Genomic DNA, 72089 nt, shown 5'->3' on the forward strand with positions numbered 1-72089 from the left:
TTTCACTAAACGATCAGTTATTGCAAGGTTTTAATGTAACCAGATGGCCATGCTATGACCTTGAATTGTTAGTATTACAAATTGGTCACTATGATACTTATGCATACCTAGATACTGATCAATGATTTATGGTAATGATAACTAACAGAATGAACTCTGTGACTCTTGTTGCACTGCGCAGTATTCCTAAATGAAGTAATACAACTACTCAAGGCCAAATGTATCCTTCAAGAACTTTGCAAGATGCAACTAGGACGGGACGATAGGTGATCTCGTAATTCAGTGGAATCACTGGAACCAGGACTTCCAGAAACTATGAGACTTCAAAGTGAACAGGTGTAATAAGACCTTTCGTTTCGATCCAGTCATTGTGCAGTAACATCACTTTGTGGACGCAAGCGAAACGGGAAATGGCACAGTGTCCTGCTTACTACTGGAGAATGCGAGATCGTCAGTGTTCTTTCATCTTTGGAAAATATCGTATTGCATCACCCAAACTGACAACCGTTCCAAGACTGGAGTTGACAGCAACTACAGTAGCCGTCAAAACGAACACGATGTTACTGACCGAGCGAGACGTGCCAATCGATCGCGTTGTATTCTGGACCGACAGTATGGCTGCATTAAGTTATATTTAGAACAAAACGGCTAGATTTCATATTTTTGTATCTGATAGACAAGAGTGATACACGAAGGGTCCCAGAAAAGCAATTGGAGATACATCAACACGAAAGTTAACCCAGCTGATAACGAATCAAAAGGTTTATTGGCCAACGGCCTTATCAGGCATGATCCCAAGTTTTTTTTTATTGGAACCAGAGGATCAGTGACCGAAACCTCCAATGGAGATCGCTGATACAGAATTATTGGACAATGACCCAGAGGTGAAAAGATTTACAGATTCGCAAGACAACCAGACTCAGACAGCACAACATAATGTGTTAGCAAACTTTTTCTTCGTGGTACTTATTGAAGCAGACAATGACATGGGTTCTGAAAGTGCGGAAAAAGCTGTTACGGCGCGTGAACATGTAAATACTAAATTCTTGTCCAATATCACAAGAATCATATGATAAGAGTGTTCTATCGCACCAATACCTTAAAGACGCAGAAAATGTCTGTATTTAAATTAGTTCAACAAGAAGAAATTGACACAGAAACCAATGCCCGTGCTCAAGGAAACCCTCATGTAAATCGTAGAAGTTGAATCAGGACCTTGAATTTATTTTTAGAAGTTGATAGAATTTTACGTGTCAGCGGTCGACTACACCAGTAAAATATTCCAGCAAAGTCGAATTGTCCAGTTACTCTACCTAAAAATCATCATGTGTCAACTATCACTCTTATACAAATTCATCAAGAGTTGATGCACAATGCTAGTATGTTGGCAAAGTCAAGAGAAAGTATTGGATTATTCATGCTCAGTCAGCCATCAGAAAGTTGATGTCAATATGTATTACATGAAGACGATTAAAGTCGAAAGTTGAAGAGCAGAAGACAGCAAATCTACCGAAGGATCGTATCGTTCCAGATGAAACCCCATTTAGCGTAGGAGTCAATTACTTTGGACCATTTGAAGGAAAACAAAAGAGAAGTATTGGGAAACGTTATAGAGTAAAATTCACCTGCTTGGCATATCGAGCTATACATTTGGAAGTAGCAGCTTCATTTGACACTGATTCTTAAAGAAATGCTTTGCGTCAATTTATTGCTAGAAGGAATAAGTTAAGAAGGTACGTTCTGATAATGGAACTAATTTTGTTGCTGCTGAACGTGAACTTGCCTGACCCATACATGAATGGAATCAACACCAGATCAAAAGTTAATGTTAAAGAAGAATGTAGATTGGTAGTTTAACCCTCCAGCTGGATCATCATGGTGGAGTGTGGGAATGAATAATTCGAATTATTTGTAAGGCCATGAATAGTTTTCTGAAGGAACAGACTTTGGGAGACGAGGGATTTAATATCCTGATGTATGAAATCGAATATATGATAAACGATCGACATATCACAAATACTACAGATCACCACTCTGATTTGGAACCTGACCAAACAATTTGCTCATAATAAAACATAACCCGACCTGTCTCTATGAGTTGTTGATATGACGACATATATCACAGGAGATGGTGGAGACAGGTTTAATATATGGCAAACTTGTTTTGGCATAGATAAGTTCGGAAATACATGAACGACAGAAGTCCTATGGAATTAAACGGAAATTGCGAATTGGTGATGCGGTGTTATTAGTCGATTCTAATTCTTCGAGAAATTCGTGGCCTATGGGCATTATTTGTGAAACTATACCGGATTCCGACGGACTTGTTCAACAAGTTAAAGTTTAAACTGCGTCAAATTTTCTGATAAACCTTTCCGAGATTGTTAGAACTGCTACATTATTACGAACTCATGTAAGTTTCTGACTGTATAATTATTTGTGATCATTGATATATTGTTCATTTTGACATTTTTCTAGAAACAATTGCTAGTCAAGACACAAATTTGATGAAAACTTCGTCGTTTGTAACTTAATGATGTACATTATTTTCGAAGTAATTGTGTCATATTTATTCCACAAATTGGGGGCGGAATTGTTACAGCCAATACTGCGATTAGTTATATATATATATATATATATATATATATATATATATATATATATATATATATATGCTGTGATGTCAACAGTTTTTAAGGTGGGCTCATGACTAAGATATTTGTACTGAATTTTCACTGGAGGAACTTATTTAATTGGCGAGTGTTATAACGTGTATATTGTTAGAATGTTTCCTAATGCATACGTACACTGTGCAGTTAAATTATATTATAGTACATTTAATAATTCTTATAATTTAGTGTATTAAGTTACCATTTTTGTACATATGCATGGGTTTCTAAGGTCATTATCAATGATAAATTGATAAAGCTAAATGGAGGAAGTTATGTGTAATATGTGAGGCATATGTGCATCTTCTCTGGCAACCTCGTAAGACTGTGTTATGTTTATAGTTAATTTATTATAGGAGGTAACTACATTTGCAACATGTATAGTATCATTGTAGTTGTCTAGAGTTATGCCTCTTTGTTGACACGTGTCGGTCGCCAAACTTTGCTACCGCATATAGATTTAAATAACTTGAAACATATCTTATTATGGTTAATTGAATTAAATTATCAATATACTGATATATCTAATAGTCATACATTTCATCATTGTTTACTTATATTTGCTTGGATGAATTAGTTTGTGTTTGGATTTTTTTACGTTGGGGTTCTTAGTCCTGTTTATGACACATTCTTAACCGGTTATTGTATTATGTGCCTGAGATACATATCTTTCAAATTATGTTTGTAAACAGCTTACTTAATGACGCCTTGAACAAGTTTCATTCCAACACAGGGATATCCTTATTTGAATTAAGATTAGAATTTCAAATAATTATTTAATTTTATCTTCCTTATTGATTCTTTTTAAAAAGGATTGCTGCTTTGAATATAGTTTTTCTTTTATTAAAATAAATACCAAATAAGTGAGATCCGGTTAAAATAAACAAATGTGCATTTTTCAGTGTCTCTGGCAGTGATAACACTACGAATCAATTTTGCAATTTACAATCAAATTAGTTTAAATGACTATTGTTACGGCGCAAGCGAGGTTTGCCTAATAAAAAAAATCACATAAAAAATCACATAAATAAATCAATATTCTGATATTTCATTGTACAATTCCTGAAAAAGTATATACAATTGAGTAATAAGAAGTCATTTTTTGTAGATAATAAAGTGATAAAATCTATCATAAAGTGATTCGTTATTCCTTTAAATAATATTCGCTGAATATATTCCAAATTACGACACCCTACATTTTTTCTCTCAATACTAGCTGCGTTTGAGACGTCATATTTCTCTGCCAAGATCACCGCATATAAATTGTCATAGAGAAAATACTATATGTAACAAGTGTCTCTTTTTTAGCTTTCGGCAGAACTCAGAAAAAAAAATATCGAATGTATTACACATGTGTCCATGACAACACCCCCCCCCCCCCCCTCTTTAACAAAAATTAAAAAAAACCTTTGTAAAAATGGAGAACTGTTTATGATCTGTTGAAATATGACATAGACTTCATTACATCCCAGAAGAGACATAACAGGCTGTCTATGATCGGAAGCGACTCCATTTTGTAAAAATTCTACTAAAAATAATTCATTAAAGGTGTTTTTTTTCGAGCTTTCTCCAAAATACCCGATATATTGCGAATGAGGGTGATAAAAGGGGCATCGATTCGGCAATAAGGTATCTCATCTTTTTAATTTGTAAGTCAAATTAGAACACCCAGGACATGTAAGAATAAGTGAGATTTGTCAAAGTTTCATGCAATCCAGTCCGAAATATAAGTTTATATCTTAATTTTCCACTTGTATATGCACATTGAGCAATGCCGAAGTAATTTAAAGATCTCTTCAAATCCAGATTGAAACGATAAACCTCAGTTAATTGACGTTGCGTCTTGATACTATTGTTATTTGAATTAAATACCTTAATTCGGATTTATTCTGATTAAAGATTATAGACAAACTTTTCTACTTAGGTTTAATTTGAGTACCCAGTGCAAATAATTAGGTGTGAATATGGGGAAACCCCTGAATGAATCTTAATGGTTAAAACAATTTCACCTCATTTACAAAACTTTTATCAGTAGTATAAATAATATATTATTTATGTATAAAGCATGATTAATAAATGCATTGATACATTTTTTTTAATTTCATCTCTTTTTAAAAAACATCAACTACCCTGTTCAAGAGGAAGTTATATTTGTTTAAGTTCATTAATGATTAATAATGGTAACAAACGATTACGTTATTTACTAAAATTATTACAAGACAATTATTTAGCTTATTAAGAAAGATATTTTATTATTCTTATTTTATATCGACAGTTTGTGGTAGTGTATATCAGACTTGTTTCAAAATGATTTGCGCGTGATAGTTCGAAACTTTCTTTCTGTTTGGTAAATACGGAAGTGTTTAACATAATATGTTTCACTAAATTGTTAAGTTCAAACTGCAAACAGTTGGTTTTACTCTCAACTGGAATACGAATCTGCATTTTCACCATGCTTTTGAAACCGTACTTTAAAAGCACTGGTGTTGTATTTGTTTTTATGATCACTTTACTTCAAAGAGAGGTAAGTTTTAGTGTTGCTACTAATGTAAAGATTACTTCTATAAAAAAAAGAAAAGAATTGTTTACTAGTTTATGAAGCCACTGATTATATTTCTATAGACATTTGATATTTGTTATGTCTGGTCGTTGTTTAGTTGAGTATCTAATACAAATAAACTTAAAAAGAAAGTCAATCAAATGTTGACTGAAAAATCTTGAAAGATGATAAAATTGTAAACTAATTCCATTCACTTAATATGTTTAAACTAACCGAACGACAAAATTTCAACCTGTGTATGTATTTCCATTAATATAAAGGTTTTTATTCATTGAATACATCTGACACAATCATAGTGTGGAATACAAGGTATTATGAATGCTTTGATTTCACATCTGATTAAAATTGTTGTGATGTGATTTTAGCATTGCTAAACAAATTTTTCTAGAGTAATCACAACAGTTGACTATTTCAGTTTTTTTTACACTTAAGTCAAAAGGATATCATATTAGTTTAATATAGGCATTTACCTAGCTAGATTATGCAATCAAAATCGTGTACTTAATTTTATATGTGTGACAAAATTTGATTTTAAATTTGCATTTTTCAATATGAATATAGAACAATGTGTAAGGTTTATTTTCACAATGATCAACAACTCAAAATGATGGATAGCAGACTTAGTAATCTTAAAATAGTCCTTGATTGTTTGTGTTGGCAGCTTATCACAGTAGATGGAAAACATTTTCTATCACAATGGCCGGCATGAGTGTATTTTAGACATTACCTTTCTGAAAAATACATTCACATTGCAAGTGTAAAAGTAAAAAAGAATTGATTTATTAGGCTTTTGAAGCGAGCTGGTAGTTTTTTATCTGGGTCAGAGTTCGGCCCCTTTCTTTATTTATGGTTACATTGAAATTAATGTTAAAACGGGCTTGGCCCCTGTGGGTAGCTATATTCTGTCCAAATTATTTGTTTTTCAGTTTCTACCACTTTTTAGCTCACCTGAGCAAAAAGCTCAAGTGAGCTATTCTGATCACATTTTGTCTGTCGTCCGTCTGTCTGTCTGTCCGTCTGTCTATAAACTTTTCACATTTTCTACATCTTCTCAAGAACCACTGGGCCAATTTCAACCAAACTTAGCACAAAGCATCCTTAGCCAAAGGGGAGTCAAAGTTGTGAACATGAAGGACCACGCCCTTTTGCAAAGGGAGATAATAAGGAATTTATGAAAATTTTCGAGATGTTTTCAAAAATCTTCTCATGAACCATAAGACCAGGAAAGCTGGCATTTGTGTGTAAGCATCCTCAGGTAGTGTAAATACAAAATTGTGAAAATCATGACCCCCGGGAGTAGGGTGGGGCCACAATGGGGGGGGGGGTCGAAGTTTAACATATGAATATAAAGAGTATATCTTTAAAAATCTTCTTCTCAGAAACTAATCTGCCAGGACAGCTGACACTTGTGTGGAAGCATCCTCATGTAGAGTAGATTCAGAATTGGGAAAATCATGATCCCCGGGGGTAGGGTGGGGCAACAATGGGGGATCAAAGTTTAAAATAGGAATATATAGAGTAAATCTTTAAAAATCTTCTTCTCAAAAGCTAATCAGCAAGGAAAGCTGACACTTGTGTGGAAGCATCATCGGGTCATGTAGATTCAAAGTTGTGAAAACCATTGCCCCCGGGGGTAGGGTGGGGCCACAATGGGGTGTCGAAGTATAACATATGAATATATAGAGTAAATTTTTAAAAATCTTCTTCTCAGAAACTAATCAGCCAGGTAAGCTGAAACTTGTGTGAAAGCATCCTCAGGTAGTGTAAACTGTACACTGTTGAGAAAATCATGACCCCCGGGTGTAGGGTGGGGCCACAATGGGGGGTCAAAATTTTACAAAGGAATATACAAAGTAAATCTTTAAAAATCTTCTTCTAATGAACCATATGACCAGGAAAGCTGACACTTGTGTGGAAGTATTCTCAGGTAGTGTAGATTTAAAGTGGTGAAAATCATGACCCCCAGGGTGTAGGGTGGGGCCACAATTTGGGGTCGAAGTTTTACATAGGAATATATAGAGTACATCTTTATAAATCTTATTCTCAGAAACTAATCAGCCAGGAAAGCTGACACTTGTGTGGAAGCAACCTCAGATAGTTTAGATACGAAGTTGTGAAAATCATGACCCCCGGGGGTAGGGTGGGGCCACAAAAGGGGATCGAAGTTTTACATAGGAATATAAAGTGTAAATCTTTAAAAATCTTCTTCTCATAAACTAATCAGCCAGGAAAGCTGACCCATGTATGGAAGCATCCTCAGGTAGTGTAGATTCAAAGTTGTGAAAATCATGATCCCCGGGGGTAGGGTGAGGCCACAATGGGGGATCAACATTTTACATAGGAATATACAAAGTAAATCTTTAAAAATATTCTTCTCAGAAACTAACCAGCCAGGAAAGCTGACACTTGTGTGGAAGCACTCTCAGTTAGTGTAGATTCAACGTTGTGAAAATCTTTGCCCCCGGGGGTAGGGTAAGGCAACAATGGGGTGTCGAAGTTTAACATAGGAATATATAGAGTAAATCTTTAAAAATCTTCTTCTCGGAAACTAATCAGCCGGAAAAAGCTGAAACTTGTGTGGAAGCATCCTCGGGTAGTGTAGATTCAAAGTTGTGAAAACCATGGCCCCCGGGGGTATGGTGGGGCCACAATGGGGGGTCGAAGTTTTACATAGGAATATATAGAGTAAATCTTTAAAAATCATCTCAGATACTAATCAGCTGGCAAAGCTGAAACTTGTGTGGAAGCATCCTCAGGTAGTGTAAATTCAAAGTTGTGAAAGTCATGACCCCTGGGGGTAGGGTAGGGCCACAATTGGGGATCAAAGTTTAACATATGAATCTATAGAGTAAATCTTTAAAAATCTTCTTCTCAGAAACTAATCAGCCAGGTAAGCGGAAACTTGTGTGAAAGCATCCTCAGGTAGTATAGACTGTACACTGTTGAGAAAATCATGACCAACGGGGGTAGGGTGGGGCCACAATGGGGGATCAAAATTTTACATAAGAATATAGAAAGTAAATCTTTAAAAATCTTCTTCTCAGAAACTAATCAGCCAGGAAAACTGACACTTGTGTGGAAACATCCTCAGTTAGTGTAGATTCAAAGTTGTGAAAATCATGGCCCCTGGGGATAGGGTAGAGCTACAAATGGGTGTCGAAGTTTAACATAGGAATATATAGAGTAAATCTTTAAAAATCTTCTTCTCATGAACCATATGACAAGGAAAGCTGACACTTGTGTGGAAGCATCCTCATGTAGAGTAGATTCAGAATTAGGAAAATCATGATCCCCAGGGGTATGGTGGGGCCCGATGGGGGGGTCAAAATTTGACATAGGAATATACAAAGTAAATCTTTAAAAATCATCTTCTCATGAACCATATGACCAGGAAAGCTGACACTTGTGTGGAAGCATCCTAAGGTAGTGTAAATTCAAAGTTGTGAAAATCTTGACGCCCGGGGGTAGGTTGGGCCACAATGGGGGTGTCGAAATTTTACATAGGAATATACAGAGTAAATCTTTAAAAATCATCTTCCCATGAACCATATGACCAGGAAAGCTGAAACTTGTGTGGAAGCATCATCAGGTAGTGTAGATGCAAAGTTATGAAAATCATGACCCAGGGGGGTAGGGTGGGGCCACAATGGGGGGTAGAAGTTTCACATAGGAGTATATAGAGTATATCTTTAAAAATCTTCTCAGAAACTAATCAGCAAGGAGAGCTGACACTTGTGTTGAAGCATCCTCAGTTAGAGTAGATTCAAAGTTGTGAAATTCATGGCCCCCGGGGGTAGGGTAGGGCCACATTGGGGTGTCAAAGTTTAACATAGGAATATATAGATTAAATCTTTAAAAATCTTCTTCTCAAAAACTAATCAGCCGGCAAAGATGAAACTTGTGCGAAAGCATCCTCAGGTAGTGTAAATTCAAAGTTGTGAAAATCATGACCCCTGGGTGTAGGGTAGGGCCACAATCGGGGATCGAAGTTTAAAATAGGAATATATAGAGTAAATCTTTAAATATCTTCTTTTCAGAAACTAATCAGCCAGGAAAAATGAAACTTGTGTGAAAGCATCCTCAGGTAGTGTAGATACAAAGTATGTATTATGTATTATTCTACACTGTCCAGATAGTTTGTATTATGACTCCATTAAGCTGATTTTATCAAACCTATTGTTTTTCAGGTGAGCGATGTGGCCCATGGGCCTCTTGTTGCTTAATATTTTGATGGTCATAAATGCATATGTGCTACATATTAACCTCTTCACCGCGCTTTAGGTTGCAATAAACTGTTAATCTATATGCAAAGTTAGATAACTCTCATAAATCTTTCTATTATGTTATTGTAACTCTCCAGTTTGGGGAGTTAGTTTTGGTTACATTAAATGGATGAAACCACACGTTGTGAATTAGTGATTGTGTGTGATTAACAAATGGTAGCAGAGCGTGGCTTTTCAAAGGAGAGAGAAGAATCCAAATTTTTTATGAATGAAGACTTAGAACTGTGAGTGATTATATTTCCAGTATTTCAAAGTGAATTCCTTGGATTGGAATAGATATAGATAGAATAATGGCAACAAAAATTAACCCCCCAACATACAGTCAGTCTAAATCTTACGAGTTGTACAAACAAGAATTACTTCCATGGAAAGAGATTACAGAACTAGAGAAGAAAAAAAGGAGAGTAACAATTGCTTTAACTCTACCAGAAGATGACGACTCTAAAATTCGAGAAAAAGTGTTTGATCAAATTAAATTGGAAGACCTAAAGAAGGAAACAGGACTAGAAACTTTGATAGAATTTCTTGATAAACACCTTGCAAAGGATGATCTGGCAGACAGCTTAACAAAGTTTGAAGATTTTGAGGATTATAGACGAGCAGAGAGTCAAACTATTGTGGAATATATGTGTGTTTGATGCAAAGTATAGGAAGATAGAGAAAAAGGAGATGAGATTGCCACCTGAAATCTTAGCCTTTAAACTACTACGCAGGGCTAATATTTCAAAAGAGGAGACCATGATTGTGTTGACAGGGATGAACTATGATGAGAAAGCGACTTTATACGAACAAGCAAAAAGCTCTTTGAAAAATGTTCAAAGGTGAAGTGTGTGACTATGGTACTTTTCATTCATCAGGACCAAGCATTAAGTCAGAGCCTGCTTTCCTTGCTGAGAATGGGGAAGCCTTGCTCGCAGCTGGGTATGTACGAAAAAATGCTCATCGTCCTGGATTTTCTGGCGGTAGACGTGGTGGTCGTGGTCGAGCCTATTATACATGTAGCAATAAGCAGCACGGATGTCGTCAGTCAGAATACACTCCATTTAAAGCACCATCTGGTCAAAGGCAGGGAGGACTTAAGAAGGACATAAATCCTACTGGAAGTGATGGTAAACTATTGACTTGTAAATCATGTGGCTCTTACAGGCATATGATTACAGACTGTCCACATAGCTGGGAAAAAATGTCTAAAGTGAATATATTGAACACAGAACATGCAGTCCTGTTTACTGGATTTCAGAGGGAAGATATGTCTCGTGTATGTGTGGATGCCCAGACTTGTGCGGTGCTTGACAGTGCATGTAGCAGTACAGTCTGTGGTCAAACGTGGTTCAACAACTATATTGAATCATTAAGTGGCGAAGACAGGAGGAAGATAAAGGGTTCCGACAGTAAGAAGGTGTTAGTTTGGAGGAAGAACTTGTCTTAAGTCCAACGGAGAGTTCAGCATTCCAGCTGTTTTAGCAGATAAATATGTAACAATTCAGACAGATGTTGTAGAATCTGATATACCCTTACTGCTGTCGAAGGATGCCATGAAAAAAGCTGGAGTAAAAATGGATTTGGAAAATGATACAGCCACAATCTTCGGAAAAGAAATTGCACTGAACTTGACAACAGCTGGTCATTATTGTGTCCCAATCGATAAGTGTGAGACTGTAGCGGTGTCAGATGTATGCAAAGAGGAAACACAAGCCAGTGAAAAACTTTCTCAGGAGAAACTTCTTAAATTACACAGACAATTTGCTCATCCACCGATCAAGAAGCTTGTAGCCCTCTTGAAAGATGTCATAAACCGGAAGGAAGAATACTATGGAACATTATCAGACATTGAGCGAAATTTGCAAATTATTCGCCAGAACCCCTCCAAGACCAGTGGTTGCTCTGCCCTTGGCGACAGCGTTCAATGAAAAGGTTGCAATGGACCTGAAAAAGTGGAATGACAAATGGATTTTGCACATTATTGACATGTGGTCTCGATACACTGTATCAGTGTTCATCAGTAGGAAGAAACCAAATGAAGTAATAGATGCGTTAATGAGGAACTGGATAGGTGTATTTGGAGTGATGTGGGCAATATTTACAGACAATGGAGGAGAGTTCAGCTCAGACGAAATGAAAGAAGTGATGTCTATACTCAATGTCCGCACGTGTACAACAGCAGGAATGAGTCCTTTCCAGAATGGTTTGTGTGAAAGGGTCCATGCAATCACTGATAGCATGTTAATCAATCTTGAAGAGGAATATGGAAAGAAAGACTGTCAAGCTCTACTCTGTTGGGCAAATATGGCACGCAATTCTCTTCAGATGTGGAATGGACAGAGTAGTCATCAACTTGTTTTTGGAACCAATCCAAACCTGCCTAATATCATGACTGAGAAACTACCAGCACTTGAGGGTACCACTACCAGTGAGGTATTTGCTAAACATCTGAACGCCTTACATTCTGCTAGAAAGGCTTACATTCAAACAGAAGCAGCAGAAAGAATACGACGCGCTCTGAGGAGTAAAGTTAGAGCATCTGAGCAAGTTTTCAGTAATGGTGACAGTGTTTTTTACAAACGAGATGGCAGAGAAAGATGGCTAGGACCGGGAAAAGTCGTCTTTCAAGATGGTAAAGTGGTTTTCGTACGTCATGGTAGTGTTTTCGTACGTGTGTCACCAAACAGGCTTTGTAAAATCGATGACAGTTCTTCCAGAACAGAAAATGAAGAGATGAAGAAAACTGCTGAAAGTGAACATTGCAGTGTCCATAAAGATACCCATCCAAATGAAACTGAAAATGGAAACAAGCTTTCAGAAATTATAGCCAATACGGAACTTGTCAGAAATGTAGACAATGCTTCAGGAAATGTTCCTCTGAAAGCAAATGATAAAATAATTTATAAATTAGATTCATTAGAGCAATGGAGAAAAGCAACTGTTCTTAGCAGAGCTGGAAAAGCTACAGGCAACAACAGGAACTGGTACAACATTCCGGATGACGAAAGTGAGGAAAGAAAAAGTGTTGACTTGAGTAGAATCCCATGGAAAAATACTGACAGTGATGCACTTGACAACCAGACACCTGTCCATGAACTAGAGGTCAATCTTAGTGACATCAGTGGGGGAGAAATGAAACAAAAGAACAGAAAGAAAAAGTGTTGACTTGAGTAGAATCCCATGGAAAAATACTGACAGTGATGCACTTGACAACCAGACATCTGTCCATGAACTAGAGGTCAATCTTAGTGACATCAGTGGGGGAGAAATGAAAAAAAAGAACATTAAAGCAGCCAATGAAGAGGAGTTACAGAAACTGTTAGATTTTCATGCGTATGAAGAAGTTCCTGACAGAGGCCAATCAACAGTGTCAACAAGATGGGTTATTACTGAAAAAGACGACAAAGTGAAAGCAAGGCTTGTTGCAAGAGGTTTCGAAGAACAAGACATGATACAACGGGATAGCCCTACTGCAAGTAAAGCAGCAATACGCATCTTGCTCACCATCGCAGCACATAAACAGTGGACCATCAAGACCACATATATCAAGTCTGCCTTCCTACAAGGCAAAGAACTGAGCCGTGATGTCTATCTCAGGCCTCCTATCGAAAGTGGAGTCTCTGAAGGTATTATATGGAAACTCCGACACTGTTTGTACGGTTTGAAGGATGGGGCTAGACAGTTCTACTTGAGTGTGAAAGAGGAACTTGTGAAACTTGGCTGTAAGCAATCCAAATTAGATCCTGCAGTTTTTGTTCTACAGACTCGTGAACTTAATGGCATTATTTGTTGTCATGTCGATGATTTCTTGCATGCTGGTAATGAAGCACTCGAAAAAATCAAGTCACATTTACAACAAAGATTCTTGGCAGGAAGAGTAGAGGAGAAAAACTTCTTCGGATACTTGGGATACTTGGGATTTCAAAGTAATCAAGAAAATGATAAAATTATCTTGGATCATACAGACTACGTCCACTCCCTTAGAAACTTAACTATGGATCCAGAAAGAGCCAAACAAAAACATGATATTCTATCCATGGAAGAGCAAACCTTATTTAGAACACTCGTTGGACAATTAAATTGGGTCGTACAAACCTCCAGACCAGAGCTCTCCTTTGAAATGGTAGATCTCAGTACCAAGTTAAAAGAAGCCAATGTCAGTAATCTCCTTAATGCGATCAAGGTTGTAAACAGGTTAAGAGATATGAAATCTATTGTGTGTTTTCCCAAGTTAGAGAATCCCCATACAGATTGGAAAATGGTAGTATTCACAGACGCTTCTCTTGGTAATCTCAACGACGGTGTAGGAAGCACTGGAGCACATGTACTATGGATTAAAGACAGAAAAGGGAATTGCTGTCCTATAGCTTGGCAAACAAACAAAATAAAGCGGGTTATAAGATCAACTATTGCAGCTGAAGCCTTAAGTCTACAAGAGGGATTGGAATCTGCAGCATTCTACAAAAAGCTCCTAGAAGGAATTATTGGTCACCAAATAGCAGTGGAGGCTTACATTGACAATTAAAGTGTTATTGAGTCTCTTAACTCTACCAAACTTGTTGATGACAGAAGACTCCGAATAGACATTGCAGCAATAAGTGAAACTGTAAACAATGAGAAAAATACCAGTGTGAAATGGTGTGCCGGGAAGAACCAGTTAGCCAACAGAAGACTCCGAATAGACATTGCAGCAATAAGTGAAACTGTAAACAATGAGAAAAATACCAGTGTGAAATGGTGTGCCGGGAAGAACCAGTTAGCCAACTGGCGGGGAGCATCCGGACTTGAACTTTTACAGATTGTGCAAAGTGGAAAATTTATTCAAGACTGATAACTTTAAAGTCCCACATTTTGACCGAATTCATTTTCACCTTACTTATTGACAATATTAACTTTTTCAAATTAAACCTTTTCCAAAAAATGAAAAGTATAATTAATGTTAATCTATATGCAAACTCTCATAACTCGTTCTATTTTGTTATTGTAACATTCCAGTTTGAGGAGTTAGTTTTGGTTATATTAAATGGATGAAACCACATGGTGTCATTAGTGATTGTGTGTGATTAACAAAATGTATACCGATTTTCCTCCCTGATAAATTGTAAGTCTTTGTTATCTTAAACGCCATCAAAAAGTACTCATAATAACAATACACATACTTAAAGCGATCCTCTCACTAGTTTAAAACCCCCCCAAAAATGAATTATAACTAATTTCTCAAAATTGCTTATCACCCTGTAGTCAATTAAACTCATTACAATCACTATTTACATTAAAAATATCCAGGGTAACTATGAACATGCAATTTTGTGAGAAAAATAAGATAACATATTGTAAAAGCATAACTTAAAATATAGAAAATACAAATATATATAAAAAGAATATTTTTAAAATGAAAGACTACACAGAGTAAAACGTTAGCTCTTTCATTAAATCTTCAGACGTTTTTAAAATAACAATAACGTTACTTGGTGACCTCTACAATACAGCGCTAACGTTTAACTCTGTTTTCTCTTTCATTTTTTAATCTTTGTTATATAAAACCGGACATTGCGATATATATATATATATATATATATATATATATATATTTATTAGCTCACCTGAGCTGAAAGCTCAAGTGAGCTATTCTGATCACATTTTGTCTGTCGTCCGTCTGTCTGTCTGTCCGTCCGTCTGTCTGTCTGTCCGTAAACTTTTCACATTTTCAACATCTTCTCAAGAACTACTGGGCCAATTTCAACTAAACTTGGCACAAATCATCCTTAGGCAAAGGGGATTCAAAGTTGTGAAAATTAGGGGCCACACTCGTTTTCAAGGGGAGATAATTAGAAATTAATGAAAAATTTCGAGAAATTTTCAAAAATCTTCTAAAGAACCAGAAAGCCAGGAAAGCTGAATCTTGTGTGGAAGCATCCTCAGGTAGTGTAGATTCAAAGTTGTGAAATTCATGACCCCCGGGGGTAGGGTGGGGCCACAATGGGGGGTCGAAGTTTTACATAGGAATATATAGAGTAAATATTTAAAAATCTTCTTCTCAGAAACTAATCAGCCAGGAAAGCTGAAACTCGTGTGGAAGCATCCTCAGGTAGTGTAGATTCAAAGTTGTGAAATTCATGACCCCTGGATGTAGGGTGGGGCCACAATGGGGGGTCGAAGTTTTACATAGGAATATATAGAGTAAATCTTTAAAAATTTTCTTCTCAGAAATAAAAAGCCAGGAAAGCTGAAACTTGTGTGGAAGCATCCTCAGGTAGTGTAGATTCAAAGTTGTGAAATTCATGACCCCTGGATGTAGGGTGGGGCCACAATGGGGGGTCGAAGTTTTACATAGGAATATATAGAGTAAATCTTTAAAAATTTTCTTCTCAGAAATAAAAAGCCAGGAAAGCTGAAACTTGTGTGGAAACATCCTGAGGTAGTGTAGATTTAAAGTTGTGAAAATCATGACCCCCAGGGGTAGGGTGGGGCCACAATGGAGGGTAGAAGTTTTACATAGGAATATATAGAGTAAATCTTTGAAAATCTTCTTCTCAGAAACTAATCAGCCAGGAAAGCTGAAACTCGTGTGGAAGCATCCTCAGGCAGTGTAGATTCAAAGTTGTGAAATTAATGATCCCTGGGGGTAGGGTGGGGCCACAATGGGGGGTCGACGTTGTACATAGGAATATATAGAGTAAATCTTTAAAAATCTTCTTCTCAGAAACTAAACAGCCAGGAAGCTGAAACTTGTGTGGATCATCCTCAGGTTATGTAGATTCAAAGTTGTGAAAATCATGACCCCCAGGGGTAGGGTGAGGCCACATTGGGGGGGGGGGTGTTAAAGATTTACAAAGGAATATATAGAGTAAATCTTTGAAAATCCTCTTCTCAAAAACTAATCAGCCAGGAGAGCTGAAACTTATGTGGAAGCATCCTCAGGTAGTGCAGATTCAAAGTTGTGAAAATCATGACCCCTGGGGGTAGGGTGGGGCACAATGGAGGGTCGAAGTTTTACATAGGAATATATAGAGTAAATCTTTAAAATTCTTCTTCTCAGAAACTAATCAGCCAGGAAAGCTGAAACGTGTGTGGAAGCATCCTCAGGAAGTGTAGATTCGAAGTTGTGAAAATCATGATCCCTGGGGGTAGGGTGGGGCACAATGGAGGGTCGAAGTTTTACATAGGAATGTATAGAGTAAATCTTTAAAAATCTTCTTCTCAGAAACTAATCAGCCAGGAAAGCTGAAACTTGTGTGGAAGCATCCTCAGGCAGTGTAGATTCAAAGTTGTGAAAATCATGACCCCCCGGGGTAGGGTGGGGCCACAATGTGGGGGTCAAAGTTTTACATAGGAATATATAGAGTAAATCTTTGAAAATCTTCTTCTCAGAAACTAAACAGCCAGGCAAGCTTAAACTTGTGTTGAAGTATCCTCAGGTAGTGTAGATTCAAAGTTGTGAAAACATGATCCCTTGGGGTAGGGTGAGGCCACATTGGGGGGGGGGGGGGTGTTAAAGATTTACAAAGGAATATATAGAGTAAATCTTTTAAAATCTTCTTCTCAGAAACTAATCAACCAGATGATTCTTTATAATTGTTAAGACTTTGGCTCCAGGACAATTCTTCGGCCTCACAAGAAGGTTCAGAGTTTGATGTAGCTTAATATCCCATATATTATATAAATAGTGCCTGTTTGGGAGGATAACAGTTGAAATTGACACCCCGAGAAAACCATTGTCAACCGACGCGAAGCGGAGGTTGACAATGGTTTTCGAGGGGTGTCAAATTCAACTGTTATCCTCCCAAACAGGCACTATTTATTTTGTTATACTGAATGTCTTTTTTAATTAAGAAAATTTTACTGCTTTTATATAGGAATAACGTGAATTCTACAGCGAACCGTACGCGCATAATTTTCGCGCATGTAACATTTTTTAATGTTACCCGTTGCCAAGTGCGTTGCTAACGCTGAGGGTAATAGTAAATATTATTAACTGCGTCTTAACCAATCAGATTTCATTATTTAACATGAAAGTATAACAAAAACAATTGTAAAGGATCTTTTTGAGGACTGCAATGCTCAACATGTGATATGACTATAAAATCATCCTGTTAGAAAAGGGACTAATGATTATAAACATAAGAATATCCAGGGGGAAAAATGGATTTTATTTCTACAGGATCTACATGTATTATTGTACATTGTCCAGATTGTTTGTATTATGACTTCATTAAGCTGATTTTATCATACCCATTGTTCCTCAGGTGAGCGATGTGGCCCATGGGCCTCTTGTTTATATTCTCACATATCGGTATTACTTATCAGTTGTTAAAAAATATTTGTTTCTGTGTGAAAAGATGCATTTTTTATTAACCTCTTGTGTGTGTTAAAACCTATCTTAATATAAACCACATAATACATGTAATTGCATTTTAAAATCGATTTTTATAGTATTTCCCAGGTTAGTCTTTGGTCATTTTTTTTTAATTTTAACGAGAGTATGCATACCAGTCGAAGAAATTCTGTTGGAATTGCTACAAGGGGAAAAATCTAATTGGTATTCATTGACAACTCATTAATTTTTACCTGAAGAAATTAATATAATCGAAAACAAATTTCTTACAAAGATTTATGATTGAAAATTATTCCATTTTTTCAAAATTTAGAAGTACTTGCGAGACTTTGTATTACTTTTTAACGTAAACATTCGGGTAGTTTTCATGCTATTTAAAATGCAAAATCACAGAAACTTTTATATTTCTGTTTGTGGATTGAAACCTGAAGTTGTAAAGGGTGCGGGTTTTTTTCAACAAAACAAAAAACCACTGCAATTTCTTTATTTTATTATATGAAAGTAGTCTTAACACAAACGTATTTATGGTTAAGGAAAAAATTAAGCAAAATGTTTGGGAAACAGAAACGTGGAACAGAGTTTATATAACATTATATTTTAAATTTTTCAGTTGAAGTCGAGTATATTTTTGATAAATTAAGATGATTTAAAATCAATGCCATACAGCATACAAAACAATTTTGTTTCGATAGTTGCTCTCTAATGTTTATCCATAACCAAAGGCTCATCACAAAAAAAAAACAAAATTATATGTGGATTGAAAACAGACTTTCCAGACATTTTGTAAATTCTGTGCATTTCTATTTTGTTTGAAATTTCTTGTCAAAGTCCTTAAGAAAATAGAACTATAGTTCGTAAAGGAGGACGTTCACCACCTTTTTAATATCTTTTTGATATAGTTTGTCTTATAGTTTGATTGTGAGTTGGTAAGGTCAAAAAATGGTTTGAGTTCAAGAAGATTAGTGCAAATGAAGCTTGTTTTGTCTATGTACTTTATGATAAGTCAACTTTTTTTCGTTTTGCCAAAGCATAATGCTACGTTAATGCGGTGCCACCTGGGTATTATTTCAATTAATTTCAAAAAGACCAATGTAAACAGTGCCGTAACTAATGCCAAAAAATGAAATAGCTTCATGCTGAATCTGCCTAAAACATTATAGACATTTATGTTTCAATTTCTCATTTGCTAACATTGAGCCATGCTTACATGTAAGTCATAGCTAGGATAAAAAAATCAAATCTCTGCTTACACATTAGAAATATTTTCAAAATGTGACAATTGGGTTATTGTGTTTATTACTAAAACTGCGACCACAGGATAGTTAATGTATTTTCTAAGGATGTTTTATTTTGTTCAGTACATATTTAAAGGAATTTTTTAGAGGATAAATAAAGGCAACAAGCGGTGACTCCTAGATCTACATTTATAACCATTTTTATTTTTGGTGTTGTATTTTATGGTGTTATATGCGTCAGTGACGCATGATCATGTTCTTTTTATCCATATAACAGATAGAAATCAGAGTTGGTTTTGCATGTAGAAAACAGATGCCAGGAATATCCTGTCTAGGCTCAAAGATTAAACATAATCTAGGTCAGAGTTCTGCGGTTTTTTGGGGTTTTTTTGTTTAGGAGGTGGAGGTAGACGGACATGCATCGTTCTTAAAACATTTTTTCCTCATAGAAAAAAAATGTCAAAGTAAAGTTCATGTTATTATTAAACCCCCTCCCGCAAACGAAGTTCGGGGGTATATAGGCATCACCTTGTCCATCTGTCCGTCCCTCTGTCCGTCAGTTTGTCTGTGCAAAATTGGTGTCCGGTCCATATCTTTTTTATGCAGCAACATTGAGTGTTCTTATTTCACACAAAGATTGCTTATGAACTAAGGGTGTAGCATGACCTTGAAACAAGGGCATTCGGGCAAAGTCAAGGACAGAAAAGGTGCAAAAATTGGTTTTAGGTCCATATCTCTCTTATTTAACAGCATCGAATGTTCTTACTTCACACAAAGATTGCTTATGACCTAAGGGTGTGTCATGACCATGACACAATGTCATTTGGGCAATGTCAAGGTCACTGGCAGAAAAAGTGCAAAATTAATGTCCGGTCCATATCTTGCTAATGAGCAAATATTGGAAATTCTTAATTTACATAATAATTGCTTATAACCTTATGGTGTGCTATGACCTTGGCCCGAAGTCAATTGAGGAAGTTCAAGGTAATTGTTTAAAAATGCTTAATTCCTGTCTGTGTAATGTCTTGTATTATTTGAAGTAACTAAAAGCTAAAATTTGACACAAAGCTTGCTTGTCTCAGGCCACATAAAATTATTTTTTAGGTTATCATCCTCGTCTCCTGAAAATGGCCTGCCCCGATGTATTTTTTTTTTTTGGAAAAAAATATGTGGAAAAAAAATCCGGAAAAAAATCGGGCTTTTCGTTTGATTCGAGTCATGTTTGTAAACATAAGAATGCAAATGTCCTCTTGCATAAACAGTTAACTTGAAATAAAATAGAATTTAAAGAATAGGAATTGGTTTGTGTAGTCATATTAGCATTAACAATTTAAAAAAAAATAGAGCAGTTGTTATTTATAGAAAATGGACGAAGAAAAAGATTCATAAGATATTTTCTGTAATGGAAAAAATACATGAGTTATGATATTTCCTTAGCGGGGGGTATCAATTGTAAGCTTGCTCCCAGGTACCTCTAGTTAATATGGTGATTTAGATTTAGTACGCTTTGCTATTTATTGTATTGATGTGTCCTCTGAGCGTTTTCAAAATCGTTTTTTATTGTAAGGCTCAATAATGATCACTATGCAAATAAGTTTGTTCCCAGGGTGACGTTTCAATCAGGTTGTAGAGAATTCATGGTTTTATGCAGATGAATAATTATGCAAAATCTTATAATGGAGTACAATACTTATTTCACCTCGATGGCCAGCTCAAAAATTATTTAACGTTTAAACGTGACAGAGAAAATATTATTTTGCTGATGATAAAAAAACAAGTACATTCTTTGTCATTAGTAGTTATTGATGGAGAAACACGTTAACTTATCTGTTAAATGCATTTAACAGAGCATACATGCGTACACAATCTTTTAATAATTAGTGTCGTCCGTGTCTTTGGTTTCAAAATGATAATATAACTGAGCAAAAATATTACTTTATAATTCTCAGTTTTAGAACTTATTAATGTTATTTTTTCGACAGACATCAACAGCGAAAAGTGGATTTGGTTCCGGTTTAAAAGAGAGTGTAAAAAATGTTGAAAATTGTCCTGACAGTAAAGAGAAATGGAGAGAAGCTGTAGAGAGAAAGAAGTGTCCCAGTTTTGCCTTCAAACTCAGTAAACCTGAGGAGTTTATATATCATTGTGTCATCAACTCATATCTTAACCAGTCAGTTGAGTTATGTGCCCAACAAAAAATCATATTTGGAGGTAAACGAATTTCGTAGCTCGTATCTGTGCTTTCATCTATTCATTTAAAACTTTTTTTGGAAACGATCACTTACTAGGCCTTCAAATACATTACATGTAACTATGTAGTTTTTGTCATTTTACAGGTTCTTGTACAGAGTATAGTGCCAGCGCAAACAGAATTCAAGGGAGCCTCAAGGCACTATGTACTAATTCATCTCCACCATGTCCAAATGTATATAATTCAACACAATCATACAAGTGTGAGTTTTCTGAGGTGCTTAAGGTGTTATTATGATATAATGACTATAATTTTATTTCAACATGGGTCTAAATATAGCATAAGATTTTGTTCATGCACAATCCTATTTATTTAAGGCTGTATTTTAAATGATTTAGTAAAAAGAAGGTGGAATGACCCAGAGATGACTAATTATGTACTCTGTAAAACTATTTTTCGAGAATAAAAAACGAAGTCCAATGATATGACGATGTTGTTTCAAAACACTACTTTATATCGCATATTGCGAAGTCACGCATGGCTTTTGTCATGGATTATTGAATACAAACATGCAGTGTTTGGGTTCAAATCCTACTGGTTATTTTTTTTTAATTTATTTTATGCCCCCCTTCGAAGAAAATGAAATGAAATTTGGTATACATGTTTATCATGATAATATGTAGATCAAGTTTGATATTGGTTATGATCGAGCAATTTTCGACAGAATTATGGCCCTTAGACGTAGAAAAATTCTAGTTATTTGCAGTTTCCGCTCATTTTCTTAGCAGAGTGTGAACATATTGAAATGAATAAAGTATACAGGTTTATCATGATAATATCTAGGTCAAGTTCGATATTGGGTACGATCAAGCAATTTTCGACCGAGTTATGGCTCTTGGACGTAGAAAAATTCTAGTTATTTGCAATTTCCGCTCATTTTCTTAGCAGAGGGTGCACATATTGATATGAAATTTAGTATACAAGTTTATCTAAATAATATCTAGGTCAAGTTTAATTTTGGGTATGATAGAGCAATTTTCGTCAGAGTTATGCCCCTTAGACTTAGGGAAATTCCAAATATTTGCAGTTTACGTTCATTTGTTTGTGTGGATGTTCCAAGGGAGGGGGGCATAAGTGTTTCACAAACATCTCTTTTTTTTAAACTTTTTGTTTTTAAATGTATGTTGATATAACATTATGTTGAATTACAGAATATCGGCTCATTTTAATATTTGACGTTTTTAAAAAGCTTGTGATTATTTTTAATTAGCCGAAATAGACATGTACTTTTACTCTCACATAATATAGTCTGAGTGATTAATTTTCGTTCAAACCTGTACAATGTACATAGTCCTTCGAGTTATAGACATTTAGTTCACTATTGATTCGTGTCGATGATTCCTGCAACTTTATAATCCTGTGCGCCCAGTTTCTTCTATTTTTATAATTGTTGTAACAAATTACAATTTAATCACAATTTGAGCCCATGAGCTTTTAACAACTGCTGTACTGTTTGTTACACAAATGGTTTAAAGAGAGTAAAAAGCTAAAACAAACAAAATGATTAAACTTAACTGAATGAGTTAATGACTTCTAAGAAATTGTCACATCTGATAACATTAATAAACTAGTAGATCTTAAGATCAAGAATAAGTAAATAAAAGGTGCCTACATTTTTATAAAATTAAATATATAAACTATTTCAATTATGCTTCATAACAAAAGATTAGTATTATAAGGTGTACCGGGGATTAACTTGTATTTGATAGACACACTGAACAATCATGCTTTAAAATGTTATTTTCTATGAAATATGAAGGAAACAAGTAACAAATCTCGGCGTTTTCCCCCGATATTTACTAATGAAATAGATCAAGATTGCCTAGAGGCTCTCCAAAAACGGTATTTAAGGTCTTTACCTCCTCTTAAAAATCATGTCAATTTATGAGTAAATATAGGTATCGGTATTAATTTTAACATAGTCTTATTTAGAAAGGCAAGAAACAGTTTCACTTTCTACACAATTCTCTTAGAGCCGTAAAGTAGGAGAACAACGTTTATCACTCAATTCCGACGTCATAACTGTTCTAGCATTAACAGTCTAGAATCATTAACTAGATCTTGACCTTAAAAGAAATGAGTCTAAGCATAATCATAATCAAAATATCCCATGTTTTATTGTTTCATATTTAGACCAAGGATGCTATCATTTGTCGAAAAAGAATCAAACAAAAATGTAAGTTGAGAAAAACGTATTTCTTAGTCAATTTGTGTTTCCAAGAAAAAAAAGATAATAGATGTATAATAGGTTATATAAAATATATATTACATATACTTCTATTTCTTTGCAGAGCAGGAAAAAATACAAGTGGAGACCTGAAGCCAGTTCTTAGTATTATGATACTATGTCTTTTGATTATTGTTGATTGAAACCAAACGTTTTGGTAATAAAATTTAATAGTTCATCAAGGAGAAGCAGTTGGGTTTAATTTACTTTTAAAATGCATTTCTCAAAAAGAGACACAAAAAGCATATTGATCATCGTACCAGCGATGGCCATAACTTTACTCAAACCTTTTTAAAAAAAAGGTTTAGTACATAAACAACGAAACCTTTAGAAACATATATTTGAAAAGATTTTTGATTTTGCTCCATTTATCTTTTATTTGTGAAACTATTCAAAAACCCAAGTATTGTATTGTAGGGTGAGCATGGTTTAAACAATTTAAAATCTGTTTTTTTCCTATATTAACGTTTGAACTCCATATTGGGGCCACATTTTTTAATACAAATTTGAACAACTTAGGATCAACTTTATATTAGGGCGCTTGCAAAGTCATAAACCTTATCATAGCATTGTAATTCTATAGGCTTTACCTATATGCATTTCTTTCTTCAACTCCTCTGAATCCACACCATTGCCAAAGTAGGTACTGTTTAAAAGATTTCGAATCAGCACCCAACAAGGCTATTGCAGGAATATGATTATATTAACGATTATGAAAAAAGAAATCGTTTCCAAATTTGTGTTAACTTATAAAAAAACAATTGATTATCCTATTTCTATGCAAAGATAAGACTTCCCAGTGTGAATCATACATATCCGAGGATATGTAGATGAGGACGGGTAGATAAAAGGAGACAAATAGAATTGGCGCTTGTTTTAGGCTGTGCATTACTTAATGCTGTAAAACGAGAAAATATGGCGCACTACAAATTTTAGCGCCTTTGGCGTAACTGCCTCTGAGCGCTAAAATTAATAGTGCGCCAACCATTTTTTCATAAGCATTAAATTTCTTCAAATTGCAAAACAATAACGTCAGTCCATTTTTAAGGCTATATAGAAGTGTCTTAGTTCTTCCATTTAGCGCCTCGAGTTGAAAACGTGATTTAAATATCAGATGATGTTGGTTCTGTTTGTTTAAACAATTACACAGGTAAACGGTATGGGTTATCGGGTATAAGTGCCTAAACATGGATTAATTAATTCAGTTTTAATTGCTTTATAATATCTCTCATTAGCACCTTGAAAATTGGGCTTCTCCCCATGCCACTTCCATTTAGCGCCTCGAGTTGAAAACGTGATTAAGCGTGGCGATCGTTTACGCTGATCAACATTTTTTGTTCACTTTTTTAAAGAAAAGATGCATGCGCTAAAGTATTTTATATTTTTAAAATATTTTATATAAAATAGATTTTAAAGGATTAGTGCGAATGTTTCTCGACTTGTTGCAATACTGCTGTTGTCCTAGGCAAAATCCCATCGTGAGCCCTGGACCGGTAAATGTCCGAGTAAAAATAAACTGGCGACTTTGAGAGAATAATGACGTATATCTCCGCTATTTTAACACCCATCAACTTAAAATTCGGCATGACTGTATCTCAGACATTACTTTTTTGAAAAATACATGCATATTGCGAGTGTTTTAATTTAAAAATTGATTGATCATATAGAAGCGAGCTGGTAGTTTTTTATCTGGGTCAGATTTCGACCCCTTTCTTTATTTATGGTTACATTGAAATTAATGTTAAAACGGGCTTGGCCCCTGTGTGAAAAACCGCCAGCTGTTGGTTGTAAATGAAACAATTACTGTATTGATATATTCTTTATGAAATGCTCCTAGCATTTAGACATATCGCATCCATATGTCCGAGATATATTCTTCCTGCTCAGATGAGGGAAATACTGCGAGCAAATCATAGAATGTATCATGGGTGCAATACCTTCGCCAGAAATTTGGGATATGAGAATGTACGATACATAGAATCTCAATTTCAGTATTCCAACAAAATACTATTTCATGGAAGAGTCAGAGATGACTGATTTATCATTTTTGATGGATTAAAGGAAGAAATCTTTGAGTTTATTTGACATCAGTAACAACTGTCACATGCATTATACATTTACACTTGAAATTTCTCAAACATCCGTAAATTTTCTGGATAGGCCTAAGATTTAGCATTTGTCAAAAACTAGAAATTAAATCCTTTATCAAACCAACTAATAATTTCCAATACCTTCATAGAAATAGCGCACACAGCGCATCAGTATTTAAAGGTTTCATCAAAGGAGAATGCATTAGACATTGGAGAAAAACAAACGATCAATCCACCCTAAGCATAATTTTACAGGACTTCAAAGGACATTCATCAAAGAGGGGTTACTCTGAAAAGGAAATAAATCCGAATATTGACGAAATCTCAGGAAAAGAAAGAAAACGCTTACTGATTAAAACAGAAGAAAAAACCCAAACTGAAACAGCCACACGTCATGTTTACACAATTCAACCCCCGCGTCAAAGGATTAAAAAAAAACGTTTACTGACCTAATGGAACATTTTAAAGACGGACTCAGCTTGCAAACAGTTCTTTGTCACGGAACCTATCATTGCATACAGCAAAAACAAAAAATATGGGAGATATTTTCAAAACAAATCTCGCTTACAATAGGTACACTAAATTTGGACCCCTGATGAGGCTTACTATACCGCCGAAACACTCTTAAACTACCAGTATTACATGTATCTCTTCAATATTATTATAATGCAAAATCAGGTGTGGTTTACAGTGTCGGGTCCTAATAATTCAATATTATTTTTAACAATAATGTCATGTATATATATATTTAAAGTGACATAACGACTTTAGAGGATATTTTACCTTTTGATTATATAATTATGGCAATGAAAGTAAGAAATACAAGTTTTATCATACAAAATGTTTCACGAATTCTACATCACCTTTTAGCTACAACACAATTAATGCGTCGTGAATCTCGTCAGGAATTGCAGAGGTACACCGAGATGTTTTGGAAATCAATTTTAATGTCACATGATTCTGACTGCTGTCATTAACAAAACACAGTTTAAATGCAGCACAAAAATTGGAATTTTATTGGATATCTGTGTAGTCATAAATGTGCAATTATAGAGTATGCAATTCAATAAATATACAAAAATATTGAGTTTCTCTCAAAGAATGCCTGTCCATGATATATACCACGCTACAGTATTTACATTCCATTGTACCCACGTACCTTTAAAACGGAATGAAACACAATATGTATATGTTGGACAAATGGATAATTCATTTTTTTTCCTTTTTAAATGAAACTGTACAGCACTTATAGTAACACGAACAAATCAACCCCTATGAGTAGTTCATATTATTATGTTACGAATTTTAATCCAAAGGTTTGCCTTATGAAAATCCGTCGATTGACGAAATATATCTAGATCATTTGTTTTATATCATATTGAAAATACCTTTAAAAAAAAGAAGTGTAGAATACATGTAGTAAATACTCTAAAAACATTGCATTGTGTCCGTGTATATTTGAGTTAATTAAATTAATACGCTGGTACTTTAAGTTTGTTGAATAGCATTTGTAAATGAGATAAGAGCAACACAACGAGACAAAAACGTATTGAATCTTCCATCAAACTACAAAATTATAAACACCGTATATAACCCCCAACGGGGGGGGGGGGGGGGGGGGGGGGGAGGTTGACCAAGAGAAATAAGGAGTCGAATCCAGCGTACGGGGGAGTCATGCCTTTTGAACGTATTTATAACAAGTAATTCCAAAGATTATGCAACACGGAAGACAGTGATAGTCAGATTTTGTGTTGATTGTCCGAGTATGCTTCCGTCCAGTAGTCTCAAATACTTCAAACCTTTTTGACAGATTTCAAATTCACGATAATCGGGTGGTCAGAATGCGCATGATTTGTATTTACTTTGTGCTACAGACAGTTGAAACAGACGAACAAATGAATGACGTTGTAAGTGCAATAATCAAATCTTAACAAATCTTAGAAAAAGTAAATACTGTGGAATCATTAGAATTCGTGGTGGCTTCATTCGGAGGTGCTTTTATTGTGATGGTAATGGTAATTTAATTGAGAGGTCTAACCTAGTAATAGTGATTTCATTAATTACTTTCCAATGTAGTTGACCCAATCCCTGATCAAAATGGTATGACTTTTTAAAATGGGATTTTTTGATTGATAAGGAATTTATTGTGAAAAATCACGGACTTTTTTTGTATATAATTCGTTGATCATTGTAATATTTGGTGCCCTTTCAGGTTAAAAGTCTACGGTAGAGAATACCGGTTATTACTAACTAGAAGATCCAAAAAATGATAAATATAGGTTTAATTTATGAGAAACAATCACTGGTCGAGCAAGGTGTCACCTTCCGTGCTTGAAATATGCCTGAGGTTAATAGTTTTGTCACATTGTAAATATTATTAAAACCGATTTGGTTGGATTTTTCCGATCGCGTCGCGATACACTCTATTAGCTACGTCATGCATAAACAATACCCGCACCTTAATCACAAACGTTTTAATTGGTGGAATCAGCCTACCGTTGATTGGCTGCTGGTTCAGACTTAATTATGCACGGACGGAACAACAATGAAAAATTCACCGGGGTACTTGTGACTGTCGAAATTGGTAGGGGTTTCGAAGGTGTCCGCTTGTGATAAAAGATAAATATAGATGCGTGAATAGTTGTAGTTCTACGTAGAAATTTCGTAGAAAGTTGGTAAATATAAAGCTACAGTGCACACAATACTTACATGCACAAAAAACTTGCAATTTATGGCGCACAAAAATTTTGAAAAGATTTACATCATATCATACCACAGTTTGTGCAATTTATTCATTTAAACACTTCTTCATTTATAGACGTTTACTACTGTTAATAATTGTCGCTTTACTTGCCCAAAACTTTCTCCTAATAAACAACCTTTCGGCTTACTCGGAAACCGGATCAAGAGCTGTAATTTTTATATGCAAGCCAGTAAAATCACGCCAGTGTACATGTATGGAGCTGGCGAACAGTGGTTCAGAGACATGTAAAATAATGAAATCTGCAGTGAATTGTTTGGGGATAATTTAGTATATAATATTTATTTACACCGAAAGAGATAGGGTGGCAGAAAAGGAAACGAATCGGACACATGTCTAATGAAGACGCACATGTAGATACCGCCTTGCACTTTCCACTTCCGTCTCGTTCTTTTGCTTCATCGTTCAGTTTGTTATTTGACTCCATTGCCGATCGAAAGATGTAGAAATCGAGGAATTCATACGAATCACTTCGACTGGTAAGTTAGTATGTAATACATGTGCATTATACATTTACGATGTATACATGAAATGAACGCTTAACCAATGCAACTTTTAAATATTATATCTTGTTTAACGCCGTGCTCTAGACTTGAGACTATGGTTTAACACCCGTTTACAAAGAGAGATAGAGAGAGAGAGAGTTTTGCACAGAATTTAAACATACGGGGTAGTCGATAATGACTCCATATTGAGGAAAATGAACAGCTCTGAGAAATCCTTCAGCTATGGCATTGCAAAAGCGTGTACTGATAACCCCGCCTACGAAACGGTGTTGACCAATCATAAAGTTTTCACAACGGCGGCGTGTACTGTTTATGCATGACGTAGCTGACAGAATTGATCGTGACGCAATGGGAAAAAGTCAACCAAAGCGGTTTGCAGGTTTTGATAATATTATAAAAGTCCATGCAAATTATAATGAATACACTAACGCTAACAGGCGCAAGCTGTGCCTCAGATGCAAGCGAATATTAACATAAGTTTGTCATATCTCTTATAACAAAGTTTTTGATAAATACATGTATATTACATATTATCAAATAACAATTTTAAGAACATTTCAATTGTAACTACCGTTTTAGTAAAAATTCGAACAAAACGATATACCGTATAACGGGTATTTTCTGCGGCTCGAAATTTTGGCGGTTGAGACCCTAAAAAGTATTATATCAAAATCTGCGTTTTCAATTCCTGCGATTCTATTAGACCGCAAAGATAAACATACAACGTATCATACATTGAATCAAACTTTGACTCTTTCATACGTGTATCAAAACTTCGATTTGGGCATTACCGCCGATACCGTGAGTAATGAGGGAGATACGCTCGATCATAATTTCCCATTAAATAATCAGTCACCTGGTGACATTTTAAATGCGGTCATTGTCGCGTGGTCAATGTTTGTTTGTTATTTTTTTTTTTTTGGGGGGGGGGGGGGGTTCGTTGTAAAACTAATGGACTTCGTACAAGCGCTTTGAATACATTATTTAGACGTGCAGATCGATAGGTGTATCTATTTCACTGAAAAAAAAGTATCACGTTTTCAATTGTGTATTTGTAAAGATATATATTCTAGAAAAGACTTCCCTTTTAACATATGTAGAAGGTAGGAATTTTGGAAACTGTTTCACCCAGAAAGGACATAACGAGTAAATTAAGGTTAATTACCGCATAAACGTACAAACTACTAAGTAGCATACTGACTACGAGAAAGAATACAAACCGCCTGAAACGGGTAGATACTGTAATGAACGCAATAAATGAAAAATTATGTCAATATTTTAAGAATAGTTTGCGATTATGGATTCTGCGATTTTTGTTATACCTGCAAAATGCCGCACAAAATAAACAACCGCAGAATTACACATTATACGGCATTCAAAAGTAGCTATCAATACATGGTTAAACGCTCAAATTCATTCAGTTGAAATGTGACTAGCTCAGTCGCCCTTTAAGACCTTGCAGTTTACATTTAGTTCATCCTGTGCTTATTTTACTCTTTGTATTTACATCTATAATTGATTCAACAAAATAATTTAGTACTGTGAATAAACTTGCCGCTTACCTGTTCACCACTTTACATTTTCATGTTGTCACTCATTACCGATTCACCGTTTACTTGAACAGTTACCCCCCCCCCCCCCCATCCTTCAGTATTGATAAAGGATAATAATACAGACAAGCACAGATGAACATTTCCCCCAACCCTTCAGTGTATTCATTATGGATTATAAAAATGACATGCAAATTTGACCTACATTCTTGTGTTTGAAAATAAAAATCCTTTAAATGGTATTACATCTGTTGTGCATGAAAAGAATAGGATGTATGCTCGTAGCTGTTCTATATAGACCAAAAACAACTAGATGTACTGTGAGCAAGCTCACGATTGATACCCCCCGCTAAGAAAAAAATCATTAAGCATGTATTTTTGCTTTTATAGAAATATTGGATGAATCTATTTCACTGTCCATTTTCTATAAATGACAACCTCTCTATTTTTTAAAACTGTTAATGCTAATAGGAGTAAACAAACCAATTTCTATCCTATTTCTATTCCATTTTATTTTAAGTTAACTGTTAATGCATGAGGACATTTGCATCCTTCCGTTAACAACCATGACTCGAATCAAACGAAATCCACATGTCAAGCAGCCATTTAATATTTAAACATTTTGAATTATTGGTATACTGAAGCCCGATTTTTTATGAAATATTTTTTTCCACACATCCCCCCCCCCCCAAAAAAAAAAAATTTAATCGGGGCAGGCCATTTTCAGAGAGACGGGGATGAGAATCAAAAATAATTTTATGTAGCCTGATAAAACAAAGCTTTGTGTCAAATTTTAGCTTCTAATACTTCCAATAAATAATACAAGACATGACACAATAAGAATTTAGCATTTTTGAAATAATGACCTTGTACTTCCTCAATTGACCTTAGGTCAAGGTCATGACACACCATGTGGTCATAAGCAATATCTATGTGAAGTACAGTACAGGCAACGCGGACCCCGTGTTTCCCGCGCCCCGTCACGGTATAAACACAGCGAGGTGATCGGCCAGGTGAGACAGGTACAGTACCGATCAGACCCAACCTGACACCAGAGTAAACCCCAACTAAACCCTGGGTTTACTTTCCGGGTTTACTTTGGGTTTACTTTTTGAAAATTTGGGTCCACTTGGGATTTACTTTGGGTTTACTCGGGGTTTACTTTGGGTTTACTCGAGAATTGCTTTTGGAGTCATCTATACGCATGAAAGTGTGAAGCAGACTTGTATTTTATTTTATCATCCTACTGCCTGTGATGCCTGCCCATTGTATATTCCGAATACACATGTAGCGTCTGCTTTCAGGGGTATACTTCTGATCGGGGTTTACTCTCTGTGTCCACTCTGGGTTTACTTGGGGTTTACTCTGGGTCCACTCTATTAAACCCAGAAAGTAAACCTAGGGTTTAGTGGGGGTTTACTTTCTGTTAGGTTGGGTCTGATCGGTACTGTATACTGCGTTCCTATCTCGGTAATCTCATCATCTACCTGTCCCCGCCACGGTAAAATTATCGATGGAAAAGTATCGTATACAAGCGGGAGTTATCTCCCCGAATGACAAATAAATTGCATTTTTCTTTATATTTAATGACGATATTTAATCTGATTTTGACAGATATTATAATCAAAATACTTGGAGTCTTTTTTACTATTTTTTTTTATTTCATAGCTATTGAATAAATAATAAAGGTATTTAATGTAATACTTGTGCAGCAATTGCAAATAAAATATTTTCGAATCCATTATCATATTTTAAAAAGGTCGTTTAATTAAAAACTATCATGAAATGATTTTAATTGCCAATAAAATTATAAATGTGTACGCAGTGTGATTGTGTTTTCTTAACAATTGGTCCGCCTACATTTGTATTGTTTGTTGTTAAAGTCCATGCGTGTCAACTAATGATTAGCAAGTGATTAAAAATTAGGGTTTCTTATAAAATTACCAACCCGGTATTTTTAGCACGTTCCGTTCATTTCTTACAAGGTCTTCTACGTGTTAAGAACATTTGTGTGAATTCACGGTTTGAATTTGTGTTGCGTTACTTGAGGTAAAAGTATGGCTCACCGTTTGTCATTGCGCGAGGATTCCCACTTTCTAGTGCGTTACGTTTGCGACGACAATCTTGAAGTGCGAAGCCGTGTGTTCTTCAAGACTCAGCCTGACTTGAATATTTAGTGTGGAAACGAGTATGACGTTCAGTGGGGCCGGCCTGAGGAAGTCGATCGAGCTGTGGTCTTGCATGCTGGATGTGAGCAGGATATAAGGGCCAAGCTGCGAGAGATGGAAGATACCGGATGGCTACCAGCCTCTCCTTTCTCATCAACTTTTTTGCCAGCATTGTAATGCGAAAAAATTAAATTACCGTGTATCTCTCTGAACTGAATTATAACAAATAGAAAGTAAGGAGCCTTAGAGATACCCAGAGTTGCATAACATTAGGTAATCGAAAGATATTGTGGGTCTCCCATGTTATGGTGTCGTGATGGTGTACCAGCTACCCGCCGTGACGGAGGTTAGCGTCGCTCGCGACCGAGCCCCCCCCCTCTCTCTCTCTCTCTTAACAGAATAACTAGATAATTTTTTGGGAGAAGGAAATGTTGTTAAATCGTTCTTATGTTCTTACACATTTCAAAGAAATTGATAATATGTTTTGAAAGTTTTGCTGTTTATATTTCATGCCGATAAAAAACTTTTTAAACATTTCAGTAAATGTATTGATATCATTTTATGTGTGCATGTACAAGTAATCTTATTTAAAAGCTACTACAAATATGTAAACCCGTTTCTTGTTATCGTAACCTTACCCCCCACCGCTTTATGACTGTCGAAGTTAACTTTATTTGACTTTAGTCCCTATTGTTTTACACAAAGGTGTTAAACCGTCGCACTGACAAGAAATCACTCTACGCTTGAACGCACAGAATACACAGGAATTAGGCAGGTAGATAATCTGTGTAACGATTATTCTAAGAAAGAATTATACATGTATATCAAACAATTTTACATGCATATCAAACAATTTAACTAATGCATGTAGTTATATCAAATAATTGATTCATTTTACTTCTTTCTTTAACCGCTAAACGTGTCGAAGATGTTCCTTCCCGCAAAAAACCTCCATTATAAATTAAACGAGAGATAGAGAAAAAACACAACGATTAAACTTTCCAAACACATTAATCATGCATAACGATTGTTAAAAAAAACTCAACTGTTAAACATACTTCTTATTTTCTTTATTAAAAATAAAACTAATAGAACGAAACTTTATCATGGAGGAAACACGTGATGAAGCTAGCGGGCTGATTTGATTGACAGGTGCAGCACGTGGTCTCAATTAAATCTGAAATTGCATGATGGATTCAATCACAGTGTACCATATTCTTTTATGAATATTTTGTATTGGATATTAGTATATTTCACATAAGTGTACAATAAATTACGCCTAAACGCCTCTCTCTCTCTCTCTCTCTCTCTCTCTCTCTCTCTCTCTCTCTCTCTCTCTCTCTCTCCCCTGTAAGGTGTTGTGCGATTAGACGAAGCCGTACGCGATATAAACTTTTTTCTTTTGTCGTGAATAGATGTGAACAATTGGAACTTCTCGGGCCTTTCCGGCAGGCTCGGAAAACACCTCGAATGTATAAACATTACTGGATGTTAGAATTTCATACAAAATGGAGTCGCTTCCCATTAAATTAAGTATCGGCTAGACAGTGTTGTATGTCGCTTCTGTGTTATATTTTAGGGTATATCATTTACTTTAATGAAGTCTATCTTACATCTCAAAAGATCGTAAAATGTGTTGTGTTTATATCGAGTTTTTTAAAAGGGGGGGGGGGGGTTGTCATGGACGCCTAGGTAATACATTCGAGGTGTTTTTCCGAGTCTGCCGGAAAGGCCCGAGAAGTTGCGATTGTAGGTGTGAAAACCCTCAAGGGCATGTCGTTTTCTACCCTGAGTTTTTAATCACTACATGTACACACAAAAATGATCGTGACTTTAACTTTATAGGTATACACAGGAAACGCATACTGATAACACGTTATGATTTCATGTGCTTTAACGCAGCACAAACTTTATATATGAATGATAATTTTATTATTGAATGGAAAATAGATTTGTTAGTTGATTTCCTGACATTTATTCATTTCTCAATTTAAAACATACACATGTATTGACAGTTTACGGCGCTATGCGTGTCAACTTATAAAATGAGAAGATGAAATTGCTCTGCATTGATACGAGTTCATCTAATGAAAATATTTAATTTTAAGATTGTTATAAAAACAGGATTATCAACTAATAGAAATAATAACTGAAATAAGCACGTCCAATACAAAGAAATGTGTTCTTATTTACACATCACAAAATTTAACATCGTAATAATCATGTTATGTTGTAATTCGAATGTAGTTTCCGATTTCATGAAATTCTATTTCATAAATATAATCTATTAATTTTATAATAATATGGACCACAATTTATTTATAATGCAGCTGTTATGCTTAAATCTAAAGTCGCATATTTGATGTGGATTTACCCGACCCGCATTGAATGTAATGTACAGTACAGGTAAAGTAACAACAACAAGCAGCAGCAGCAGGAATAACGGTAAATCACACCGTCACGGTGTCATCACGTTCGAAATCCATACCGCGATCAAAAACCGCGATGGTGTATCGCGGGAACGATAAACATACCGTGACGGTAACGCGGGCAATTACGGGATCCGCGTTGCCGGTACTGTAAGAACATTCGATGCTTCTCAATAAGGAAGATACGGACCGGACATGAATTTTGCACTTTTTCTACCAGTGATCTGGACCTTGCCCAAATGACCTTGGTTCAAGGTCATTACACAACCCTAGGTCATAAGCAATCTTTGTGTGAAGTAAGAAATTCCAATGTTTCTCCATGAGAAAGATTTGGACCGGACAAGAATTTTGCATTGTAACTGATAGTGACCTTGACCTTGCCCAAATGATCTTTGATCAAGGTCATGACACCCTTAGGTCATAGGTAATCTTTGTGTCAAGTAAGAACGCCCAATGTTTCTCCATAAGAAATATATGGACCGGACAAGAATTTTGCATTTTTTCTGCCAGTGACCTTGACCTTGCCTCAATGACCTTGGGTCAAGGTCATGACACATCCGAGGGTCATAAGCAATCTTTGTGTGAGGTAAGAACTTCCAATGTTTCTCCATTAGAAAGATATGGACCGGACCCGATTACACAGACAGACGGACAAGGTGATTCCTATATACCCCCCCCCCCAAAAAAAAAAAAACAAAAAAAAAACTTTGTTTGCAGGGGGTATAAAAAGCAACTAATAACCTCTCATTTTAAGCTGATAATAAGAGTATCCATATCACCAACATACACATTGTGATAACAATCTGTTCAAACTCGTTGTCATCTCTCACAGTGTAATAAAATAATATAAAAATTAATGACCTATACGACATTTCTACAACACAGATTTAAAATTGCAAATATTGATTACCAAAGTCTAAACTCTTAAATAAAATAGGATGAAAATTCTCATCGTTCACATTATGCTCATATCCATAACCCTGTCACATGTAGTTATGTCATCAAAGATGTACGAGGCAAAGCTTGAGTTATTCAACAAGGTGTCCAAATACGAACCGTTAGAAAACAAACATACTGCAAGCATGTTCACGAAACTTTCCCTGAGACCTTAGAGTGTTCCTAAGATATAACTAAGGAGAAAAGTTAGGAACACCCTAAGATTAACTTAGAACACGTCTTAAGATGTAGCTCGACGGTAACTTGGGAACATCTAAGTTAGTGTATTCTAACCTTCTACGTTTATTCTTATTTTTCATATTTATTAATACAGATCGATTTTGAGAGACTTAAGTGGTGATAAATCATGAAACAGTTCGCCGGAGAAAAGCGTACGTGTCAGTAGTTTACACAATATGCCAAAACCCAGTATTTTAATATAATTCATTTTTTAAAAAAATTACAAATACTTAAAAATATATCAGTGTCCAGTATCAATTTAGTTTAAAACAAGTGAAAAGCTGTCAATGTGACAGCAAACCGGGTTTTCTTTTATGTAAACTGTATCCATAATCTATATCAACCCTTATCCAGTGAAATGGAGTACCCTACATGTATATGCAACATTTTGCCAAAAAATGACTAAGTTCAAAAGCTAGTATTTTCTTTATAAATTATCGGAAATCAAAATCTTAGCAATATGCACACTTCTGATATATGTACAATTTATCTGCAAAAGAACCACTTCCTATCTTGAGAACTGTAGGAGGAGTTATCCGTACAATGAGGGTACCCTATATGCAATATTTCGCCAAAAAATGACTAAGTTCAAAAGCTGGTATTTTTTCGATAAATTATCAGAAATCAAAATCCTAGCAATATAAACACCTCTGATATATGTACAATTGATCTGCAAAAGAACAACTTCATATCTTGACAAGAATAGAATTTTCTGGGTCCCCCGCCAGTCAAGCAGTATACTAGTATCGAGTCTATCGACCAAGGCTGATTTAGGAACTTGACCAAGGTATTAGTGGTATAAACATTTACTATAAATTTCATGAAAATCCGTCAAAATTTGTAGGCATGAGAACGCTTACAAGGCCAATTTTCGGATAAACTGGAGTCATTATTGTGGTCAAAGTCCCATAACTCCAACAAAAAGGATCGACCAATGCTGATTTTTGAACTTGACCAAAGTATTAGTGGTATAAACATTTGGTATAAATTTAATGAAAATCTGTCAAAATTTGTAGGCATGAGAGCGCTTACAAGGTCAATTTTTGGATAAAACGGAGTCATTATTTTGGTCAAAGTCCCGTAACTCCAACAAAAATTATCGACCAATGCTGATTTTCGAACTTGACCAAGGTATTGGTGGTATAAACATTTGGTATAAATTTAATGAAAATCCGACAAAATTTGTAGGCATGAGAGCGCTTACAAGGTCAACTTTTGGATAAAACAGAGTCATTATTGCGGTCAAAGTCCCGTAACTCCAACAAAAAGTATTGACCAATGCTGATTTTTTAACTTGACCAAGGTAATAGTGGTTTAAACATTTGGTATAAATTTAATGAAAATCCGTCAAAATTTGTAGGCATGAGAGCGCTTACAAGGTCAACTTTTGGATAAAACAGAGTCATTATTGTAGTCAAAGTCTCATAACTCCAACAAAAAGGATCGACCAATGCTGATTTTCGAACTTGACCAAGGTAATAGTGGTATAAACATTTGGTATGAATTTAATGAAAATCTGTCAAACTTTGTAGGCATGAGAGCGCTTACAAAAAAAGTGTGACGGACGGACACACGGACGGACGCCCGGCATTTCTATGTCTCCGCACCGCGTTGCGGCGGGGGACAAAAACTGTAGGAGGAGTTATCCGTACAATGAGGGTACCCTTTTGGCAGCCGCCCGCCCGCCCGCCATTTTCACCATTTTAATAACCGGATTTTTCCGTTGGAAAACCCGGTTAAAAAACAAAACCAAACAAAAAACAAACACAAAAACAAAAAAGAAAAAGGCCCCCCTCCCCCCGAAATCCAAATGACTGGTTTTTTAAAAAGGAAATATGTATCAGGACATCACTGGCTTACAAAGCAAATACTCATTTAAACAACACGTTTGCATTCTTTGAGTGTAAATAACATTTCATTATCTTGTCATTCGAGTACATGTAGTACATAAACACGCGTATGTCTTAGAATTCAACGTTACATGTAGAATAAACACACGTAAAAACACAATCATTTTCCTTTTAGCTGCAAAATATAGAATACACGAACATATAGAATAAGTAATAAGTCATAATATATCTCGATAATTCATAAATACAGTACATTGGTATTCAACATTACGATTTTTTTCAAGATTATCTTTTTTCAGCTTGAAGTGATGAAAATAAGCCGATGTAAATTTACTTTTTAGCCAAGGATATTTGAATTTACACACGAGTTAAAACTAAAAATGTATCTCACGTAGTATACATTGTAGATATAAAAAATAAGTGAATAATTTTCATTCGCCAAACAGAGACTGTATTTGCGTTAAAAAATTGCTTAAAAGGAAGGCATGTAGCAACGGGGAAGGGGGAGGTGATAATTTGTGGTCTCTCTCCACATAATTTTGTTAAAATGAACATAAATGATAAAATCAATGACTATGCCCCCACCCTCCAGGATTGGGAGTTTGAGGTTTGTCGGAAATGCGTGAACTGTAAAAAATATTGCTTTATTCTACCGGTCTTAAGAAAAATCTTCACAACAGTCCCAATATTCCAAAAAGAGTGATTTTAAAGCCTTAGGACGGTCTTAAGATAAGGTAGGTGATGTCCTAAAGTAAGGACAAAGTAATGGCGGTTCCTAAATTAAGGAGAGCTTCGAGAAACAGACTTAAAACTAAGACGGATCCTAAGATGTACTTAGGATACACTGAAGTCCTAAGATACCTTCGTAAACACGCCTGCAGGTTTCTTCTGGGATGCAGCACTCTGTGTCATATTTGCTGCAATTCTTTCAAATGTTACTCACTTATAGACACGTGTCTTTTATATAGATCATGCAATCCTCCCACGCATATGACAGTCTCCGAATTTGGGTGACTTTTTTTCACCGACTCTTCCCTTGAGTCAATTGGTGAGTATGTGTAGTTACATTATTTATAGAAAATTGCAAAGAAAAAAAAAACAAAAACATTTATCTAATACTATTGTCCGAACATTAGATTATTAAAGCAGCGGGAGACAATAAAAATCTCGAAAATCATTTTTTGAAGGGGGACAGACTATACTACTCTGATTTATTGAGCTACAGAAACACTAACAAGGAGTGTAACCGTATGCCGAACAGACGAATAGATTATTTATCCAGGCGCCACTGAGTTTAGAAAGCCATGTAAGAAATGTGCACTTGGGTGTAATAAAGAATTGTCAACATTTAAATATGTTTCATATTGAGTGCGCATTATTTTGATAACAATTAAATGTATATGTTATATATGGGAGTAGTTGTGTTCAGATCATAAATATTTCCTATTTCCATTTTCTTATAGATTAAAAAGACGATAGCACCACAATGTTTAAGCCAAAATTAAAAAAAAATGTCAAATTATTCATGAAACATTTGAAATTAAAAAAATTTTCAAAGAGTGATTATTGCTTTTCACCGTCTTTTTACAACTACATTAAGCATATTCCGTGTGAACTAACTATGCCACTCAGTAATGCTTTTGAATGTTTATCAGTGCCAATGAATTTTTTATGAACTTTCCAACAAGTTATGCGTTGATTACCTATTAATATATGTTTATCTAATGCTATGTAAACGGCATTCTTTATTTCAACATCGATTTATGTTGTCAATAAAAAAGAAGAACAACATTTTTTTCACTCACAATATAATTACCATAGCTGGTAGGAAAGTGAGTTCAACAAGTTTTAAAAATTATAATATAAGTTTAGCCATTGTGACATAAGGACATATTCTCCTATTAACTACGAAAAATGAAAATCCGGGCATTTGATATGTTAAGACTGGTGTTGCTTTTTACATTGTCCTCAGCAGTTCTGGTATATCAGTTTTATGAAGTCATTCCAGTGTTTGAAAGCAAAATGTGTGTTTTTGAACCAAAAGAAAACAGGCACACAGACTCTCTTGTAAGATGTGCCATGTTCTGTAGTTTCGGATGTAGGACTTTTAACTTTAACCATAATTCAGGATTGTGCCTCACCTATAATACATGCCATACCTTGAATATGACAGTCACTGAAATGGGACGGCAATTGAACAATAACCTTTCGTATTATAGTAAGTAGCTGTTTTAATTTTTGTAAATAAGGAAACAATTCTTGTATATATATATATATATATATATATATATATATATATATATATATAATGGATATCTATATTGTGTGATTTTATATTTGCTTTATTCAACAAGTTGAAATGGTGTATATATTCGCGAGGCCTGCCGAGCAAATATAACCATTTCAATGAGTTTGATAAAGCAAATATAAAATCACATAATAATAAATGTTTTATTTATCTAATACAATTTGATTTATATTATAAAGCTTTTTTATACAGTCACTTATATGACCTGAATTGATTTTTTTCGAAGATAAAAAAAAACGATGATGCAACGTTATGTTTCTGTGACTGTGACAAGTTTCTGTGACCTTGCGCAATACAATTTAGTACGTCATTTCTGAGATAAAACAAACTGTTTTAATGTTAAGTTTCACTGAAATAAACCTTGAAATATTTTTTTTAGCTCTAGATAATTTTTAAAAGCTAATTCACTTGATTAAATGGAAATACTGATCAGAAGACTTGAATGATATACACAACATTGCGAATGCTTGTTAGTTTGATTTGACTCGAACGAGGAACGGTTGTTGATGTTTTATAAAACAAACACGAGCCTATTGATTTGAATTGAAAATAGTGAAGAAAGATGCCTACTGGTGGTGGAAAAAAAACTTATGAAACAAATATTTCGGTAAGTTCATGTATATAAACACAAGGATAACGCTCTGTTTTCATGGTGTCGTCAGGATGAACTTCTTGACAGTTAACGTCATTTGCAGTTTTTTAAACTACACAAATCAAGTTAGAAGGGGGCTTAAGTAATCAAAATTTTGAGACAAACAAGACGCGTATGCTACGTAGCTATGTGTTTTCCTTCATTCTTTGACGAAATCCATTTTATATCAATTTTTGCAGTAGATATAGTAATGTTGAAAGTACTAGCAAATTATAGAAAATAGGTCGTTGAAGCGAGGGGCTGTGTCAAAATCAGTTCGCACTGCCGGAAGTATTTCATAAAGCACCACCCGTATGATATACATGTAGCATGTATTCATAAGGATAAACCTAATTGCTCCTATAAAGTATTACAAAATTTACAACAGTTAAAAGTATTTTTTTTTTAAGATTATAACGTACTGAAGTCCTTAATTTGAAGGGCAATGCCCTTTTTCATTATGTCAAATGAAAGATCTTGTCCATTTAACTCATACAAAACATTTTTGTTTCAACAAGTGTTCCGAGATTGTTTATCGTTTCAGAAACATCTGGAAAAGAATGTTTTAGGGGCAGACCCTAGAACTCCTTTTCGTGACCGTGTAACAAAAAAAAACAAAAAAAACCAAACAAAAAACGATGGCTGCATATTGTTTTCAATGTTGCTGTCACAACCTTTCTCTGTTTAAAGATATATAGATATATAAATAACACCACGATAAACATACGACCTTCTGTAACGTATTACAAAATATTTTACAAAAAGTTATTATTAAGAGAACTTAGAGCCATTCCGGCCTTTAAAATGAAGGGCAGTCCCCTTTGTACTAATGTAAAATGAAAACCTGTGGTTTAAAAACATTTTTTTTTAATTTCTTGTGTTATACACGTGTTGTTAAAATATGTTTAAAAGATATATAACCAGAGAAAACGATAGAAAATCACGATTTTTTTCTCAAATATCAATTTCTTCACCAGGATTTGATACAGGCTTCCGTTGGAATCGAAAGGCGTCATTAAAAGAGATAAGCCAGACAAAAAATGCCAAAAGATAAAAAAAAAATCTAGTGACTCGATACACTCTTTTCAACATGTATGTGCATGTTCAAAAAGTTGCATGTTAAAAGTTTGACTTGTTTTTAAATGCTTTGGAGTATATTAGGGGTAGTTCATATAAAGCTAACAAACATATTGATAATGGATTTGAAGATAGCTATAACTACTTGTTTTACAATTTTATTTTAAGTGGCAAAATATGTGCTTGGATACTGTGGAATCATTTTAATTCGTGGGGGCCAATTTTCGTGGACTGTGACTATTTGGTTCATTCGCGGGTATGTAATTTCGTGGATGCGTCGGTTAACAAAGATAACTCTTTCTAAAATTGTTTTCGTTGAGGATTTAAATTCGTGGGTTAGAGCCACCCACGAATTCCACGAAAATTGAGCCCCCACGAATTATAATGATTCCACAGTATTTAAATTATCCATTTCTTTACTTCAAAATGATCCAAGTGATATAAATCATACAATTTCATGGTATTTGATTACAAAGATGTAGCTGGTATTTGTGATATGTCAACATAGTTATCGAATATGTACAATGCAAACAAATGCAATATTCAAGTTATTAATAATATGAAAGGTTTACGGCACGACCTTTCTAGCTACTGCAAGCCATAAAAAAAATAATACACAAGATATCTAATGTTAAAATATTAGTCCTGTAAAATGACCCAATTACAAAAACTCAGAAGTACGAAGGCCAAGAAGACTTATTCGAGATTCGACAAATTACGAGATTCAATACATATATAAACTTTAACCTTACAGGTCTTGTTGAAGACGAATGTAAAAGATCCAGTTCAGGCTACGATTATACAGGGAAGGTTAGCGTAACACAATCTGGGAGAATCTGTCAAGCATGGAATTCTCAGACTCCGCATTCACACCCTCGTACTAGTCTCCCAGAAAACTATTGCAGAAACCCAGATGGTGAACCCGCTCCATGGTGCTATACTACAGATCCAAACAAGCGCTTTGAAATCTGCAACATCCCTTATTGTGGTACAAGTTTTGTTTTTGAGTCGTTCTTAAATTATTAGTTTTGTATATTTTACTTGTTCACGTCAAAACGGTTCAACAATGGAAACATACGCATTTCTTTTGATGTGAACGTTACAGTATTTTGACTCTTAAAGCCAGTCAAATAGGATCCAGCATGAAACATATCGCTTAGTTTCCAATCATATTTTTTTTTCTATATTGATATTGCATTTTAAATGCGTTTTGTTCATCCTTCTTACAGTGACACGCCCATTGGAATGCATTCGAAAGGATGATCCTATTGGTAGAAAATACTTTGGGACTATAAACGTGACAAAAACGGGAAAACCATGTCAGCGCTGGGATTCCCAAACACCACATACACACAGGTTTGATGAATTGGCTGATCAAGAAAACTATTGTCGAAACTCAATCGACGGCACAGGTCCTTGGTGTTATACGACAAATGCCGACAACCGATGGGAGTACTGTTCAATCCCACATTGCTAGGTATACAGACTAATGGAATAACTGCTATTGACTGGAATTAAAATGTAAATGTTTATCTCAATAATGAAATAAGTAGTTTCCCCCTTTTTCTCTCGAAATGTAATACTATTATTAAAAAAAAAACATACAGTTACTTACGCACCCCCCCCCCCCCCAAAAAAAAAAGAAGAAAAAAAAACATAGACAGTAATTAATGGTGAAGCACATGGTGGGTTATTGATCAATTTCATTTTCTTTGTCCCAAGTTAAAATGGTATTAAAACTCCTGTCAGATTAAGTCGTCAGTTTCAATCCATATATTTTTCTTAAGGGTGACTTGAGCTAAATACTTGATTGCTTTGCAATAGCATTCGCGATAGTCGAAAATGCAAGCAATTTCTAGCAATATGAGTTTACATGTGTAGCTACATGTTAAAAATTTTATAATTTTTTTTACGCAACGTTTCATTTTTTTATTTAATATATCCTAATTGGTTTATTAGTATTTTAGATATATTAATTTTGTTTGTAAAAATGTGGCCTAATTTTTATGCCTCTCGCCTTTTTTGTGGGTAGGCAGTTTTTTAATGCTCGTGTTTACTTATGTATATACAGTGAAAGGAGGGGATGGTCTCTGTCATGCATTTTTTATACACTAGATTATATCCCGCGAAAGTGCAGGAATTATTACTTTACACATTAAAACGATACAATCCTTAATATTGTGGTTTCATTAGTATTCAAGGGTAAACATTTTCGTGGATAAAGTGAAAATCAGTTTCAAGTAAACGTCAATTCATGGCCAATGGCCCGATCAATACAAATTGATAGTAGAAATTGCACTTCAATGAACATTTCAATTTATGTATAAACTTAAAAACGAAATCTTTGAAAATTGGTTTTTAAGCAAACATTGACGAAACCACAGTATGTAGAACCATAATGTTATTTCTTTTTTGTATAATATTATACGGTGTCCATTTTTTAAATTCCTTTCTTAACATATTCTTTAACATTGATATAAAAAAAAACTGCTTGGCTAGATATTTGAAGGAGCGGGCAGGGATAAAAAATTTAAACTGAAATTGATGATATACATGTATACATGTACGTGGTCTTAATATTATTTTTGTTGCAGTTGCATTAATTTCAAACCAGTGAGTGGTTAGTACATCATCTCTCAAAATGTTGTTCTTTAAGTCAAATTTCACAATTTTACATTGTTCTAAATAAAAATTTCAGATAAAAGACAGTTTTGAAGGAGAAAAAAAACCCATTTCAATTCAGGTCTATCAAAAATGAAAGTAGGTTTTTATCATATCTGTTTAATATTATTTATCAGGTAAAATTCAATTATAGCCCACGGCCATTATAGCACACGTGTTGATATATTACAGGTGTAAGCAGTTACTCTGGTTACTCGGGCGTGTCGTAGTTTATTGGCGAAATGTCTTAATTCATTAGTATAGATGTGTTGCATAATCATCTTAGTCTTTTCTGCCATCTATTATTTTTTTGTAAATATTTATTGTCCATATTTGTGTGTGGGTCCTGATTGCATTCAGCACCAAATGTATTATTAATATCGTACATGTTTATGAATGACCCCTTATTTTTTTTATCTATCTTTTCGTCTTTTACTAAATAAATAGTATTATTTATTCTTATACATGCGTTATGTTTTATGACTGTTTGAGAAAAAAACAAGCTCGGTCACCTTGGCAAGGTTTTTACATATATTTCTTATTTCTGAATCTCTTATTTGCTGCTTGAAAACCCGTACAGCGCTATTTAGCGCTTTTGGTGGTATTTGGCTTCCGCAAATTCAAGTACATCGCTAAATGCCATGCATATATGTATAAGAATACTCACATTCAGGAATACGCTAATTCAAATCCACGTAAACTTGTTCAAAAACTAATTTCCGCCAAATATCGTACACGCCAACTATAATACGTTTAAAGTTTTTAAGCGCCTTGCAAAAATTGTTCAATACTTCGTGTTAAACGTTGTCTATATAACGTCACGAAAATGACGATCAATTATGCAATTATAACAATAGAACATGTATTATGATGCAAAGATCAGTTAGTTTAGAATACCGGGTCATCAAGTGTGGTTGATTGTTTGTTTGTTTGTTTGTTTGTTTTTTTTTGTTTTATTTTTTTCAAATGAAGTTAAAAGTTGTGAAGCAGTGGGAGAGCCTTTGGTGACCAATGAGCTGGACGTAAATTTTGAAGAGTCTGGTGACACTGCATCAGTTCCAGACATTTTTCCTAGTTTATAGATAGAACAAAAATTAGAAAGGGATTATCTATTAAGATTATTGAATAAAAACAAACTCGTTTGCAGTTTATTTTTCCCACACATTTTCACGTCACATTAGTTGGTATGTGAGCTGAACACGTTTGACTGTGGGCTACTTTATTTTGAACATAAAGGGACCACAAGCATAGTTTCAGTTTTAGTGAAGTCTAAGCCCTGCAATATTCAATGCCCACTTACAACATTAAACCATTTTTATTTCTTCTGCATGCACAAGGTGATATGCATTAATTACAAATAGCTGATGAATATTAAATTCAATTTAGTTACAACTCACAAAATGATTTTTGTTTCAGATCTTTCATTATACCTTGCTTCATCAACACTCACTGGTTCTTTATATAGAATATTCTCTAAGAAACAAGATTTTAAAAAGCATTTTGTAAGCCGAGGGTTCAAATGAGATATTTTGATCATTTTTTCCCGGCATCCGTCTGTCTGTCAATATTTTACATGTTTTACTTCGCCAGCAACACTTTACCAAAGCATTCTTAGGTTGTTATAATTATAAAGAAAAATATTGTCCAAAACGACTTTGCCAGAAAAGCTGTAACCTGTATTGAAGCAGGTAGTGTATATTCTTGTTAGTGAGAATCATGATCCCCATGCAGTAATAGAGTAGGTCACACTATAGGGGTCGGGGAGGGGAGATCGAATTTTTACATTGAAATTTATAAAGACAAATATAAAATACAAACATTTTGACATATGGATTCATAATTGCTTAGACTGTGTGTGGCTCCTTATAAAAGCCGCCAGTCATTTTCACCGTTCCTTTGGAAAACCCGCTTAACACAGTTTTTAAATGATCGTCGTTATTAGATAAAAAAATCAAAGTACTGATAGTACTGAATAGCGCTAACCGAGCTTCTGTATGTATACAACAGATATATGACACTATATTACATTTCAGCTTCTGTATTCGCACTATATTTCCTAATCAATGCGTGACACCCCTGCAATGATGTATGTAAGCCCCGTACATTAATTTCACAGTAGCCCGTACGATTCACAATAGCCCGTTTAGTTATGTGCACAAACTCCTGAAACTGGTTCCCTAACCAGTTTAAATGATGTATATTCTGCTCATAGGTGGCGGCTATTCGATGCAACGGAAGTACATGTAGATGTCTAACGACAATAAAAAGGAAACACAAAAATAAAAACAAACCCTGCCAATGACAACCATCAGTCATGTAATTGTAGATCCAACTACCCGGTTTGTTTTAATTATAATCAACCACGACCGTTTTGTAGACTTACAATGTACCAGAGAAATGCCTGACGTGCTCATATGACGATCTTTGTGTGACACTCTCAAGTGGAAAAAGCCATTGTACTCGAGGTGGGTTATCGACATGTACTTGTGTAAGATTACATCCAGGGGTAGGTATTTTATTATTTCGACTTTTCTAGGATATCACTAACTCATATCTATTGATACATTATTGTAGATCTGTGTCACTCTGTATTGTCAGCAATGATTTTACATTTTGATTGTAACTGTTATTTAGTACTCAGGGTCGAGGTGGAATTAATGGGGGTTTCTTTATAACATCAACATGCTTATAAAGCAGTTTTGGAATTGTCATATAGACAACACAAACAAATTACCATAAGTTTGTGTGGTACATAAGTAAACACATTGTCGAATTAGCATACTTATTTAATTCGTTGATTGAATCACAAATCTGTTTAATTGTCTTTTATTCAAAGTACTTTTTGCAAAAATTGCTTTTTTTAAAGCTTTGAAGTTCAGAACATTAATGGTATTACAGTAGGGATAATCACATCCATGCGCAATCCAAAAGAGTTGTGTTTAATTTTTCCAATTAATTAAATGTTTTTGATAGTGAATCAATGCCATAAACAAGCATTTAATTCACCTAGAGAATGCTTGTGTGACATACATAACATGTGTAAATACATTTGGGAGTGAACACATGCGGGTGTGTGTGTTTTCATTTGCGTGTAATGTGCATTTTTATGCAAGACTCTGTCATTTTTTGCCTTGACATGTCTTGGTGCAAACTTGTTCATCTTTGCAAGCGCGGTCTCTATCGTTATTATAAAGACATAGACACTTCGTCAGGTTGTCTAGGTACACACACGTGCAGGTACTTTGGTTATCGACAAATGTGCTCCTGGTTGTTTAAGTATATGGTATGTGTATGGTTACAAAATAACAATAAAACATCCACTAATGTGGCTTCAGTCGATGAAGTCTATTTGTTGTTTGTTAACAATTGTTGCAATATAAAATGTTAATAGATCTCTTTCAAATTGTTTCTCGAAATATTACTTACATTGATGTTGCCCTATCATTATTCAAATTGTCGCACACCTATAAAATTTAAAAAAACACACACACACACACACACACACAACACAAAAAAAACCAACAAAAACAAGTACGCTAAGCCAGACATAAAAATTACTCAAATACATATTAAATAAAAGAATAAAAAAAGGATAATTGTAAAATGAAGGTTACGGTATCTATCTCATTTGTCATTGTTGGAAAATCAATTAAATAATAACGACTAACTGAAGAGCAATTAAACTAATTGAATATTTACAAACAAAATCGACACGTTTCACTTGCAGCTGTGTTGTTGAAGTTCTTAAACAAATCGTGTTGCTACATCACTGATCTAAATATATTATGCGTGAATTATAGACACAATACTTTTCAAGTTCCTTTGTTCAATCACAGATAAAGAAAAGTTACATTGTTTGAAATTAATGGAAAGGATTTTGTCATTGTCTTCTGTGAATTTATCAATTATTCATTTCAACATTAGATTTTTCAGTGATTGCTTATAAATGTATGTATTAAAAACGCAAAAAGAAAACCTCAATTTAAGACACAAAAAATCAACGTGTTCCAAGTGCGCATCTGAAATCATTAAAGATACAAAAAAAATCTATTTTTTAGAAACTACTCCTACAGGGCAATGCGATGTGTTCCAAACCTTTCGACATCCGTAGTTTAAATTAAGCTACCTTATGAATTTTCTGGCTCGGCTTTGTTAACAGTAAATCTATGGTTGTAACGAGGCAAATCGCCAATGCTATTATATATCACAACACATGCAAAGATAAATAATATATAATGTCAAAAGACAAAGAAAAGGCATACGATATACATAAAAGTATCATTTGTAGAGATCATTTTTTGTCAAATGTATAGGGATATTTGTTCATTTCGTTTTCACCAAATAATTAGAGACATACTCTAAATACACTAAAACTTAAATACCATGCTTTCTTCACCCCATTTGATCTATGTTTTTCCAACGTCTGCTTTTTCCATGTTGTTTTTTTTTGTACTTCAATACAGAGGAGTGAACAAAGGGAGGTAACTTTAAGTTGAATTTTATTGAAAAGCGATAACTTCAAATAATTGTATGTGAAAGCCAATGAATATACCCAAGCCAATTTTGGTTGCATTTATTAGACCAATGTTTCATCTTGTGAAAAAATATTTATTCCAGTGTCCAATTGCCTACTTCAAATTGAATTGATACTATTTTGTATGCCTGTTTTTCACTATTTTATTACCTAAATTTATGAAGCACAAACCGATGGTATTGTTTTCTGTACATTTCACTTAAATCAATTTAAGTGTACGTGTACATTGATTACTTGCTTATAAAATCAAAGCAATGTCATGATGAAACCTTCATGCATTTAGGAAGCATACCAGTTATTTATATGATGGTACTCTATAGGTCATTTTGGCCATAAGCAAAATATTTCAATGTCGTTACAATAGAAACTGTGTAATTATTGTCAAAAAAATACCCGCAAAGAAAAGAGTCTTCATGTTGAACACTCTTTCAAGTCAGAGAGATAAAACACACATGCATGATAGTGCCACGTATTTTTGGTCTTTACACAGAATTGATGTTAAGAGTAAATTGTTATCAATAACGGGTATAAACGGCCGTTTTGGGTGAATCTGTTTTGAGCTTTGGTTTCGAATGACCGATCGAAAAACATGTACGATCGTAAATTAATTGAGTTTTTAGCGAAACTTGCAGCTGATGTAGGAGTTTTAAATAGATTTGAGGTGGTAACAAATGCATACTTTGTGCACTAATAGGTAGAGGGTATATAATTTTTATCTATTCATAATACTGATCTCATTCGGGTAGTCAGATATTGGTTAGATTTAAGACCTAGGTAGAAATTCATGGCCCGATCACTGGATACATCAAAAGAACTGTTATGATGAAGATTTGTTTTTGTTTCATATACAATACAATCCTTCTAAAACAAAGACAACTGCATACAATACATGTACATAAATGGCGCCTGTTTGAGAGGGTAACAGTTGAAATTGACACCCGAGGAAACTATTGTCAACAGACGCGAAGCGGAGGTTGACATTGGTTTTCGAGGGGTGTAAATTTCGAGGGGTGTAAATTTTAACTGTTATCCTCCAAAACAGGCACTATTTAATTTGTTATACTGAATGACTTAATTTTAGAGAAGTTTTTACTGCATATATATAGAAATAGTTAATATACAATAAATGAATATTTTCTGGACATTTGCATTGTAATATATAAACGATCAATCGTCAATAATACATGTCTAACATCCTCACACAGCGCACTATAACCGGAATTACGACATTTGTATTGTCCAAACAATGTTTGTTTTATAAAATATTCACCCTTATTTATGACTTTATCAACCCATTCTCTTTCAGCTGTCAGTTTGTAATTATAACACACTGTTATACATGTATTAATGATGCTTCAACAGAAGCGTGCCAAACATCAGTTTTATGGCAGCTTTATCAATCATTTGGAAAACGACGATGGATGAATATTTTATACAAATTAAACAAATTACCACCATAAAGATAAATTTAATGTAACCAGGCAATGCCAAAAAGGTGTGTTGTTTTTAAATATATTAAACTTGTAACAGCAAAAACCTATTTGAAACATTAAATAAAATGCGTCATTTTATTTTTTTTTACAAAATGTTAAACACGGATTCAATGATTTTAAATTTACAGAAAATGCAGCTGAGGAAAATATGACTTAAAGGTAACTATAATATGACTTGATGGTAACTTAATGTTAATTGAATGACTGTGAATACCAGACCGTTCAGTACATTTCTGGTAAATACGTTACATTGATATTTTCATTTTAAAAATACACGTAGATATACAGGACATCTGTATGTTCTATTTAATACGATAAATTCGACACTTAAATTGATGCTATGATCCAGCTACAATTCATGGGATTATGTTTTATTTATACACTGTCACTGTTTTATGACTCCGTTAAATATAATGCATTTGTGCAAACACTTAAAGTAATATGTTTTTATTTCAAAACAAATAAATTGATATTCAGATCAATTAATGATATAGAAAAATATGGCAAGTAAAATCCCTCGCCAATTCGCTATACAGCATACACCTCTGAATAACACAGTGTATTTTTTTTTACTTGCAATGCATCTTATCCCCCATAAAATGACAATCAGATCTAATCAACACTAAACAAATTTCAATTTATCATTTATTAATTCATAGTTATTGTCCAATCAAATGACATCAACTCTTGCATCTAATAGAATGACATTACCTTATTGTTGATAACAATCGAAACAAATAAAGTGCCATCAATGCTAGCGAATGTTTGCTAAAAAGAAGAGACTTATTCGCTGTCGTATTTGAAGTTTTATTTTTTTCAACATTCTTGGTCTGCAATGGTACATTTCTTCTGCTGAAAAGAAAACAAACCATGGCGTCGTATATTTGTGGACTTCCTGTGTTTTCCGCATTCTTGTCAGTTTTAGTTGCCTCGCTTTCCGAATATTATGAGGCTAATTTGGAGTTTGATAACAAGGTGCCTACTTTGGAACCCATGAACAGCAAATACGCGGACTCTTCAGTAAGATGCGCGATGCTTTGTGGTTCTGGATGCAAGTGTTTCACTTTCAACGAACATACGAGATTGTGTCTGTCCTATAGTTTATGCAATGCCCTAGATAAAACGGTCAATAAAATAGGATGGCGTTTGTATGTTAAACAGTCTCTATCCAGCAATGGTGAGTACGAAGTTTTTGCATATAACATTTCATATTCAATATCAATGATTGTGTTATGGCTATGTCTGACGTAACTTAATAAAAGACACGTTGTTTCAACAAGGGTATGCACATTTTCTTGCTCAAAATACCATTTATGGCCACTGTGCTCGTAAACCTGATTAATTTTTTTTTCTTTTGAGTGTGAAATAATAGTTAAAAAAAGGTGCACACATGAGCTAATCAACTGTTTTTGAAGAACAAAATGCTACATGCACGAAAAAGACATTACGTTTGTTTGTGTAACCCATGTACAGATTAATAAAAATGAATTGTTCTAGTATAAAAGGAGAAATATATGTTACACACATATTGTAAAAATTGAAAAAAAAAACAGGTAGATCGGAAAACTGTTAAATTTCTATGAGAAAAAGGTTGCTTTAATAAAATTTTACAGGACTTGTACCGTCAGTCAAACTTTTAATGTACTAGTTTGGAAAGTTTAACTTTGTTGGATACTGTAATAGCTTTTGTTCATGCATTTAATAAGCACATACTTAATACAAAGTACTAACTCCAGTGATCTGCTGGTTCATGTCTTTATTTCGTTCTTTTTATATCATTACTGTAATCGAACCAAAATGCACATATTAATTTTTTTTCTTAATTTTCCTTGTTTTTGGGGATGTGGGTGTGGGTTTCAATAATTATTGCAAACGACTTTTTACTGAATTGCATGTAAGAGGTGACTAAAAATAGTATACACAGATAAACATAACTATTTAAAATACACCAATTTTGAAATATCACATAAAAAGGACATCTAAAACAGTTATCTCTTTTTGAATTTATAATACAAATAAAACGCAAAGGCTAAATTTATAAATCATGATACATGTTTTATTTGGATGGTGTGTGCAAATCGGTTCAACGCCTCTGATAAATTTAAATTAAATGCCACCTGTCATTAAGCAACATCATAATATAAAAAAATCACTAATATAATTACTTTGATAACACCCATTGTCATGGAAATCTTTTGTTTCTCTTGCCGTATATTTGAATGTTATTTTTGTCCTCATGTACCAATGTTTGAAATGATTTTGAGCGAATAAATGAACTGAAATGTCGTTGACTGATTTCCAATTTTTGTCAGATATATCACTCCTTAATGTTGTTGTATCAAGAATTTCTTCAGAAGTATATATCATTGACATCTTTAGCAAAAACATACTTAAACAATACAAGGAAAACAGATTTATGACTTAAATTAAAATATAAACAACAAAATGGATATATCCTGTGTGAATCACCAAACAAAGCATTTTATGGATTTTATATATGTATATGTAAATACAAATAAATTTATATGGACTGATTTCTCCATCCAGTCCTGATCTATGCTCCATAGGTATATCCCATTTGCATTGCACATCACAATATCTGTGATTCTTATTTAGCAAAGAATGTAATTTTTCAAATTTGAAAGTGGGATTTTTTCCATGAATTTATCATTGTAGAACTGTGTTGCATAATTGTTACTGTACAATGCACAATTTTTGAGATATTTGTGTTTACAATACTTTAATTGATATTGTTAGGAATCATTTGTACAGTACAGAACAGAAAATAAAATCAATTTCATTGATGAGAAGGTACAAAAATTGAAACGCACCTTTCTTGCCCTCAGATACAGCAGATCCATGGACATTTCAACAACGATGTTTAAATGAAAAGCAAACCTGTGAGTCTATTTCAAAATTCGTTGTAAAAATATCTCTCTCTCTCTCCCCCATCTCTCCCCCCCCCCTCTCTCTCTCTCTCTCTCTCTCTCTTGTAGTGTCCTTATTTTACGCGAGTTCTTAATTCCGCGATTCAACGGTTTTTATCAAATCGCGAAAATATAAAATGGCGAAAATCGAATTTTTATCGATTCCAAATAGTAAACATATGTCTGAAAAATTAAAGCGAGGTTATACAATTCGTGAGATGTGCTTTTCGAGATTTTACGCGGATATTAATTCCTTGCGTTAAATAAGGAATTAAGAGTATCTATCTATCTATCTTATCTTTGTATTTATCTAATTTATCTCTGTACTTCTATATCTTAATTTAAAAATCGAATGCATTTCAGTCCTAAAGACGTTTCTGGTAGAACACATAGCTAAAGATAATTGTGTACTCTTATAAGAAAGTGTTGAAGCATTACAAATGTTTTATATTTTTATGCATGATAAGTTGATTAGGGATTTAATTTAATAGGAAGGATAAAAATGTTTTTTATTCAAGCTTTAATTAACTGGACTGATCCTATAATCCGATTTTTTCTGTCAAATTGACACAAACACAATCAAATTCATAGAGTGTTAAATTTTCACGCCACTTTGATGTGGGGCCACACCAATATAATTTTATTGTTCGTCGATTTTGTACACTTGTTCCCTCATTTAATATAATTCATTTTACCAACAACAGCTTATTTAGTAAAAAACAAAATTGGTAAAGAATTATGTGGGTTTTTTTTCAGATTACGAAGAGAATAGTACAAAGCACCAGTACTGTTTCATCAAAACTCTTTTGAACTTGATGGATGCCAAGGTAGCATATGGATTAAACAATCCCAGAATATTATTGTAGATATATAATATTATGGTCTTTATTGGACATGACCATGTCTAACTTGCATTGATAGAGAATCTAAGGATAAAAACTTCCAGACTTGCTTTCGATGTTAGAAGAGGCCATTTTTTTTATCATAAACATACTAAAGGATTATTGAGCATGCAGGTCTATTATCAATAACTATAGCTGCTATTTAAACATATTTTCATTACAATAATCTTGGGATGTACACTAACACCCCCACCCCCCCCCCCAAAAAAACCCCCCAAAAAACCCATCATGATCCTAAAAAAAACAGTTAAAAGCATGCCTTATCTATTTAATCCAATGTTAAATATACAACTTTTTACTTTCAACACTGTCAAAGTAATTTTCACTTTAGCTCCTCTGAGCGAGCTTCTCTAATCAAAATTTGTCTGTTGTCTGTAGTTTGGTTGTAGACGTCATCGTCTTCCACGTAAACGTTTCACCTTTACATCTTCTTCAGAACCACTCGGCCAATTGTTTTTTGTGTGGGTGGGGGTGCAAATTATATGAATATACAATATATATATATATATATATAAATATATATATATATATATATATATATATATATATATATATATATATATATATATATATATATATATATATATAAACACATTTTGTTTTCACACATTTTGTTTCATACTTAAGTCAAAACAGATCGGTGTCAATATCCTCATATGCATAACAAAATAATGTACTAACTTTTCGACGCTTTTATTCATGACGAGTGCAAGCGCCCTGTAATTATTGTCAGGGAACTTGTCGATTTATCAACCATGATGAGGGGAATCACTGACATCAAAATGTTACAAGTAATATTTTCTCATGTTGATTTTTTTTTGCTATATAATAAATATAATATAATATAAATTTATGAAAACTAGAATGAATAAGTAAGAATAACTTGGATAAGAAGTTGTAAATGGATTATAATCATCTTAAACAAAAAGACTGACAATGTGCACTAAGATTCCGGTGTTTGCATTAACTGGATAGTATGCCTTTGATTCAGAATGCTCCCGCTTGCTGATCTGAGTGATAACCAATCTTTTACTCAGGTGAGCAATGTAGCCCTTTGGCGTTCTTTCTTTTGTCAGGAGAAATGCAAGTCATTTGAGTCGTATCTTTTCAAGATCAACTCCGATACAGAAAAGGATTGGATAGAGGATAAAGGTAGTGTTTTTGGTTTATTTGCAAATAAATTGCTTATTAGCAGTTCATTACATGTTGATTTAATGAGTTGCAATATCGTTATAAGAAACACATAAAAATATGTTTATAAACAGCAGTTTTTTTTCAGCGACTTTTTCATTATACTCTGTTTTGTTTTAAAAAAAAATACATTTTTGAAAGCTTGGCGTTGAGTAAAAGAGCAAAGATTTGTTGTAAATTATTGTTAATGTGGTTGTGTTAACTTTTTCTTGCAAATGTTCGATTAACAATTTGAAATTGAAAAGGAATTCATTTAATGACATACTTTTATAGATTAAAATCAGTGAGTTATCCCTTTTGTGGAACTTAAAAAGGTATTTTATTTTAACCCCCCTTCCGTTCTCTGATCATGCTAAGCAATAAAATGTCATTGAAATTTCACATTAAGTGTTCAAAATGCGCATAAACTGAAAAAAAAAATGATGTCCATGTCACTAAACTTGTCCAAACCTATATCTTTTTTTTTTAAATGCTCATCATATTAGGAACATTTTCACTGAGAATTGCTCATTTCCAGCATTAACTTGTTCTTGTTTTTATTTTATCTTTTAAGAATACTTACCATTCCTTTGTTGCAAAGTATTTTCATCAAAGAAAACACAACACGATATAATTCTAACGATATCCTTTTAAAACGCATGTTTTCGCAATTGGAAAATAAAATCAGATATTAAGGAAAAAATCTAAAGGTAATAAAGCTCGATACGTTTCTTCAAAAATTCATATTTTCAGCGTCTGCCGACGGATGGTGGGGCAGCCTTAACGAGTCTAGAGGTGGCAATGAATGTTTAAAGATCATTGGTTGGGCTACAATTACCGATTGTAATGGCACTTATTACGTTATTTGTGAAAAGGGATAATGCAGTGTTTTGGAGTGGATTTATCAGCACGTGTATTTTTTTTTTTTTTTGCAATCCTGTAAAGTTTTAAAACATTCCTGTTTTTTTTTCTATCGGATAAGAGCAGAGCACCATACTTTATTTCGCAAGAAATAAACATAATAAGAACTGGTTACGCTATGTATTACATATCGGCCTTTTTGGTTATATGAGACTTCAAAACCGGACCTTGCAATGGGATTTTTTGGTAATTTTTGGTGAACTTTATGGCTTTTTGTCATGTTACAACTAGTATTGCTATAAAGCATTAAAGTACATGCATCAAAACATCCAAAAAGTGTAATTTTAGTCTGCCTATTCAGAAAACTCGTATCGGCCTCCTGCAATCTTTGAATTTTTGGAATATAAAATAAAGTTATGATGTTTTTCGTTTGCCGTGAAAACTTTTATTTTTGATCGAACATGGGTTACCGCAGCCGATGCCTATAACATATCTATTACAAGATCAAGACACTTCAGAGTTGTTTTAAGTTGTTAAATGTATAAAATACAAAAATATTTCCAAGGATTATTATTTTTCAAAACAAAATCTCAAGCACTAGTTATATTGCCTACCTTCTTGAAAATGTTGTTCTTTATCATTCAGGGAAAACAATACATGTATGTACTAGGATCATACAATGCTATGTTATCTGTTGTAACAATTAATATTTTTAAAATTAAAATTTTGTGAGATGGTTCACGGTTTGATATTGTCATGTTTTCATTAATAGAGTCTTGCAATTTGCTGTAAATATTGCGAACTTTACGCCATTCCTGTGAATTGCAATTCAAAAAAAAAAATATTAAGAGGGTTCATTAATGGTCGTGCCCATTTGAATCTCCATTAGAAGAAGAGTTCTATATAAAGTCTAATGTGTTCAAATGATTTTTAGTCTGCGGTTGTCCGGTTCGTTTATGTGCTGTTTGTGGATTCGGATTCTTCCACGTAAGATACCTCCACAATATATAGTTTTTTGGTACCTGAGCATGTGATAACAAATAAACGATTTCTAGATTGACATGACATGTTGTTGTTAATGGTAAATTGTTTTCAACCAAAATTGAAATGATGACACTTTTCTTCTAAGACTGTTATTATGACAAGTTGAAAAAAAAAATACGATTTTTTGTGAGGAAAAAAAATGACAAAATATTTAACCAAGTGTTAGAACTAACCCTTTTCGATTACACAGCAGCAAAGTAAAGTGTATTTTTAATATCACTAGGTAAAATCATCGACTATAATGCCAGTGGTTGTCTATCTTTGATTCATGAGCAACGAGTGTGCCTTCGGATATATGGTTAATTCATTTCAAACTATTTTTCATGAGTAGATATCGAACACACATAGACTTATATCTTCTAAGTAAATCATTTTCGCCAAATTCAGTCATTCAAAATATTGCGCTGGGCAACGACGGCGGGATCACAAACTCAGCCTGCCAACCCGTCCATTTCCAAGACATATGAAAACAGTATTCCTTTTAAAGGAATTATCGGTATACAATATTGTATCATTGGTCAGCTCTGTCAGTGTAAGGCAAAAGCATAACGGTGTATGCAAAACATATGGTAAATAAGATATATCGCACCATTTTGTTGATTTCCGAAATAGCGAGGCATGAAAATCTTTTCTTTTAGCTTGCAAATTGCGTTTTTCGAGTCATATTCTTACGCATGTAAAAAACTAATTTGAATCATTATGCATGTAACCGTATAAACGTTTTACTCTCAATGCAAACACATTAGAATAACCTTGTAGACAATCTACATGTAACTAAAGGTTGACATGATGCTGTCATTGCATAGTGAATCAAGTATTGCAAGGCGCCGAATGGTAGAATATACCGGATGTCTCATTTGAACACAACTGTAATCGACCTAAATCGATAACAAAATGGAGTCAAAAAAGAGCAACAGATGAGAACGAAATGGTCAACTAAGAGATGCCTAGCTGCAATCCTTCAAGTACATTGTAGGTTTTCAAAACAGAAACGTGGTGTGTATAAAACACTCTCATAAGAGAATAAAGCTATGCTATATTGAGCATAATCGTGTTCAAAAATCCAGTCATATATAGGGAATAAGGAATCATTCTTTGAGTATTATGAGGTGATAATTTGGGTCGGTGCGTGATCAAATCCAATAAAGCCCTTATGATAGATTTGATCACGCCCCGACCGAAATTCTCACCTCATAATATTCAAAGAATGATTCTTTATTACTTATATTTATATTATTTTAAGCAATCGTACGATTACATATTGAAATATGAATAAGCAAACCCCGCTGGCGCCTCAATTTGGCGTCATTTGTATTGTGGGTTATATAGTACAAAATCGATACCTAGTGTTATCACAGGCAAAGACGCTGGAAAATGTAAACATAAACTTGTAAATCCTAATATGCAGTCGTGTTTATGTGTGAGGCAGAGTATGGATGTGTTTAATATGATCGTGTAATTTATAAAACACAGACATAAACACTCTAAAGTTGACTCCGCAGACCTTCAATGTATTTCTTCCTACAAATTTCCATTTGCAAATTTAAAATACTGTTTGTTATTTACATGTAACCTGTCACTGTAATACGCATTTTCCAACGGTAATCTCTGCATTTTATATCTCCGTTTTTCTAAACTGGCACAGTTGACATAATGTATAGTCTACAAGTTGGTCAAATTTTGACAAGACCATAAATGGAAACAGTGACGTCATAGATAGATGCAGGACCAGGCCTGTCGTAATCGTCGAAATTCTCAGCCTTGATGTAAACAGTGAAGCTTCAGACTCCATGCCGCCCAAAATATTTTCACCCCTAGGAAATTTCTTGATCCGTCTTATTTCTGGAAAATAGTATGTGTGTAAACTTTTATGTTCCAATTTGAATTACATGTCAATTTATTTCAGCGATATCAGAAAGAATATTGGGCATTTCTTTTCTATGAAAAAAAAGGATGTCTTACTGTCCACGGGAATTATATAACAAAGATGAGTGCATTTGTCACACCGTCACTAATGCCATTTTTACAAACATTAACCACTTCCTTGTTGGTAGAGTTTCAATCATGCCTCGATATCTTTTTTTTCAAAAAAATATTACGATCCAAAGAAAATATTATCGTTCACAGCACCGTTTCACTCAATTTTTTCGGTTATTTTAGTCAATTTCGGTATAATGGAGAATAATGACCCCCGTAGAATAATGACTGATTGTCATTTTTCGACATAGAATAATAACCTCCTTGCTGTAGAATAATTGGATTTTTCTGAAGAAAAGAGACCCAGGGGTGTAAGCAAGGAAAAAAAAGGGTTACCCTGTATCCTGACAAGGTATCTGACTTTGAAATTACTGGAATTTTCACTCTGTTCAGTTGATTTTGAAGTTATAAACACCGAACTTGTAAAGAAATCGCTGTATATAGTTTTTCATATCCGTAGAAAACACGGACACAAACACACTTACATTGCCTCAAATTAATTATTAACAGTTACGTCTCTTCTCTCATTGACATACGGAGGAAAAAAACGCTGCACTTATGTATAAATCTGTTGAACTATACTTGATTCTTTACCATGAATAATTCTTAACAACATATTACATAGCTTTATTATTAAAAAAAACGATATTTCATTTACAAAATGTATGCACAGCTTGCTTAACTTTATATATCGCGATTTTACAATTGCATCGGCAACACATTGCCAGGTCTGACGTTTTCATACTAATTGTTAGCCAATAATTTTTCACTTTATTGTCTACGGACTTTTCTGTTTTTCTCCCAATTACGACAAATAGCGTACGGCGGTTGTGACCGGTCAGCAGAGGATGTTCACTCCTCCATGGCACCTGATCCTACCTCTATCTTTTTAGAGGTCCGTGTTTCTCTGCTCTGAATTTGTATCTCGTTTTATGGATGGTTGAGAGTTTGTTTTTGTCTTTTTTCATTTCTATTCATCATGCCATTGAAAATATTGACAAAGTAGGCCACCATGTGATACATGTAAATACGCTATGTTAGAATAGATTGGGATGTTGTTACAGGTGTTGATATGTGTACATGGCTAGCGGTTTTTATTCAATGACTACTTTTTAACTGTGTTTAATAACAGTAATATTAATCTACAACTTTGTATGTTATTACTTGAAGGCATAGCCGAGGAAATTAATTCATCAAACTTTACTTCGGTCCAAACAATCTGTAGTTTTCACTTTATATATGGCCGACGGATTGACAAGTGAACATTTTGATCAATCATGTTATTAAATAAACATAATTATACGAATCGTTGGATAACAAACATGTGGGTTCTCTCTTACAGAGGGATGTGTTCTGTGTTAATGGATTAAATTGTTTCAACATATTTTCCTTTTCACAATTCAAACAATTTCATGCATCTTACAGTCTCCAACCTGTTTTTTTTTTAAACTGTCCCTCTATTGAGCCGATTAGTGAGTTGCCAAAAAATTGAAAAAGGAATATACAATTATAAGTTTATCTTCACATGCCACTTAGCCATTATGAATCCTCATCTCTTCCTCTAAGTATTTGCTGTAATGCTTACTGAGATAACAATCGTTGCAACTCACAAAGTTAAATTAACACACAATCATTTAGGATAACTAAAAACATAAACATTCTACCCCATAAAATACATGAATCCAATCAACCAGCTGTCATGATAATCACTCATTATGATGTACTGTGGTTTCATCAATATTCTTTAAATACCAATTTTCGTGGATTTCGTTGTTAAATTGACCCAAGAAATTAAATGTTTATTGAAGTGCAATTTTAAGATTTTGTATTGATATGGTCATTGGGCTCGAATTTACGTGTCCTTGAAAGTGTAATATTCACTTTATCCACAAAAATTTATACCCTTGAATATAATGACACCACAGTATTGGTCATAGGTAAAAAAAACACAGTCGTTTACTTGCCCTTTGGAAGACCGGTTTACATCTGACTCTCAAGTGACTAAGAACGATAGATTGCTCCCGACCTCTGGTTAAGGCTATGCAAGATATCATGATCACTGATGGTTGAATTAAATTTCCCTCAGAAGTGTTGTATTTGTTGTTAGTTGTCGAGCAAAACGTCGACATACCTATATCATTGGACGATTAGGCTTACAGGCGTTTTGGGTGAACTGCAAAATACTTATTCAATCTCATGGAGAAAACTATCTGTAGATGTATAAGGAGTACAATCCGTAATACGAAAAAGGAGACCACCATTCAGATGGCTTTTGTTTTTACTTTCAATCATATCTCGGCATAATATTGTGTTTTTATTTGAAATTATCCCTAAAGACTAATTGTCATCGCTATTTGTTTTATATTATCTGCAATAGTTGTGTAGACTTATCTGTACAATGTAACAAAATGATCACTATTTCATACCATTCTATTCCATTATTTTGTTCTGTTAATAATACTTAACACTAAAAACTTGTTGTAAGTGTATACATTATAAGTACATCATCCGTGTCATGCTGACTTTGGATAGTTTATTTTTTTTAATCGGTTTAAAACATCTTTTTTGTGTAATTAGCAAAAATGGAATTGTCTGGTTTTAACTCTTCCAACGAAGAAATTATTTTGAAAGACTTTTCAAGCGTATTATTTTTTCAACACTCTATTTCTCAAATGTATATATGATATATTCATTAAATAATAATACTATGAAGATAATAAATATAATACTAAGTTAATATATTGATTTGACAAGCGTGTGATTGATATAAAAAAGCTGACTTTTTTATCGTCATTTGATCGTTGTGGCTGAAGGATATGTTTGTATGTACAACATGATTGGACTGCACGACAGTCTTAAGACGAGTGTAAGCCATGATCAGAAAACAGGAAAATAATAATATTATATGTATTTTTCTTTAATCATTTACAAATATTTAAGTGTACAGAATATTTACGCCAGTTTTATTTTTTTTTTATTATATCACGATAATATTAGTAATTTTTTTACAAACCTGTTCTAGTTATCAAAACTATTCAATACAAGTACTTCAACAAAATATGGAAAAACCTTCAAGTATTGAATCTCCTGTGTACTTAAAGTTCAAAAGGTCAATGCTTCATACAATATAGTCCAACCAGCGAGGTGCAATTAAACAGTTCGCTTTCTAAGTATCCGAATTAGAGAATATTTTTCTAAGTATCCGAATAAGAGAATATTTAAGTTTGTTTGCAAGTTTTTAAATCACAAATCTTAGAAATGAAACGTGATATGTATATCCTGTTCTATCTTAATTTTGACACAGCATATATAATCATCAAAAGTAAAAAAAGAGTGCAATATGATGTAGTGAATGGAATTGAAAGAACGTCTATGATTACTTGGTTGTATTTGTTTGTGAATAATTGGGATTATATTTACACATCCTTTTTCTTTAAAATTATTTATAACAGTACTAAGTAAGGGCTGGCTATTTTCATTGTTCCCAATCTTACAAAATAAATATAGGATTTCATCGATTTTCATTACTCGAATCTTCACCAGGAAAATAACAAAGGAAAAAATAAATATTTAAGGTTATCCAAGCACCCACTCCAGTTTGGATATTCTATACCCTGTAATTTAGCTACAGAACAGAAAACTTAAAATACTATTAAAAATGACATTTCCTCTTTTCAGACGCAACGCTATTGATTTTTAACTTTATGATGAATTGTTCTTTAAAAAGTAGTTGTGCAAACAGGGAAATACAATTTAAAACAAATGCGTTGCCATCCGCTGCTCATTCGCTAGTCGAGAACGAGATACGACAACCATTGTTTATTAGTCTTTGTTTCTCTTTATAATGTCAACCATTGTCTGATCCATTACTCATGCACTCATAATATGCAACCAATGTTATTAATTCATTAGTATTTGGTTTGCATTGTCTAATGACATGTTATATATGACAGCAAACAAATTTCAAAATGAAAAACTGAATATCGAGGTACGATAAAAATACTGAGGTTGTTTTATTTACTAAGAATTGCGGGAAAATCATGGCATCAAATATTGGTGAGCTTCTGTTGCTTTTTACATTCCTATCAATTTTGGTTTCCTCAGTTTCTTATTATTATGAGGCCGTTCTTGGGTTTGAAAACAAAGTGCCTATTTTGGAACCAATAGACAACAGATACGCGGATTCTGTAGTAAGATGTGCCATGTCCTGTGGTTCTGGATGCAAATGTTTTAACTTTAACCATCATACAGGAATGTGCATTTCCTATCATTCCTGCCATGCCTTTAACATGACAGTGAATGAATTGGGATGGCAATTGTACTACAGACCTCCTTTGAACACGCTTGGTAAGTAATTGTTTTGTTTTGTGGGACCTTGTAAGCGAATTCTCTATCGTTCTTGACAAATTCTGAAAATGTTTATGGTACATGTACATGTTTTATAATTTACCCCATAGCTACTTCGTTATATTTTCAATAATCATTATGCCCATCAGCATTAGGTTTAACAAGAAAAAAAAAAAGAAGAAAGGGCAAAACAAGGAGCGCTAATTATGTGCAAAAAAGGCGGCATAAAAAGAAAAAATCGTTGGATTTCTTTATGTTACGAATTTACACATGCATATAAACACAATTTTGTGAACCTTAAATTGTATATGCTGTTAAATTTTCTCTTTTGATAATAGAACAGACATATCATACTTCCACTTCTCTTTGTAAACCTTCATATTTTGATTCTGAACAACGTGTAAATGTCGAAACCAATGACAACCTACGCTTCGACCCATGATTCGACTCCAGTTTTTTTTTTATTTTCGTAACAGACCTATTATTTCTACGTTTTAAACATTGCATCCGTATATCACCAAAAAATCAACACAAACCCTCTGTCAAATCACTTTCTCAATTTCTACATCCCGGGTTTTAAATTTTGTATATCAGATTGTGTATCTATGTCAGCGCAGATTAAATGTTTGTGTTTTGGATAAAATTGGAAAAGTATTAATTTTATGACAATAATGCCGAAAACATATATATATATATATATATATATATATATATATATATATATATATATATATATATATATATATGGGATCAGAGTTATACTAATTCAATAAATTCAGACAGAATGCTTAGATGACTAATCACATATTGTAACAGCTATTTTATTTTTCTATATATAAATGTTAAATAAGGCACAGCAAAACAATGTTTTACTCAATATATCTATCCTTTTTTTGTTGTTGTACCAAAAATTTGTAAACTAACAAACAACCTACTCAAAATGAGCAAAAGAAATCTAAAAAAAAACCCACAGTACTTTAAAAAAAAATACCGTCAACGCGTTTGCATTCTTCTGATACTTCTCAACATTTTTTTTTCTATTTCTTTTAGCATCCTAGTCGCCGCCTATTGGCTGCAATTTTGCGTTTCAATTCGGTTTTTTGATAAGATGCGCCTTACTGTCTCTTAAAGAGTTCAATTTTATTTCTGCAAAAGTCGACATGTGAATTAAATTCATAAACCATGAAAAAAGACACGAACAGTTTTCGGTATCACGTACATGTAACTCTCCTCACTTTTTCTGAAGACAAAACTTATTCGTTTTACATTATGAAACTTTATGCCGTAATATGGACTGAGCACGCGGCGTTAAATTTAATTAACTTTAGCGTATGATTTGAGTAAACAACCAGGCGGATCCTATTGTGTGTTATTCAAATAAATTTTGTTCTACAAAGATCAAACTGCACTTTGTTAAATCTGCGCTAGGTCCAACGATCACACTGTTAACATATTTCAGGCTATCGATGATAATGATTACAGTTCCTTTATGATCGATGAATCTGTTCATTAATGTGAAAAACATTTTAACCTGTTTCGCATATAAATGTTCAGGGTACATTGTATTGTTTTTTTCTTTTTTGAAAAAAAAGATAATATGCATTTCAGATTCTCTGCAGTTTTATCGAAGTTGTTTGAATGAAAACTACATTTGTAAGTTTATCTATCTATCTATCTATCTATCTATCTATCTATCTATCTATCTATCTATCTATCTATCTATTTATCTATCTATCTTTCTTTCTTTGAAAAGCTGAAACGTCGCCAATTCAATTGCTCCAGCTGCATCACTGTTTCAAGTAAACCCAAATCTTTGGATAAGTTTTAAAGCAATAAGGAGAAGGAATGCGTCTTAAAATGACATAATAAATACTTTTATACTCAGAAAAATTGTCTTGTCTTGCAAACCATTGGATCAACAATTTTCAGACCCAGCATTCATTGAAGTAAAACACTGTTTGGTGTATTTTTGTATTGCTTCCTGTACTGTGCAGCAAAAAAACCTATTGTTTTATGGCTAATTAAAGCACCTAATACGGACTAAAATTTATCATTTGCAGTTATTTGTTGTATTTTATCAGGTATGTTGCCGTTTTAAAAAAGGCACCAAGAAACTGAAAATCATATAAACTACATGTAAAAACATATGCATGTATGGTAGGAAAGTGTTATTTTAATAAAACTGCACGTGCATATGTGCATTTGTTTTATTAATTTTTTTTTCATTTTTCAAATCATTTAAACCAATAATGCATGTTTGTCTAAAATGAACAATTCCTAATAGAGTTTTTTTTCTAAGATTATGAAGAAAATGTTGCAAAGAATCTGTACTGTTTCATCAAATCTAGTACCAACTCGACAAATGCCAAGGTAAATTGTTTATATCATTGACTCATATTCTTTTTGAACCCAAACATTAGATTTTAGAGATAATATCGGTGTCGTTTTTTTGCTTATTTATAAATACATTTTACTTTATGTCATACTTTTTTTAAACGGAGTCAGTAGTATGAATAGAAATCAAAGTTTAAGAGAGGAAATTATATGACACCATGCTTGGTAAGACATAAATTCATGTAAGTAGCTTACAATTGTTTCAAATAACCGATTATGTTGGACTTGACTCTCTGAATATTAGTTCGTCGCTTCTTTGTCTTCAGGTGCAAAATAACGTAGCCCTGATACAAATGGCTGTAGTTGATATTTCTTTTCTGTATATCGCTGTTTGCAATGTTTCTACAAATTTATATTGAGTATATACTATCATTAGTTATTAATTTATGAGAGCAGTGTCATGACAAATACGATATTTTCTTTGATATTGGGCAGTGACGACAATTGACAATGTTTTTTTTTTCTCTCTTAAATGCATATCTGTTTAAAGAATTATACGTTATAAAACGACATATTTAAGGTAAACAGACAACAGTAAATGGGTTAAAAAAGTGTTTAGTTAACCCATTATATAATATATATATCCGCAATCATTATGACAATTTACTGCAGTTAAAGTTAAAAAGCTTATTGCATTTTCTAGAAATTTTAATACGATCTTTGTTTAGGTATGGTATGTGGTTTGATCATTTTTGATCACTCAGTCGTCAATATTTTTTCTTGAATGACAACTTTGATTATTTTTTAACCCAATTTTCTCAAATATAAAATAGTCAAATATTTCTCAGCAGCTTTAAACCATTGATTCTTCAAAAAATTAACACACTCTTTGTTCTGGTATGCCGCAGGGCTACTACTATTTGCTTACAAATTTGTCACAACTTTAGATACGTTAAGAGTGTTTTCAACCTAGTCTTTTTAATTTATTTTAATTTTTTTCTACCAGGAGAAATGCCACTCATTTAGGTCACATCTTCTTGAGATTAACACCGAAGCAGAACAGATCTGGATCAATGATAAAGGTACGTTTCCGTGTTTAAAGTAAGTCTAATTAGTTTTGTATTTGATTAGGTTCGTGATATAAAAATGCTGTTTAACCTTGATAAGATTATGGCAGCATGTTTACTGAACAGCTCATGTTTTATGCCATTACAGTCTTAAAAGTTAAAAAAAATAATCAGTTTTTGTCTGACTTTGCAGGAAATAATAATTCCAAACAAGATTTGATTCAAAAAGTTCAAAAACATGTATAATTAAGTTGATGGCAAAAATTTAAACAGACATTGAGTTCAGTGAATTCAAAATACAAGATTCGATTTTGAACTTGGAGATTCAATATCTGAATTAACTAATCAAGCATAGACATGCATACCTGCATCTTAGCAACATTAAAGGTTTCAAATAAGATGTTTTCGTTTACATAATAGTAGTCCAAAATTAAGACTTTTGTCACATTTTATTCTATTTTTAGATAGGTCATCAGAAATAAATAAAAGTGAATCATGATATTAATAGTGATATTATTTTCGAACATTTTAAGCGTAATAAACCCCCATAATAGTCACATATAAAATTTACATATTTTCACGAAATTGTTTACATTTCATCAAAATGAAATTTGGAAATCATGAACTTTGACCTTTTGTAGTTGTAAAACGGGACGGGCAAAATTCATTTGAATATCATGAGAAAAAAGACTTTAGTATAGTGAACAAAATGGTATGTAACTTTGGTACAACCTCTAAAAAATGCAAGCCGCAAACCTTACCTTAATTAACTAACTTATTTATTAACAGCCAACTTCCACAGCTACTTTTAATTAACAAATCATTCTTTCTTCATTAACGGCTAAATAAATACCACCAAAACATGAAACATCTTCCTTCAAACGAATCCCCTGATAAGAATACTGCCCAAACAGATAAAGATCCAAAAATAGAATTTCAACACAAACATAACATCGGGAACATTCTTTTAACATATATGTGTTTTTTTTAATCTATATTATTTGCTATGAATTATGTTTATTGTTAAATTATTCATCATATAAATGGTTATAAAAATTGTCAAAAAATATTAAAAGGTACAAGTGCACTATATAAAAGATTATGCGCAACGAAAACTAAAAGTCGGCCGAGTTCAATCAACCGTTGATTATGACCCCACACTCTTTGTCTTTCTTTATCTCTCTCTCTCTCTCTCTCTCTCTCTTTAGCAAAATCACTTATATTTACAAGGGACACATTACCACCACTTAATGAAGAATCGTTTATATTATGGGTGAAATAATTCATCAATATTAATCTTATCAATCTACATAGATAATATGACCTAAATCTGCATTTTAGAGCATTTCCAGGTGATCTTTATTTGGTACAAATGAAAATTGATGTCGCTAGTATACAGATTTTCATGTTCAGTTTTATTTGGTTAATTTAGAAATTGAATCTCGTGTCTACAATCTCAAATTATTCTACTGGGCTTTCGTATAATACAATTAAACCTATTTGAACCTATCTTTTATTCAACCGCTAGCTCATATAATTGTTTCGAACAACTCGGCACTAATATCTTATGTAATGGACCTTAATCTATGTTTGTCTGTTTTATTTTGCTGTGTATGTTTTGATTGCTATCCGTTTTCGTCCGTCGTCGTGCGACGTGCGTCGTCCGTTAACAATTTTACATTTTTAATTTCTGGCTCTACCACCCCCGGGGCACCACAAGTGGGGCCAAATATGCAAAAAGGCAAAATTTCAAAGATCTTCTTCTCTACTCCCACATATGTGAGGAAAAAATTGGTAACATGGTAATTATGTCCATAAAGCCCTCTAATTGTGAAATTCATGTCCCCTCTGTCAGGGGTTCTGACTCTAGGGTAGGGTCAATATGGCCATATAGTAAACATGTATTAAATCTTAGAAAATCTTCTTATCTTTTACCATGTAAATTTGTTAAAAACTAAATTTACGATGATAATGTCCATGAAGCCCTCCACAAAAATTGTGAAATTCATTACACCTGTATCAGGGGTTCTTGCTTTAGGATGGGGTCAATATAGTCATATAATAAAAATGTATTAAATCTTAGAAAATCCTCTTTTCTATTCCAAGATATATTTGTTAAAATCTAAATGCATGATTATGATGTCCATAAGGCCCTCAACCAAAATTGTGGAATTCATTGCCCCTCTGTCAGAGGTTCTGGCTCTAGGGTGGAGCCAAATATGGCCATATAGTAAAAATGTATCAAATCGTAGAAAATCGTCTTATCTACTACCATATTAGTTTGTTCAAAACTAAATGTATGATTATGATATCCATGAAGCCCTTTATCAAAATGTATGAAATTCATGACCCCTGTGTTAGGGGTTCACGCTCTAGGATGGAGCCAATATGAACATATAGTAAAACTGTATGAACACTTTAAAAAATCTCGTTCTTTACTCCCAAACATGTGGGCAAAAAACTGAATACATGGTTCGAACAATTTGGCACTGATATTTTATGTAATGGACCTAAATTTGTGTTTGTCTGTTTTATTTTTTTTTGTGTATGTTTTGTTTGTTTGTTTTCGTCTGTGTTTATTTAATTTTAGATCACCTGAGTAAACTCGGGTGACCTATTGCTATCCGTTTTTTTCGTCGTGGTGCGACGTGCGTCGTCTGTTAACAATTTTAAATTATTAACTTCTTAAAAACTTTTAGCCTAATTAATTGTTACCATTTCTGGTATGAGGCATCTCTATGGTAGGAGGAATCAAAAATGTGAAATTACTGGCTCTACCATCGCCGGGGCACAACAAGTGGGGCCAATTATGCAAAAAAAAAGGCCAAATCTTCAAACATCTTCTTCTGTACTCCCACATGAGTGAGGAAAAAATTGGTTGCATAGTTATGATGTTCATGAAGTCCTCTACCAAAATTGTGAAATTCATGGCCCCTCTGTTAGGGGTTCTGGCTCTAGGGTGGCCCTTCATTTAAATGTATTAAATCTTAGAAAATCTTCTTGTTCCATATATATTTGTTAAAAAATTGAATGTACGATAATGATGTCCATGAAGCCCTCCACCAACATTGTGAAATTCATGACCCCTGTGTCAGGGGTTCTGGCACTAGGGTGGGGTCAATATTGCCATGGAACAAACGTATTAAATCTTAGAAAATCGTTTCTCTACTTCCATACATATCATAGGCGTCGGAAGCAAATTGAAAGTGGGGGGGCTAGACTAATCCTCAGAAATATTGAGAAAAAGGTAATTCCCAAAATCATGGAAATCCTAATCCGTGGGGGGGGGGGGGGGGGGGGGAGTACACCTATACTTCCACAAAAAAATACTTACCCAAATTTTTTTCTCCAAAATAATGAAATTACTAATCCGGGGGGGGGGGGGGGGGGGGGGGGTAGTATGCTTCTGAATCTAACCTCTCAATCTTTCAAGGTAAATTTAGGAACAATAATCTTTCCTGCGAGAAAAAGTGGGGGGGGGGGGGCTGAACCCTCTATCATGCTATGTTTCTAATGGTTAGGTAGAACTTTGCAAAAAAAGGGGGGGGGCTAAGCCCCCCCCCCCTAGCCCCCCCCGGTTCCGACGCCTATGCATATTTGTTAAACACTATATGCATAAATAAATTGTGAAATTCGTGGCTCTACCACACCTGGGGCACCACAAGTGCACCCAGGGCAACACAAGTGGGGTCAAATTTGCAAAAAAGGCTAAATTTTAAAAAATCTACTCTCACAATGTGAGGAAAATAACTGATTTCATGGTTATAATGTCCATGAAGCCCTCTAATAAAATTGAATTAAATCATAGAAAATCTTCTTCTCAACTCCAATATATATTTGTCAAAAAATAAATATACTATTATGATGTCCCTGAAGTCCTCCACCAACATTGTGAAATTCAAGGCCCCTGGATCAGGGGTTCTGGCTCTAGGGTATAAAAAAAATCATTAAAATGAAAAATACATTTAAATGTATTAAATCTTAGAAAATCTTCTTATCTACTCCATATAATCATGTTTACCAAAAAGTTTCTACTAAGATTTTAAATTTTATGTCCCCTGAAGTATGGATTTTGACTCTAGGACAGGGCCAAAATGGACGTATACATGTTAATGCATATAATGTTTTAAAATTATCTTCTTCACTTCCACACACCTGAAAGGAAAACCAAATTCATGATTTTGTAGACCAGATCTTTAAGTTTTTTGCCAAAATAATAGGTTTTATAGTTCTTTTTGCGAGATTTCAGGCAGGGAGGTGGTCGTCATAACAAGTTTATACTAGTAATTTTTGTACTCCAGAATGAAACCCAATTTTATGAATATATGAGACTCTTCGACAGGTTTGTGTATGGATTATAGCTACTCAGTTGACCGTTAAGGCCTATTGGCCTCTCGTTTTTTGTTGTTGTTTTTTTCTGAAAATTAAGAAAAATAAGAACAAAGAAAAAAAATTCTCATGCAAATCAAAAGTAAGACAAACACAAAAAAAAAAAATCTGATGCCTTAGTCTATTAATACGGCAGAGCGATTCTGTTATAAAAATATATCTAACTGCAAAACATTTTAGTGTCTGGTGGCGGATGGTGGATGGGGGGTGTACCTGTAACAGATGAGAACGGAGTTAACTGGATATGGGAGAACTCCAGCACCCAAATGAACTTTTCTAACTGGGATTTATATCA

The 72089-nt window shown here is 33.9% G+C and overlaps 3 protein-coding genes across 3 annotated transcripts in view; all 3 read left to right on the forward strand.

Moving 5' to 3' along the window:
* The first annotated feature begins 20012 nt into the window (after positions 1 to 20012).
* LOC128174384 (uncharacterized) lies at positions 20013 to 23699 on the forward strand. The gene is made up of 5 exons (XM_052839948.1): positions 20013 to 20048; positions 21047 to 21275; positions 21401 to 21517; positions 23449 to 23491; positions 23607 to 23699. The coding sequence occupies exons 1-5, from the start codon at positions 20013 to 20015 to the stop codon at positions 23683 to 23685; spliced, it is 504 nt and encodes a 167-aa protein (XP_052695908.1). The 3' UTR covers positions 23686 to 23699.
* Positions 23700 to 32639: 8940 nt separating this feature from the next.
* On the forward strand, positions 32640 to 43565 carry LOC128174385 (plasminogen-like). The gene is made up of 3 exons (XM_052839949.1): positions 32640 to 32699; positions 42764 to 43076; positions 43318 to 43565. Exons 1-3 carry the CDS (start codon positions 32640 to 32642, stop codon positions 43563 to 43565), a joined length of 621 nt encoding a protein of 206 aa, XP_052695909.1.
* Positions 43566 to 63602: 20037 nt separating this feature from the next.
* The window catches only part of LOC128173743 (hepatic lectin-like), an 8852-nt gene continuing 365 nt past the window's right edge, over positions 63603 to 72089 (forward strand). Inside the window, exons 1-5 of the mRNA XM_052839404.1 lie at positions 63603 to 64004; positions 65613 to 65657; positions 66304 to 66374; positions 67345 to 67420; positions 71975 to 72089. The exon at positions 71975 to 72089 is cut by the window's right edge and continues 365 nt beyond it. Coding sequence (XP_052695364.1) covers positions 63698 to 64004; positions 65613 to 65657; positions 66304 to 66374; positions 67345 to 67420; positions 71975 to 72089 — 614 coding nt within the window. The 5' untranslated portion in view covers positions 63603 to 63697. The remainder of the gene's footprint in view (positions 64005 to 65612; positions 65658 to 66303; positions 66375 to 67344; positions 67421 to 71974) is intronic.

Source organism: Crassostrea angulata, chromosome 2, assembly GCF_025612915.1.
Source record: "Crassostrea angulata isolate pt1a10 chromosome 2, ASM2561291v2, whole genome shotgun sequence".
Lineage (NCBI taxonomy): Eukaryota > Metazoa > Mollusca > Bivalvia > Ostreida > Ostreidae > Magallana > Magallana angulata.

Coding starts and splice junctions, on each gene's coding strand:
- LOC128174384 (XM_052839948.1), top strand. CDS start 20,013: ATGACCTTGGCCCGAAGTCAATTGAGGAAGTTCAAG. Junction 20,049..21,046: donor GTCAATTGAGGAAGTTCAAG/GTAATTGTTTAA, acceptor TTTTTTCGACAG/ACATCAACAGCGAAAAGTGG. Junction 21,518..23,448: donor TTCAACACAATCATACAAGT/GTGAGTTTTCTG, acceptor TTTCATATTTAG/ACCAAGGATGCTATCATTTG.
- LOC128174385 (XM_052839949.1), top strand. CDS start 32,640: ATGACGTTCAGTGGGGCCGGCCTGAGGAAGTCGATCGAGCTGTGGTCT. Junction 32,700..42,763: donor TGTGGTCTTGCATGCTGGAT/GTGAGCAGGATA, acceptor ACAAAAACTCAG/AAGTACGAAGGCCAAGAAGA. Junction 43,077..43,317: donor CTGCAACATCCCTTATTGTG/GTACAAGTTTTG, acceptor TCCTTCTTACAG/TGACACGCCCATTGGAATGC.